At 49.1% G+C, this 71,853-nt stretch overlaps 2 protein-coding genes across 3 annotated transcripts; one reads left to right on the top strand and one right to left on the bottom strand.

Annotated features, from left to right (window-relative positions):
- Positions 1-21,801: 21,801 nt before the first annotated feature.
- On the top strand, positions 21,802-28,211 carry LOC123127862 (aldehyde dehydrogenase family 3 member F1). The gene is made up of 9 exons (XM_044547716.1): positions 21,802-22,115; positions 22,182-22,250; positions 22,326-22,422; positions 26,394-26,600; positions 26,695-26,819; positions 26,903-27,007; positions 27,101-27,261; positions 27,404-27,494; positions 27,581-28,211. Exons 1-9 carry the CDS (start codon positions 21,912-21,914, stop codon positions 27,968-27,970), a joined length of 1,449 nt encoding a protein of 482 aa, XP_044403651.1. The 5' UTR covers positions 21,802-21,911; the 3' UTR covers positions 27,971-28,211.
- Positions 28,212-51,370: 23,159 nt separating this feature from the next.
- LOC123130726 (UPF0481 protein At3g47200) lies at positions 51,371-53,383 on the bottom strand. Of its 2 annotated transcripts, none has more exons than XM_044550544.1 (2): positions 52,658-53,383; positions 51,371-52,314 (listed from the first exon to the last, which is right to left on the bottom strand). In XM_044550544.1, exons 1-2 carry the CDS (start codon positions 53,264-53,266, stop codon positions 51,583-51,585), a joined length of 1,341 nt encoding a protein of 446 aa, XP_044406479.1. In that variant the 5' UTR covers positions 53,267-53,383; the 3' UTR covers positions 51,371-51,582. The 2 variants fall into 2 exon arrangements, with proteins under 2 accessions (XP_044406479.1, XP_044406480.1); XM_044550545.1 differs by having other exon boundaries at positions 51,371-52,311.
- Between the last annotated feature and the right edge of the window lie 18,470 nt (positions 53,384-71,853).

Here is a 71,853-nt window from a genome sequence, read left to right as displayed (position 1 = left end):
ATAAGACTCACATGATCTCTTTGTTTCTTTTTCTTTCTTTCTCTTTTCTTTTATTCACTTAGGATCATGGCAAAATAATCAAGCCCTTGACTCAACACTAATCTTTATTATATAGCTCACGGACTCGAATACATAGAAGGATAATAAAGCAAAACTCACGACTAGATCATACTAAGAACTTTTATTCTACTAGATCAAGATATTACCAAAAGGATCGAACTAAGAAAAACGGTAAAGATAAAGTGATGGTGATACGATACCGGGCCACTCCCCCAAGCTTGGAAGTTGCCAAGTGGAGTGCCCATGCCCAGGTGATTATGTCTCCTTTGTTGGTGACGAAGGTGGAGTTGTTGATGATGGATAGTCGCACATCGAGCGTAGGAGGTCTTCTAACTTGCGGATAATGCCCTTGAGTGCGATGATATGCTCCTTCAACAAAATATTTTCACGTGTGAGATACTTATTTTGTATACGAGCCAACTCAATCATCTTGAAAGCTTCGATTTCTGTTGGGGTAAGAAGATTGTGATCCAGTTGAAGGGTGTCTTCTGTTGCTGGAACTTGGTCCTCCATGGACTTCTTGATCCCTTCACCCTTTTTGATCTCCATAGGTTCTTCTCTCTTCAGCTCTATCTTCATTAGCCAAGCATTGTTGCCCTCATGGTTGGAGGAGGAGGGAGACGACATAGTGCCTGGCCTTGACAACCCTGACAGAAAACAGCTCGAAACAAAGACATGAGATTTTTGCGCGATACGGGAGTCAAAACCCCAAGGAGGTTATATAATAAATTTTTACCGACCAAAATACGTGTCGTGTACGAAAACGGAGTCCGAAGAGCACAAGAGGTGCCCACGAGGTAGGGGGGCGCGCCCTCCACCCTCGTGGATCTCTCGTGTCCTTCCCGGACTGCTTCTTATTTCTCTATTTTTCTAAATATTCCAAAACGGAGAATATTGCCTTAAAAACTGTTTTGGAGTCGGTTTACTTACCGTACCACATACCTATTCCTTTTCGGAGTCTGAAACGTTCCGGAAAGTGTCCCTTATGTATTCCTCCGGGGTTACGGTTTCAATAACATTGGTTTCAACATTTATGGGATTACCTGAGATATAGTGTTTGATTCTTTGGCCGTTCACCACCTTCGGATTTGTGCCTTCGAAGTTGTTGATTTTTATGGCACCGGAACGGTAGACCTCCTCGATAACGTAAGGACCTTCCCATTTAGAGAGAAGTTTTCCTGCAAAAAATCTTAAACGAGAGTTGTATAGCAATACATAATCACCTACATTAAACTCATGCTTTTGTATCCTTTTGTCATGCCATCTTTTAACTTTTTCTTTAAACAACTTCGCATTTTCGTAGGCTTGGGTTCTCCATTCATCAAGTGAGCTAATATCAAATAACCTCTTCTCACCGGCAAGTTTAAAATCATAATTAAGTTCTTTAATAGCCCAATAAGCCTTGTGTTCTAGTTCGAGGTAAGTGACATGCTTTTCCATATACCATTTTATACGGAGACATACCCATAGGATTTTTATGTGCATTTCTATAGGCCCATAATGCATCATCAAGTTTCTTGGACCAATTCTTTCTAGACCTATTAACAGTCTTTTGCAAAATTAATTTGAGTTCTCTATTACTCAATTCTACTTGACCACTAGACTGAGGGTGATAAGGAGATGCAATTCTATGATTAACATCATATTTAGCAAGCATTTTACGGAAAGCGCCATGAATAAAATGTGAACCACCATCAGTCATTAAATATCTAGGGACTCCAAATCTTGGAAAAATAACTTCTTTAAGCATTTTAAGAGAAGTGTTATGATCAGCACTACTAGTTGGAATAACTTCTACCCACTTAGTAACGTAATCAACAGCAACTAAAATGTGTGTATAACCATTAGAAGAAGGAAAGGGTCCCATATAGTCAAAGCCCCAAACATCAAATGTCTCAATAACAAGTGAATAATTCATAGGCATTTCTTGATGTCTACTAATATTACCAATTCTTTGACATTCATCACAAGATAAGACAAACTTACGAGCATCCTTGAAGAGAGTAGGCCAATAAAAACCAGATTGCAGTACCTTATGTGCAGTTCTATCTCCAGCATGGTGTCCTCCATAAGCTTCGGAGTGACACTTGCGTAGGATTTGTTCCTGTTCATGCTCAGGTACACAATGTATAATAACACCATCTATTCCATCTTTATAAAGATGTGGGTCATCCCAAAAGTAATGCCTCAAATCATAGAAGAACTTTTTCTTTTGCTGGTATGTGAAACTAGGTGGTATAAACTTAGCAACAATGTAATTAGCATAATCAACATACCATGGAGTAGTATGAGAAGCTTTTATGACATTTAATTGCTCATCGGGAAAGCTATCATCAATAGGTAGTGGGTCATCAAGCACATTTTCTAACCTAGACAAGTTGTCTGCAACGGGGTTCTCAGCTCCTTTTCTATCAACAATATGCAAATCAAATTCTTGTAGCAAGAGAACCCATCTAATAAGTCTAGGTTTAGCATCTTTCTTTTCCATAAGATATTTAATAGCAGCATGATTAGTGTGAATAGTTACTTTAGAATCAACAATATAAGGTCTAAACTTATCACAAGCAAATACAACTGCTAAGAATTCTTTTTCAGTAGTAGCATAATTTCTTTGAGCATTGTCTAGAGTTTTACTAGCATATTGAATAACATTTAGTTTCTTATCAACTCTTTGTCCTAGAACAGCACCTACAACATAATCACTAGCATCACACATAATTTCAAAGGGTAAATTCCAATCAGGTGGCTGAACAATAGGTGCAGAGATCAATGCTTTCTTAAGTATTTCAAATGCTTCTACACAATCATCATCAAAGACAAATGGTATATCTTTTTGTAATAAATTAGTCAGAGGCCGAGAGATTTTCGAGAAGTCCTTAATGAACCTCCTATAAAAACCGGCATGACCAAGGAAACTTCTTATACCTTTGATGTCCTTGGGACATGGCATCTTTTCAATAGCATCAACCTTGGCTTTATCAACTTCAATACCTCTTTCAGAAACTTTATGCCCCAAGACAATACCTTCATTAACCATAAAGTGGCACTTTTCCCAATTCAAGACAAGATTAGTTTCTTCACATCTCTGCAAAACTCAATCAAGGTTGCTCAAGCAAACATCAAAAGAAGATCCATAGACGGAAAAGTCGTCCATGAAAACCTCACAAATCTTTTCACAAAAGTCAGAGAATATAGCCATCATGCATCTTTGAAAGGTAGCAGGTGCATTAAATAAACCAAAAGGCATACGTCTATAAGCAAAAATACCAAAAAGGCATGTAAAAGTAGTCTTTGATTGATCTTTGGCTGACATAGGTATTTGAGAGAAAGCAGAATAACCATCTAGAAAGCAAAAATGTGTATGTTTGGACAATCTTTCTAGCATTTGATCAATAAAAGGTAAGGGGTAATGATCCTTTTAGTAGCCTTATTTAATTTGCAGAAATCAATTACCATCCTATAACCCGTAATAATTCTTTGGGGGATCAATTCATCTTTATCATTAGGAACAACAGTAATACCTCCCTTTTTAGGGACACAATGGACATGGCTTACCCATTGACTGCCAGCAACAGGATAAATTATACCTGCCTCAAGGAGCTTTAGTATCTCCTTTCTTACCACTTCTTTCATTTTGGGATTCAGCCAGCGTTGATGATCACGAACTGGTTTAGCATCTTCTTCCAAATTAATTTTATGTTGACATAGAGTGGGACTAATGCCCTTAAGATCATCAAGAGTATACTCAATAGCAGCGCGGTGCTTCTTCAGAGTTTTCAATAATCTCTCTTCATCATGCTCTGAAAGGTTAGCACTAATAATAACAAGATATATCTTTTTCTCATCAAGATAAGCATAGTTAAGAGTATCTGGTAACGGTTTAAGCTCAAACACGGGATCACCCTTGGGTGGAGGAGGATCCCCTAGGATTTCAACAGGTAAATTGTTTTTATGAATAGGCTGCTGTTTAAAGAATACTTCATGTAATTCCCTTCTTTCATTCATAAACATATCATTTTCATGGTCTAGCAAGTATTGTTCTAAAGGATCACTAGGAGGTACGACAATAGAAGCAAGACCAATAATTTCATCCTTACTAAGTAATTCTTCTTCACGGTGTTGTCTACTAAATTTAGAAAAATTAAATTCATGAGTCATATCATCTAAACCGGTAGTAACTACATCTCTTTTGCAATCTATGGTAGCATTAACAGTATTTAAGAAGGGTCTACCAAATATAATGGGACAAAAGTTATCTTGTGGGGAACCAAGAACAAGAAAATCAGCAGGATATTTAGTTTTCCCACACAAGACTTCAACATCTCTAACAATTCCCATTGGTGAAATAGTATCTCTATTGGCAAGTTCAATTGTGACATCAATATCTTCCATCTCAGCAGGTGCAATATCATGCATAACTTCTTTGTATAAGGAATAAGGTATTTCACTGGCACTAGCACCCATATCACATAAGCCATGATAACAATGATCTCCTATTTTACCAGAAATAACAGGCATGCCTACCACAGGTCTAGGTTTATGTTTATCACGGGGTTTAGCAATTCTAGAAGTTTCATCACAAAAATAAATAACATGCCCATCTATATTATCAGACAAGAGATCTTTAACAATAGCAATATTAGGTTCAACTTTAACTTGCTCAGTAGGTGTATATGTTTTAATATTGCTTTTACAAACTACAGTTGAAGCTTTAGCATGATCCTTTATCCTAACAGGGAAGGTGGTTTCTCAACATAAGAAGTAGGAAAAATATGATCATTATAAGTGATAGTCTTTTCTTCAACTTTAATAGGTGCAGCTACTTTTACTTCTATGGGAGGAAGATATTTAAACCACTTCTCCTTGGGGAGATCAACATAGGCAGCAAAAGATTCACAGAAAGAAGCTACTATCTCAGAGTCAAGTCCATATTTAGTGCTAAATTTATGAAAAATATCGGTATCCATAAAAGATTTAACACAATCAAAACTAGGTGTCATACCTGACTCCTTACCATTGTCGAGGTCCCAATCTTCAGAGTTGCGTTTAATTCTTTCCAATAAATCCGATTTGAATTCAATAGTCTTCATCATAAAAGAGCCAGCACAAGAAGTATCAAGCATGGTGCGATTGTTACTAGAAAGCCGAGCATAAATTTTTTGAATAATCATTTCTCTTGAGAGCTCATGATTGGGGCATGAATATAACATTTATTTAAGCCTCCCCCCAAGCTTGAGAGATGCTTTCTCCTTCACGAGGCCAAAAATTATATATATAATTGTGATCACGATGAACAAGATGCATAGGATAAAACTTCTGATGAAATTCCAATTTCAATCGTTTGTAATTCATAGACCTCATATCATCACATAGCCTATACCATGTCGATGCATCTCCCCTCAAAGATAAAGGGAAGACCTTCTTCTTAACAACATCTCCGGGTACACCTACAAGCTTAAATAATCCACAAACTTCATCCACATATATCAGATGTTCATGAGGATGTTTTGTTCCATCTCCTAAAAAAGGATTAGCTAGCAGTTTTTCTATCATACCCGAAGGAACTTCAAAGCAAGCATTTTCATTTTAATTTTCATTTTAAGTAGGTTCAGTAGGTTGAGGAGCAACTCTTTGCTCTACTGGTCGGGGTGAAGATACCCCGAACAAGCCCCTCAGAGGATTACTTTCCATGGTAACAAGTGACAGTAAATTTCAGCACACTATATAAATTTTTCCTTACCAAATTCCACCTACCAAAGGCGCTTCACTCCCCGGCAATGGCGCCAGAAAAGAATCTTGATGACCCACAAGTATAGGGGGTCTATCGTAGTCCTTTCGATAAGTAAGAGTGTCAAACCCAACGAGGAGCAGAAGGAAATGATAAGCGGTGTCGAGCAAGGTATTCTCTGCAAGTACTGAAATCAGTGGTAACACATAGTTTTATGATAAGATAATTTGTAACGAGCAACAAGTAACAAAAGTATAAGGTGCAGAAAGGTGGTCCAATCCTTTTTGTAGAAAAGGACAAGCCTGGACAAACACTTATATGATGTAAAGCGCTCCCGAGGACACATGGGAATATCATCAAGCTAGTTTTCATCACGTTCATATGATTCGCGTTCGGTACTTTGATAATTTGGTATGTGGGTGGACCGGTGCTTGGGTATTGTCCTTACTTGGACAAGCATCCCACTTATGATTAACCTCTATTGCAAGCATCCGCAACTACAACAAAAGTATTAAGGTGAACCTAACTATAGCATGAAACATATGGATCCAAATCAGCCCCTTACGAAGCAACGCATAAACTATGGTTTAAGCTTCTGTCACTCTAGCAACCCATCATCTACTTATTACTTCCCAATGTCTTCCTCTAGGCCCAAATAATGGTGAAGTGACATGTAGTCGACGTTCACATAACACCACTAGAGGAGAGACAACATACATCTCATCAAAATATTGAACAAATACAAAATTCACATGACTACTAATAGCAAGACTTCTCCCATGTCCTCGGGAACAAAAGTAACTACTCACAAAGCATAAACATGTTCAAAAATCAGAGGGGTATTAATATGCATATAGGATCTGAACATATGATCTTCCACCAATTGAACCAACTAGCATCAACTACAAGGAGTAATTAACACTACTAGCAACCTACTAGCACCAATCCCAGACTTGGAGACAAGAATTGGATACAAGAGATGAACTAGGGTTTTGAGATGAGATGGTGCTGATGAAAATGTTGATGGAGATTGCCCTCTCCCGATGAGAGGAGCGTTGGTGATGACGATGGCGATGATTTCCCCCTCCGGGAGGGAAGTTTCCTCGGCAGAACAGCTCTGCCAGAGCCCTAGATTGGTTCCGCCAAGGTTCCGCCTCGTGGCAGCGGAGTTTCGTCCGAGAAGATGGCTTATGATTTTTTTCCATCGAAAGACTCCATACAGCAGAAGATGGCCATCGGAGGACTACCAGGGGGCCCACGAGGTAGGGGGCGCGCCCAGGGGGGTAGGGCGCGCCCCTCACCCTCGTGGGCAGGGTGTGGCCCCCCTGGTGAAGTTCTTGCTCTCAGTATTTTTTATATATTTGGAAAACATCTTCCGTGAAGTTTGTGGACTTCTGGAGCTGTGCAGAATAGGTCTCTAATATTTGCTTCTTTTCCAGCCCAGAATCCCAGCTGCCGGCATTCTCCCTCTTTATGTAAACCTTGTAAAATAAGAGAGAATAGGCATAAGTATTGTGACATAATGTGTAATAACAGCCCATAATGCAATAAATATTGATATAAAAGCATGATGCAAAATGGACGTATCACCTAGTACCTGCACAAACAATCAAGAACCTTGCAACCAACGCAATAAAGGGGTTGGCAATCCCTTCACGGCCACTTGCAAACGTGATATTTGATAAAGATAATAAGATAAATATTTTTGGTATTTTTGTTATATAGATTGGAAAATAAAAATTGCAAAATAAATAGTAAACTAGATTTATAGATCGAAAACTTATATGATGTAAAGTAGACCCGAGGGCCATAGGTTTCACTAGTGGCTTCTCTCATGATAGCAAGTATTACGGTGGGTGAACAAATTACTGTCGGGCAATTGATAGAAAAGAGCATAGTTATGAGAATATCTTGGCATGATCATGAATATAGGCATCACATCTGTGTCAAGTAGACCGAAACGATTCTGCATCTACTACTATTACTCCACACATTGATCGCTATCCAGCATGCATCTAGAGTATTAAGTTCATAAGAACAGAGTAACGCATTAGGCAAGACGACATGATGTAGAGGGATAAACTCAAGCAATATGATATAAACCCCATCTTTTTATCCTTGATAACAACTATACAATACATGCCTTGCTACCCCTGCTGTCACTGGGAAAGGACACCGCAAGATTGAACCCAAAGATAAGCACTTCTCCCATTGCAAGGAAGATCACTCTAGTAGGCCAAACTAAACCGATAGTTCGAAGAGACTTGCAAAGATATCAAATCATGCATATAAGAATTCAGAGAAGAATCAAATATTGTTCATAGATAATCTTGATCATAAACCCACAATTCGTCGGATCTCGGCAAACACACCGCAAAAAGTATTACATCGAATAGATCTCCAAGAACATCGAGGAGAACTTTGTATTGAAGATCAAAGAGAGAGAAGAAGCCATCTAGCTAATAACTATGGACCTGAAGGTCTATGGTAAACTACTCACACATCATCGGAGAGGCTATGGTGGTGATGTAGAAGCCCTCCATGATCGAATCTCCCTCCGACAGGTCGCCGGAAAAGGTCCCCAGATGGGATCTCATGGGTACAGAAGGTTGCGGCGGTGGAAAAGTGGTTTCGTGGCTCCACCTGATGTTTTCAGGGTATGAAGTATATATAGGCGAAAGAAGTAGGTCGGTGGAGCTCCGTGGGGCCCACGAGGGTGGGGGTGCTCCTACCCCTGGGTGCGCCCCTGCCTCGTGGAAGCTTCGCGGACTTTCAGACTTGTACTCCAAGTCTCCAGGGTTGCGTTTGTTCCAAGAAAGATCCTCGTGAAGGTTTCGTTCTGTTTGATATTACTTTTCTGCGAAACACTGAAATAGGCAAAAAACAACAATTTGCACTGGGCCTTCGGTTAATAGGTTAGTCCCAAAAATAATGTAAAAGTGCATATTAAAGCCCATTAAACATCCAAAATAGATTATATAATAGCATAGAACAATCAAAAATTATAGATACGTTGGAGACGTATCAGCCCCGGCCTTTCCTTCTCTCCCTCTTCCCTTCCTTCCCCCTCCTAGTTGGACTAGGAAAGGGGGGAAACCTACTCCTAGTAGGAGTAGGAATCCCCCCTTGGGGCGCGCCCTAGGAGGCTGGCCCTCCCCCTCCTCCACTCCTTTATATACGGGGGAGGGGGCACCCCATAGACACACAAGTTGATCTTAGCCGTGTGCGGTGCCCCCCTCCACAGATTTCCACCACGATCATATTGTTGTAGTGCTTAGGCGAAGCCCTACATCGGAAACTTCATCATCACCGTCAACACGCCGTCGTGATGACGAAACTCTCCCTCGGCCTCAGCTAGATCTAGAGTTCAAGGGACGTCATCAAGCTGAACGTGTGCAGATCACGGAGGTGTCGTGCGTTTGGTACTTGATCGGTTGGATCGTGAAGACGTTCGACTACATCAACCGCGTTACTTAACGCTTCCGCTTTCGGTCGACGAGGGTACGTGGACACACTCTCCCCTCTCGTTGCTATGCATCTCCTAGATAGATCTTGCGTGATCGTAGGAATTTTTTTGAAATACTGCGTTCCCCAACAAAAACCTTTGTCAACTGTCTATTTCAACTTTGAAATGATTTTGTTGGCTTTGTTCTCAAGTGTCCGTTAGCCAACACTCCGCAAAGAGAGCCCTGCAGTCATAGAGCAGTCAGCCGTGGGGGTGAGGGACACATGCCAACGTCTTTGCTGAGTTCCTTTAGGACATCTTCAACGCTGACCCTCAAATTGCTCACATATGTCCTGACGTGTTGTGTCATCCAACACGGGCCTGTATCGGTCCGTCGAGCGGTCCAGACGCACTTTTTGTCGCAAACCGGAAGCAAAGTGGAGGGGGGAGGGGTTGCGAGAGTCCTGACAGTAGCCACGTAGGACTCCAACACCACTGGCTCACTAAATCCCCCTCCAGATCCCATTTTCTTCCATTCTGCCCCTACCCCCTTGCTTTGCATACGCACCCTCCCCCTTCAACGCCGCCACTGTACCTCTTCGGCCGGCACACTGGCATTGTCAGACCTCCGCAACCAGCACCGACGCGCCTGCTCTCCTTTCACGACGACGTCGTCCACCCAGGACCCGTCCGTAGTTAGGTACACCACGCCCATAGGTGTTCACTCAAATGCCATTGAGCTAGTTTTCGTATGCCATGTCGTCCTTTTAGAGTACAAAGGACGGTGGGGTACTCGACCATGGGGGATGAGTTGTTGTGCGATGTGTGGTTGGCCATATCTATGGATGTCGTAGGCAGGAGCAAAGAGGGACCTTCTAGTAGTGTGTGTGAGGGAGTCCTGGATTAGGGGGTGTTCGGATAGCCGGGCTATACCTTCAGCCGGACTCCTGGACTATGAAGATACAAGATTGAAGACTTCGTCCCGTGTCCGGATGGGACTTTCCTTGGCGTGGAAGGCAAGCTTGGCGATGCGGATATTCAAGATCTCCTACCATTGTAACCGACTCTATGTAACCCTAACCCTATCCGGTGTCTATATAAACCGGAGGGTTGTAGTCCGTAGGCAATCAACTCCATATACAACAATCATACCATAGGCTAGCTTCTAGGGTTTAGCCTCCTTGATCTCGTGGTAGATCTACTCTTGTACTACCCATATCATCAATATTAATCAAGCAGGACGTAGGGTTTTACCTCCATCAAGAGGGCCCGAACCTGGGTAAAACATCGTGTTCCCTGCCTCCTGTTACCATCCGGCCTAGACGCACAGTTCGGGACCCACTACCCGAGATCCGCCGGTTTTGACACCGACATTGGTGCTTTCATTGAGAGTTCCTCTGTGTCGTCGCCTTTAGGCCCGATGGCTCCTTTGATCATCAACAACGATACGGTCCAGGGTGAGACTTTTCTCCCCGGACAGATCTTCGTCTTCGGCGGCTTCTCTCTGCGGGCCAATTCGCTCGGCCACCTGGAGCAGATCGAAAGCTACGCCCCTGGCCATCAAGTCAGGTTTGGAAGCTTAAACTACACGGCTGACATCCGCGGAGACTTGATCTTCGACGGGTTCGAGCCACGGCCAAGCGCGCCGCACTATCTCGAGGGGCATGATCTAGCTCTGCCTCCGGACAGTGTCCTGGAGGCCGCACACGCATCGGTTCCGACCCCTAACTCGGAGCCTATTGCGCCAATCAAGGATGAGCGGTTGGACGTCACCTCGGGGGCTTCGATCTCAAAGGCGATCGAGCTGAACGCTAGCCCCGCACTCTGCATGATCCGTGACTCCGAGGATCCGGACTCCTTTCCGAACTCCGAACCCCCCGCGCCCCTGCCGATCGAATCCGATTGGGCGCCGATAATGGAGTTCACCGCCGCAGACATCTTTCAGCACTCGCCTTTTGGCGATATCCTGAACTCTCTCAAGTCTCTCTCCTTATCAGGAGAGCCCTGGCCGAACTACGGTCAGCGAGGATGGGATACGGACGATGAAGAAATTCAAAGCCCACCCACCACCCACTTGGTAGCCACTGTCGACAATTTAAACGACGTGCTCAACTTCGACTCCGGAGACATCGACAGCATGGATGACGATGCAGGAGATACCGATGAACCAACGCCCATAGGGCATTGGACAGCCACCTCATCTCACGATGTGTACATGGTGGATACCCCTAAAGGAAGCGACAACGAGGAAAAAGGGGATGGGACGGGAGATCGACCCCCCGAAAAGCAATCAAAGCGTCGGCGTAAACGCCGACCCAAGCCCCGCCTCGACAAAAACCCAGCCATAGAGCAGGACGAGCCGGTAGACGACGAGCAGGCCTTAGAGCAACCGTCCGAACAGGGCAACACGGATAGAGAAACCGAACATCCCTCCTCCGGCGAAAACGGCATTCCGGACGACCTCACGCCGAATAAACCTATGGAGCAGAAGAATCTCCACGAGAGGCTCGTTGCAACTGCACACAGCCTAAAAAAGCAGAAGCGAAAGCTAAAAACAGCGGAAGATGCACTCTGGATTAGATGGAGCAAAGTAATCAATACCGCAGATAAATACGGCGACAGTCGCCGCACTAAAAGCTATCCGAAAAGAAAGCTACTGCCTGAATTCGACGAAGAGGCCCTAGAGCCCTCGCATTCAAAAAATGAGAAAGCCACACGGTCGGATAGACGACCCCATAAAGCGGCAAGCGGCGCCGCACCTAAATCGGCATGCGACCCACTTAAGGATTCGCATCATGGCCCAGTCAGGTCCATTTATGGGCCAAGAAAGCAAGCTCTCGTAAGCAACGCTATGAAGCCATCATCAGAATCCGGCACACCCAAATACAGGGGCGCCGCACACCCCCTATGTTTCACCGATGAGGTCCTGGACTATGAATTTCCCAGAGGGATTCAAACCCGTAAACATAGAGGCATATGATGGAACAACAGACCCTGGAGTTTGGATCGAGGATTATATCCTCCACATACACATGGCTAGAGGAGATGATCTCCACGCCATAAAATATTTACCCCTTAAGCTTAAAGGGCCAGCCCGGCATTGGCTTAAAAGCCTTCCCGAAAACACAATTGGAAGCTGGGAAGAGCTCGAGGATGCTTTCCGAGCAAACTTTCAAGGGACCTATGTCCGCCCTCCGGATGCAGACGATCTTAGTCACATAACTCAACAACCCGGAGAATCAGCTCGGCAGTTCTGGAATAGATTCCTCACTAAAAAGAATCAGATAGTCGACTGTCCGGACGCCGAAGCCTTACCAGCTTTCAGGCATAACGTCCGAGACGAATGGCTCGCCAGACACCTCGGCCAAGAAAAGCCAAGAACAATGGCCGCACTAACAAGCCTCATGACCCGCTTTTGTGCAGGGGAGGACAGCTGGTTGGCAAGGTGCAGCCCCAGCGACCCAAGTACATCCGAAACTAGGGATGGAAACGGAAAACCGCGACGCAACAAGGACCGTCGCTGGACTAAGGACAAAAGTCCGAAGAGCACGGCAGTCAATGCCGGATTCAAAGGCTCATGAAAAAATAAGGAAAATCGCCCCCCCCCCCAGGATAACAGGGACGATCCATCCAACCTAAATAAAATCCTGGACAGGATATGTCAGATACACAGTACTCCCGGGAAGCCTGCTAACCATACCCACAGAGACTGTTGGGTTTTCAAACAATCCGGCAGACTCAATGCCGAACACAAGGGGCTCGACACACCAAGCGAAGACGAGGACGAACCCCAAAAGCAGAGCACCAGGAAACAAAAGAACTTCCCACAAGAAGTAAAAACAGCGAACTCACTTCACATAACAAAACGTGCGGCGCCCGTAAAGGTACGCACCACACGGCCCATCCCCAAAGGGTCCTGCCACTGGTTGTCAAAACCGATCATCTTCGATCAGCTAGATTATTCTAGAAATATCAAGAATGTAGGCTGGACTGCCTTGATACTCGATCCAATAATTGGCGGACTCCAGTTTTCAAATGTCCTTATGGACGGCGGCAGTGGACTAAACCTGATATATCAGGATACAATCCAGCACATGGGGATAAACCCAGCAAGAATCCGCCGCAGCAAAACCTCCTTTCAAGGGGTAATACCTGGTCCGGACACCCATTGTATGGGTTTTCTCCGGCTCGAAGTCATATTCGGCTCTGCCGATAACCTCCGCCGCGAAAAGCTGACCTTCCATATCGTCCCGTTCTCAAGTCGCTATCAAGCACTACTGGGACGCGAAGCTTTCGCTCGCTTTAACGCAATACCGCATTATGCATCTCTTACGCTTAAGATGCCGGGTCCACGAGGCATCATCTCTTTGAAGGGGAAGCACTAAAGTGCGCCTCCCCAAGCGGAGGACTGTGCGGCCGCTTTGACAGCCCCACAGCAAAATGGCCTCACCGGCCAAAAAACTTCGAAATAGGTCATTCAAGACCACGAACGCGGATAGACGAGTTCGGTGCAAAATCATCATTGATGCAGGCCTAGAAGCCATATACCCCCGCACTAGGGGCTCCACGCATATACAATAAGAGACAATAAAGCTCAGTCTTATATATTTTACTTTATACTTTGCTTATTTTAAACTTTTTCGGCACGGCCCGTTTTCAACTCAGTTCCTCTCTTTTACAGATGAACGTCGTGCGACGCCCGTCCAGGATACGACACAACGGAGACACAGGCGCAGACGTGCAGTAGGGACCCGTCCTAAAGGATTCTTTTTAGATTAAGACCCTGCGTAAACCTTTTTTACTGTCTCTTGTTGCTACACATCCCCTGGTTTTTCTTTCTGATATAACCAAGGAGGAGGCTGGCGTCTTGGCATGTGGCCACGTCAGAATTTTTGCACGTACCTGGACACTAGGGGCTTTTTTAATAAAGAGTGTTGTTTCGCCCGCACTCATAAAGACCGAACACCTTAGGGAGTGTTCGGCGTCGCGAGTTTTGGCATTATATGCATCAGCTCCGAATCATGTCTTTGGTCAAATGTTGGGTTGCCCGGCTCCTGAGTTCGGCTACCTTACGTTCCGCTCTATCGGCTAAGGTAGCACCAGGAGAACTACTGCGATTGTGCCCCGGTTCGGCCGGGCGAGCACCTCAGTAGAGAAAGCCGAAAACTGACTGTCATGATGTAGCGTGAGACTGGTCAGCCACTCGATGACCTATCGGAATCTATCGGATTCCTTCGCTTTAACGAAGGGCCGCTTCCCGGTCAGGCACATACGCGCCCCGAACTCGGACGAGCGCAGTTGCCACCAAGGGGCTACCTAAATAGTCTCACTGTCAAACTCCTATGGCTAAGTGAAAGTGTTAAAGCATTATAGTCCGGTTGCCTGGCCCGCTGCGCTATCACCTCCTTTGTAGGACCAAGACGTTGGGTTAAGTGTGAAAATGCGTCTTCTGCGAGCACCCCCGCACTATGTGCGTGGGGGCTGAAGCCAACAACTGCCATCTTTCAGATTTTGTATATATATATATATATATCTTAAAACGGCCGCACAGGAGGTGTTCCCAATACTTGGAGGCACAAGTATAAAAAAGGCCACTACAGTTTATCAAAATATTACTTTATAATTACATATGCTATCATAACATAGCATCTTTCGGGCACTGCGTCTCTATTACACGAGCGCCTTCAAGAACTTCCTGAAAATAGTGCTCGGAGGGTACTCGGCTTTTGTCCGAATCTCGGGACGCAACAACGGTGGTCTCCATCTCTGCCCAGTATGTCTTAACATGGGCAAGAGCCATCCTAGCGTCCTCTATGCATGCTGACCTCTTCATTGCATCTATACGCGGCACCGCGTCAAGGAATTGCTGCACCAAGCTGAAATAACTCTTCGGCTCCGATCTCCCCGGCCACAGGTGACCCATGACGTACTTCATGGCGAGTCCAGACAACCTATTCAGTTCGGCCCATTGAGCCAAACGATCATCCACTGCCAGTGGACGCTCTGGATTGTGAAACTGCGACCAGAAAAGCTTTTCCACTTCGCGATCTTTCTGATCTCGAAAGTGTTCGGTCGCATCAGCAGCACTCGCTGCCAAGTCCAGATAGGTATCCTCCACACTCCACATCCGGTCCAACGGAGCAAACTTCGGATCACAAAATTTCCTTCGCAGCATAAAGGGCTTTCCAGCCGCAATCTTTTCGGCCTGACGCAGCTCCTCCTTCGCAGCTCTCATCGCAGAGCGCGCGTCCTTGGCATTGGCAACGGCCTTCTCTAAGTCCGTCTGTTTCGCCTGGTCTTCTTTTTCAAGAAGTCTGCAACGGTCTGTAGCGCTTTTTAACTTTTCGGCCATCTCGGCCATCTCTTCCTTGCTTCGGCAATGAGCAGCCTGTTCGGCTCTCAGCTCTTCAAGGGCTTTCCTGGTGGCCGCATCACTTTCGCTGGCTTGTTCTTTAGCTCGGGCAAGTTCTGCCCTAAGACTCTCCACGGCGGCCGCACCATCTGCGTCAAGCACACACATCGTAAGACACAGGCATAAAACTGTTCTTACCTGATGCCGCCCGAGGAATTACATACCTTGAGCCTCATCAAGCCGCTTATTGACAAGCGTGATGTCGGCATCTGCCACGTCCAGTTGCCGCTTTAGTTCGGCAAAATCGTCAGTTCGGCTCGATTCCGGACACCCTGCCGCCTACATTCAAAGGCGACATCTTAGACCTGGGATTATGATCCTCCGCGTGCCGTCATTTCTTGACGACGCGCAGAGTCTCAGGGGCTACTATCTACACAGGGCGCATCTTATTCATGCGCAACTGACAAAAGTATACATTATCTAATGTACCTCGAAACCCGTCAGTAAACTTTTGACGGCCTCATACAATCCGCTCTCTACGGATGAAATCCTTTCAATCACCGTGCCCATCAATGCGCGGTGCTCCTCTGAGATAGAAGCTCGCCCCAGCAGAATCTTTAGCTCCTCCGGCCGAGCACCAGACGGTGTCGGGCTCGTCCCATGACCTCTTTCGAAGGCCGGACGCGGAGAACCTCGGGGGCCGCATAGCCACCTTCCGCCCCTGCCGGATTTGGAGAAACCCTCCGCGACGACACCTCAGGGTCGCCCGCCTCGCTAGGCGGCACGGCAGGGGGAGGCGTCCCGCTCTCCATCATCTCCGGAAGGAGATCCCCCGAAGACGAGCTCTGCTGAGAAGGGCTGAGGTCCGAGCTACAAGATAAAGGTTTGGTTAATCTTCTCAGATACAAATCAAGGATTTCCCTCATCCCTCAAAAGGAAAATCTTTTCTCCACTTACGGCTCGCTGGAGGGCTGATCCCCTTGAGGGCGCAGTCCAGCCGAGGAACTCCCCGGCATCGGACCCTCTGACAAGGATTTTCTCCCCCGCTTCGAGACCATGGTTTCCGGGTCGTCAGAGGCGGCTCTCTTCTTCCCCTTAGGAGAGGAATTGTCGGTTCCTCCCTTCGGAGCAGCCTCCTTCGAGGAGGCCATAGCTTCCTTGTCCTCCCCCTCCAAAGGCATTATCTCCAGCATCCTGACCAGCACGGGATCCGGCCTGGTTTCAGGAAGGGGAGCCGGACACCTGATCAGCTTTGCCTTCGCTATCCACTCCTGTTTAAAAGGACGGCTCTTTTAAGGGTAAGTTTATGACAATTATACGGATAGAAGGTCCGGGCACAAGGTTGCTTACTTGAGTATCCGGGCGATTGCAGCTTAGGCCTGCGTCCTCGGTTAAATCCGGACACATCTCTTGTGATCCGAAGAACAGTCTATACATCTCCGCGGGCGTTGCGCCCATAAAGTTCTGGAGAGCTCGCGGTCCCTCTGGATTAAACTCCCACAGGCGAAGGGGGCGACGTTTGCCGGGCAATATTCGGCGAATCAGCATGACCTGCGTCACCTTGACCAAGCTGAGGTCTCCTTCCAAGAGATCCTTAATTCGGCCCTGTAACAAGGGCACGTCTTTGGGCAAACCCCAATCTAACCCTCTGTTAACCCATGACGCTAGCCGTGGTGGGGGACCCGAGCGAAAGGCAGGAAGCGCCACCCACTTGGTGCTCCGGGGAGCGGTGATATAAAACCACTCTCGTTGCCACAAGCCTAGCTCCTCTTGAAAAGAGCCCTCGGGCCATGGAGCATCAGCATTTTTGCTTATAACAGCGCCTCCGCACTCTGCGTGCCGTCCCTTGATCATCTTCGGCTCCACTTTGAAAGTCTTGAGCCATAATCCGAAGTGAGGGGTAACACGGAGGAACGCTTCGCATACAACGATAAACGAGGAGATATGGAGGATGGACTCCGGAGCTAAGTCGTGGAATTCCAGCCCGTAATAAAACAGCAGTCCCCTCACAAAGGGATCCATCGGGAAGCCTAACCCCCGAAGGAAGTGAGACACGAACACTACGCTCTCACCGGGCTGGGGACTGGGGATAGCCTGCCTTTGAGCAGGCAACCTGTGCGAAATTTCGGCGGTCAAGAACTTAGCCTCTCTCAACTTTAGCACGTCCTCCTCCGTGACGGAGGAGGGCATCCATCGGCCTTGAAGGTCGGAACCGGACATTGTCGAAGGTCTGAGGCGCCCGGAATCTGGAGCCTAGGGTGTTGGAACTCGAGGCGACGGGCGAACTTGTTTTGGGATTGGAGAAAAGGAGTAAGGCCCTGGTCTCTTTATAAGAGGTTGAATACCAGGAGCCCTCCCCGTAACCGTTTGGGACTCGCCTTTAATCGAGAAAACATGCTAACGGGCACGATTGGGTTACCCACGTCCGTATTGATGAGAATCCCGTAAAAGGGGGGCACACGATCTCTGCTTTGACAAGACGTGCCAAGGAAACCGCCTCGCAAAACACGCTGAGGTGGAAAAGTGAAACGATTCGAGTAAAGGACTTGGCTGTAGTGTGATGACGCACTGCGGAATACGTCAGCAGATTTGATTTGTGTTAATATTATTCTCTCTATGGCAATATGTGGAAGCTTATTTTGCAGAGCCGGACACTACTCTTGGTGTTTACAATCTTCTATGAAGGACTTGGAGGAGGAACCCGCCTTGCAATGCCGAAGACAATTTGCGCGCCGGACTCGTCGTCATTGAAGCCTGGTTCAGGGGCTACTGAGGGAGTCCTGGATTAGGGGGTGTTCGGGTAGCCGGACTATACCTTCAGCCGGACTCCTGGACTATGAAGATACAAGATTGAAGACTTCGTCCCGTGTCCGGATGGGACTTTCCTTGGCGTGGAAGGCAAGCTTGGCGATGCGGATATTCAAGATCTCCTACCATTGTAACCGACTCTATGTAACCCTAACCCTATCCGGTGTCTATATAAACCGGAGGGTTGTAGTCCGTAGGCAATCAACTCCATATACAACAATCATACCATAGGCTAGCTTCTAGGGTTTAGCCTCCTTGATCTCGTGGTAGATCTACTCTTGTACTACCCATATCATCAATATTAATCAAGCATGACGTAGGGTTTTACCTCCATCAAGAGGGCCCGAACCTGGGTAAAACATCGTGTTCCCTGCCTCCTGTTACCATCCGGCCTAGACGCACAGTTCGGGACCCACTACGCGAGATCCGCCGGTTTTGACACCGACATCGTGCATGATTCGTTTCACGTGCGACAGCACATTGCGCCCTATGACATGCACATCATCCAACAACGCAACATGGGATTGTTATCGTATCGATGGTACGCCATCTAGACCTCCATCACCAAGTTTTGTGACGCGGATGGTCTGCTGGAGACAAGGTGGTCACTCCAAGCGGCAAAGGTGATCGTAAGTTTTGCTTCTTCTTGCTCAACTTGTTGATTGAATCATTCACTCAATGTTGATCTACACATTATGTGGCCCGCATTCCTGCGGTGATATACCACAAGACAGAGGGACGTCCATTTACACACACGCGCACACACACACACATTGTTGGATGAAACTGGAGAGGCAGTATGTATGAGACGACATGATCCATTTGTGGAAAACTTGTGAACATCCACTAATCTTGTTGAATTTGAACTATTGTTGTGCTAGACTTATTTCTGTGCTATGTATGGATAATTTGAGCTATTTTCTATCCAAACTTCGATGAAAATCGTCATGTTTGCATGAATTCTGTCCGGTTAATTGACACGTTGTTTGAAATGTAAGCGGACATATGCGGCTAGCGTTGTATGGCCGTCTCTAGAATCAGTGTCCATAGACGGATGCTAAAGCAAATTTGCGGGTCAACGTTGGAAATGCCTTTAGTGACAAAAGCAGTAGGCCCAGTTTTTTAGCGTGCTCTCAGCAAAATCCATTCATTGCTGAGTTTTGAGTTTCCCGAGGGTTATACTCGGCACATATATTCTTTACCGAATGCCCACCGAAAAGGAAACAAGAAAGGTGTCAACACTCGGCATAGACGGATTTTCGAGTGGTGGAATGAATAGTTTTTTATTCATAAGCAAATTTGTGGAGATAAGAGGTGATTTGGTCACCTTTCAACAACCATCATTCAGAGCATCTTCAGCCGTTCGGCCCCCAAAGTGCCGAAAAAGAGCCGCCTGGGAACGAATTGGTGCTAGCTTGGCGCGTGGGGGCGACTCCGTTCTCAGTTGTCGCCCCCAGGTCGCCGCCAATATCGCGCGAGCTCGGCGATACTTCATACAAATTTGTGCAAACTCGGAGATCTAGCACGAACTTGGCAAAATTTCATTGAAATTTGTAAAAAAATGATAAAATATGCAAACTACGCCTACTACTATGCCAAACTAGGCCTAGCCACTGCGCCGCGTCCATCGCCCGCCATCTACATGCCGAGAAGCCTGTAGAAACGGATGTAGTCGCCGCCGCCATCGTCGTCATTGCGCGCGCCCCGCCGGAGCCGCCGCCGTCCCTGCTGCACCCCTGGCCAGGGTTGCCAACGCGAGGTGGGGCGCTGGACGGCCCGGCCTCATCCTCGTCGTCGCTGTCGAGGACGATGACGCCTCCCTCCTCGCGCCCGCGGCGCTGAGCCTGGAGCTTCGCGTATGCCCGACGCTGACGGTGCACCTGCTCGCGGACGTAGTCCTTCGCCCATTTTAGGGCGGCCTCGTTGTCGGGGGACACCATGTCGACGTGCTCCGGCTTGACGGGAAGCAGTCCCGGCTCGGGCTTGGGCCGGACCAAGCGAAGGGAGCGCGGGGAGGGGCGGGCACCCTCGTTGATGACGAGGGCGCCGCTGCGGGTGCGGCGTCGTAGCGGCGTCTCCTCCGCCTTCGGCTTGATGGGGCGGAGCGCTGGCGAGCCGAAGGACAGTGAGCCGGAGCCCGACGACGAGGACGTCCCTGGCTCCATTCGATGTGGCATCTAGGAGCTGCCACGGCGGCGAGAGAACGACGGCCGCGGCGGGTACTCGAGGCGCGGCGTGTTGCCGGTCTCGATGTGGTTGAGGACGACCTCGAGGGTGCGGCTGGGCACGCCCCACCACTTGCGCCGCCCGTCGGCGTTGAGGCGCCCGCGAGGGATGACGCCGTTGGTGGAGGCCATATGGTCTTTGCGGCGACGCTCGAAGAACATCGTCCACAGCGTGCGACTGTCGGCGGCGTACCTCGGCTCGTTTCGCTCCTCCTCCGGCATCGACGAGCGGATGCGGGCGATCTCGGCCCGCCTTGCCGCCCCTTCGGGCACCGGTGGCACCGGGATGCCGCCGGCGCTCAACTTCCAGCTCCCCGGCACACGCATGCCCGGGGCGCTGGGTATTCGGCCTCGTAGAGGAGGCGCGCCTCCGGCTCTTGGAGATGGCGGCAGCCGAAGCCGTTCGCCGCCGCGCCTTCGCCTGGAAACCTCTCAGTCATTTTGCTCGTCAGCGGGAAGGAGGGAGAGTGCTGCTTTGTGTGGCGGACGCGAGGGGGGATATGAGCTGTGGCGTTCACCGGCGGGGAGGTCGTCTTTTATAGCGGCAGCGGGGGCGGGGAGAGGCTGCATGTCAGGCGACGTGTGGCGGGAGCGGGCGGGACTCACGTCGGTGGCGCCTTCACTGCGCCGCCTGTGGGGCATCAATGGAGGCCGACCGGCGCGGCAGCCTTGGCCAGCCTTTGCATTGATTCCTGCGAGAATTGAGGCGATGAGGACGACAAAGCAGCGTCTTGCTGACTCGACGGACCCATCGATGTTCGCGTCAAATCGCTTTCCAAGCGCCCCCGGCGCCTCCAGCGCGTCCGGTTCGGCCTCAGTCCGCCGGCGCCAGTTTCGGCCCAAACCGGCCAAAAACGGGCTCCTGGGATGCGACTGGACCGGTTTTTAAATGTCGGCGTAAAAAAATCGCTTGATGAAGGCATGTTGGGAACGCGGGTGGAGATGCTCACATAGATTGCTGAACCAAATAATCTCCTGATGAATCAAAATATTATTAAGAGCGACTACGATTTCAGTCCGTGTACTGTACAACTCAGTATATTTAAAAGGCCCCAACTCCTCAAGTTAATGCGGATTTGGGTTCCCGCAAAAGAAATTGTGGATTTGGGTAATCACGGTCCATAAACTGCCCTGTTCGCTCCGCATGAACCACGACACACTACCAGTCTGTCTGCCTCGCTCCGGCTGGTTGCCTATTTAACACACGTTGGGTCGCTCGCATATGCTCAGCTCAAGCCAAGCTACGCTGGTGCACGCCCCTTGCATCCATCCATCCATCCATCCACGGGAACCATGGAGGAGAAGCCGGCCATTGGCTTGGGGAGCCTGGTGAGCAGCCTGCGAGTGGTGTACAAGAGCGGCAGGACCAAGGACCTCTCATGGAGGCGGTCGCAGCTCAAGGGGCTCATCAGGCTCCTGACGGAGAAGGAGGAGGAGATCTTCGACGCGCTCCACGACGACCTCGGCAAGCACCGGACTGAATCGTTCAGGGACGAGGTAGTAACAGACGGTTCGTGCTTCGTTTAGCCAAGCTCTTCCCTGATCTGTGCTGCTGGTCTCTAGGTCGGGGTTCTCGTCAAGTCCATCAAGCACACGCTGCAAAACCTCGAGAAATGGGCGGCCCCTGAGAAGGCAAGCCCTTGCCAATCTTCATGGCTTACAAACGTCATTGGGCTGCTGCATGACTTCTTGTTTTTGTCAGTGTAGGCTCCTACGCCGCTGGTTTCCTTTCCGGCGACGGCGCTGGTGCTGCCGGAGCCGCTCGGGGTCGTGCTCATTTTCTCCTGCTGGAATCTTCCAATAGGTGCCCTCTTTGCTCCACAATCCCTTCAGTTTCATGATACCTGTTCTCTCAGTTCTTCATTATCTTTGCAATGAGATGAATAGACGATGAAGTCGGTAAAAATCAATCTTGACAGACCAATGCTCACCGCTAGCATCTAAAAAACGAATCTCGCCACTAGTACCAGCGTAGCATCGAAAGAGGAAAGAAGTTTTTTTTTTCGAAACGGGAAAGAGGAAAGAAGTTCAAGAAGACGATTACGAGGTGTTGTTGGCTCGCTGTACGCTCACATGGTTTACTGCCAAAGTACCTCACATGCTCGTACGACCAAAGAACAGCGGTGCTGTACGAAGTCTGAGTTCAAACAACCTTTCTGATGGCAACAAGCTGGGTGCAGTCTTGCGATTGTGACAAGTGCCTTCCATTTTCACTATACATGTTGGTTGGCTGGTCACTTTTATGACAGGTTGATAATTTGATATGCGTAAGGCTGTTCCCTTTTTTCCTTCTTCTAACTGCATTTTTTTAATATGAATAAAACACTAACAATAATAAAAGTTAACACATTAATATCAAGATCATACCCGGTCTCTAGAACGATACAATATCAAGATATTGAGATGCACACAGCCAAAAACATAAAAGAAGAATAAATAAATAACGGAAATGTTAATCTAAAAATCAACACGTGTGGGCGTTGACCATCTCGACCACACGCATTCATCACCGTCCAGTACTATATGCACGAATTTTGACACAATCTGACTGATTTTCTGTGCCACGTAGGACAAGGCGTGTGTGTGATGTGTGACATAGTTTACCCACACATCCGTTTTACCACACGAAGGGGCCGGTGTGTGGGCGTTGAGCAGTTCACGCACACACCAGTTTTCAGTCATGCACAAGGGCTGGTGTGTGGGCATTTGCCATCTCGCCCACACGCACGTCTTCTCTCCCACACGTAAGCTGCTAGTTGGCATGTATTTTTGCAGCGCACATGACAACTGCCTCTAGTGTGCTTTATAAGCAGGTGGCAACTCTCTTTTTTTACCCGAGTTGCCATGTGTTTTTGCAGGGTACACGGCAACTGCCTAGTGTGCACGTAAGCAGATGACAACTGTCTTTTACCGAGTTGCCATGTGTTTTTGCATGGTACATGGCAACTGCCCCAACGTGCACGTACATGGCAACTGTCCTAACGTGCACGTAAGCAGATGGCAACTCTTCTTTTTTTACATGGCAACTGCCCTAGCATGCTTGTGAGCACATGGCAACTCTCTCAACTGCCTAGTGTTAGTATGTGGCAACTTCTAAAGTTATAAAATCATGGCAACTACATTAGATCAGACCATACATGGCAACTGCAGTTGAGCAACCATGGCAACTGCAGTTGTCCGACATGGCAACCGTAATTCAGCGACATGGCAACTGCATATAAACGAACATGGACGAGGGTCTGGACCATGACAACTGCAGGCGCGCGGTGGGCGTCACGCGTCGCGTGCGGGACCAGAAGGGTACGAGGCCTGACATACGAACGTGTGGGCATTATCAACTTCGCCCACACGCACGCGTGTGAGAGGGTTCGGGAGGAAAAAAATATATGTGGGCATTAGTTGTTTTGCCCACACGTAGGTGTGTGGGCTGGTTGCTGTTCATGCCACACGAGACGTGTGGCACAACTACCCGATACACCACACGTGTGACAGTTATCGGGACCCATAAATAAATAAAAAGAGCCGACACGCCCAACCAAACACAACAATCAAACAAAAAGAAACATCATTCACCGACCTCGACAACACACAAAAACAAGAAAAATTCACCGAAAGCAATGCTTTCAATAAGGAACGACATGCACTCGTTCCCGTCGCCCAAAAGTAGTTAAGTTGTTCAAAATATGAACAAAACACTGCTCCAAATCCACCAAATGGAATTCGCCAGTTGGTAGTCTATGTGCACTGAATCAATCAAGAGACAGTGGTCCATGAACTCCAAGAGCTGAGTTGGGTTTGAGTGAAAATGAACAAAACTGACCCTTTTCCGGAACTTCAACACGAAATGGCCCCGGTTTGAAAATATTTCATAAAATGGCCCTTTTGCATAACGCCCAGGGCTAGGGCGCCATGCTAGATACCATGACGCATCGGGCTAGGGCGTCAATGCTATTTGGCATGGCGCCCTAGCTCGGGGTGCCATGCTACATGTCGCAACCATGGTGTCCTAGGCCGGGGCGTCATGCTCTCTAGCATGGTGCCCCAGCTCCGGGCGTCATGCAAAAAAAGGCCATTTTGTGAAATATTTTTTAGATTGGGGCATTTCATGTTAAAGTTTCGGAAAAGGGTCGGTTTTATCCATTTTTCACTGGGTTTGACATCCTTGCGACTGGCCTAATTCAGTCCTCACTCAACCTGGCAGTCGGGTCGGGTTTCACCGGGTCAACCCCAACCAGACCCATGCCCGAGTCAACTATCGGGCAGAGAGCCCACCCGCAACCCTACCCATGGGTCTAAACTCAGACCCATGCCCGACCCATCGGGTCACCCGACCCATTCGGACACCCATTGGGTAATAGATATATACATTAAATATTGGGGAAAAAATTATTCTGTGGCCCACGCACACAGGTGTCAGCTTCATGAAGCGACATGCAAAGAAGCAGCCAACAGCTTGTTTTATAGACTCATCGATGGCTTCTTTCCCGTGGCCAGCCGAGGTGGGACTAAAGGTTTGGTAGGGGCAATGAACCAGTGGTGCTAATGCGTGTGTTGCATGGGCCGCTAGCTAAATATTTTGGGCCTTCATTTTGAGGAACGAGAGGGTTTGCATGAGTCGACTCTTTGTGCGTGGGCTTGAGGCTCTGTAACTACTACATGATGTATGTGTATCTTATGGCACACATGTACATGATATAAAACATTTATATAACTATTAATATTAATCGGGTAACCCATCGAGCGGCCCATGGGTAGGACCTTATGCCCATACCCTACCCACGACTAATCGGGTTACCCATCGGGCTTACCCGCGGGTGAAGATGACGACCCATACCCTACCCATTCGGGTCGGGTGCCCATGGGCGCGGCCGCCCATGGGTCGGATTGCCGGGTTGAGTCCTCACCATGTGCGACTGGCCTAATTTCAGTCCTCACCATGTGTTTCGGAATAGATATAGAGCTCGTAGACATACAGGTCATGTACCCAATCAGTTGTCATATGCCAAAAGAGAGAAATCTTTGCATCACCAATAGTGATATCGGTGGAGGCGTGATATGGTTTTATGTATTTTCCGACAAAGGGCAAATTAGAATGCCATGTGTCGTAGGGTTTATTAGAAGTCGGCCAATCAGGATCCATCCATTAAAACCATACCAAAATTCTTGATATTAAGACCAAGATCCGCGATGAGATTTTTTTTTAAAAGAGCTCTAGGCTCTTCTAACGATAATGGTCTTGTAGTTGACCATAGAGTGCCCACCACATGCCGTTTCACCATAGTCATGAAACCACAAGAAATGAGGTCAAGCTTGGCGTCACTGCTAATTCTACTAGGGGTGTTTTAACAGGCTTAAGCCTGCCCTCTAAAAATATTGGTACCACTTAGTCAACTAAACCTATCTTTTGACAATTATACTAAGGTGATTTTTTTTGTGAAAAATACTAAGCAAGGTGATTTACATGCAACAATTGCGATGCACTTTGTTTCTCAGCTTAGCTCTTTGATGTTTTGCTTGTAGAAATTATAGGCTGGCTAAATATTTCTGTTGTTGTGTTGTATTTGTCATAAATATGTTTACCGAGTTTTAAGTTATGGCAAGCCACAAAAATGTGGTAACTAGTAGTGAAAACTATATGTGACAGTAAAATAAACAGCGACAAAATTTGGCAATATGTGACTCTACACGCCGAACATGCTTTTAACCTTGCCTGTTCAACCTGTTGTAGTTTGCGTACTCAAAACGTACACAATATCCCATTTATGCTGCATGCAGGCTTAGCTCTGGAGCCACTCTCCGGTGCCTTAGCGGCTGGCAACGCCGTGGTTTTGAAACCGTCCGAGCTCGCGCCGTCCACCGCAGCACTTCTCGCTGCCAACATACCGAGATACCTTGACGCCGAGGCTGTAAAGGTCGTCTTGGGTGCAGCGGAAGTTGGACAAGAGCTAATGGAGCACCGATGGGACAAAGTCCTCTTCACCGGTAGGTACTCCAAGCCTGCAAGTTCATCTGGATCCTGATTTCTTAAGAAAAGTAGCTGTTGGCAATGCCTGACGGTTCTATTATTGGCGTTTAGGGGGCGCCCGTGTAGGTCGCATTATCATGACAAAAGCTGCAAAGCACCTGACCCCAGTGGCACTTGAGCTTGGCTCGAAATGCCCGTGCATTGTCGATTGGCTGGACAGCAAAAGAGACAGTCAGGTAAACCCCCTGGCCTTCGCTTGTTTTCAGTTTTGCCAAGGTCGGATAAGATAACCTTACCACAGGCATCTCAACATGTGCAGGTTGCTGTAAATCGCATAATAGGCGCGAAATGGTCTACTTGCGCCGGTCAAGCTTGCATAGCCATCGATTACATACTTGTGGAGGAACAGTTTGCGCCGATTCTGGTCTGGTTCCTGCTGAACTGTTCTTGTGTCACGAGACCAAATTACCTGCTGTTTTACGTTCTGACAATTAATATAGTTATTCTCTGAATTAAGATTGAGCTGCTGAAATCAACACTCGAGAGACTCATCACGAAACCAGAGGACATGGCGCGCATTCTGAACGAGAGACAGTTCAATAGGTTGAGTGGCCTCCTGGAGGATCACAAGGTGAGCCGTTCCATTGTGCATGGTGGAGACGTGGACCCAAAGATCTTGTAAGTTCCTCAGCAGCACCTCGCCTCAGTGCTTCTTATCATTGGCCCTCCCTGTACACTTCTGCAGTACTGGGTGTCTCTTTTCTTTCTGTGTGTCTCTGTCTGTCTGTCTCTGTCTCAAGCCATGATTCCAATGGCGCAGGAGCATCGAGCCCACCATCCTGCTGAATCCACCGCTCGACTCCGACGTCATGACAAAGGAGATTTTCGGCCCGCTCCTCCCGATCATCACTGTACGTCAATCAACGACCACAGCGGCAGCCTTCCACTGAAACCGACAGTCGAGCCAACATGTGATGATGCCTCTGCTTGCATGCAGGTGAAGAAGATCGAGGAGAGCATCGAGTTCGTGAGCTCCAGGCCCAAGCCGCTCGCGATCTACGCCTTCACCACGAGCGAGGCGCTGAAGCAGCGGATCGTCAGGGAGACATCGTCCGGGAGCGTCACCTTCAACGACGCGATCGTGCAGTACGGGCTGGAGAGCATCCCGTTCGGCGGCGTCGGGCAGAGCGGGTTCGGGCAGTACCACGGCAAGTACTCCTTCGAGATGTTCAGCCACAAGAAGGCAGTGTTCAGGCGGAGCTTCCTGGTGGAGTTCATGTTCAGGTACCCGCCGTGGAGCGACGACAGCAAGCTCGGGATGCTGCGGCACGTCTTCCGCTATGACTACGTGTCGCTGTTCCTCGCGCTGCTCGGCCTGAGGAGGTGAACGGGGCGGAAGGAGGAAGACAATGCCGGCGAAGCTGGAGAATCTGCACTCGCCGTTGCGTGTAGTCAATCATGCTCGATGGCTATCCCGTGGTTTACACGGGTTGATGAATGTGTGTTGTACTTAAGCATCTGAACTACCGCCACCGCGTCCCCTTGTGAAAAATGCCTGAACCATCATGCAACCCTATCAGGATATTGCACCAACAGTTTCATGGTCTAATATATTTCAGTTGAGTCAATTACACCGATGGTGGCTTGAACTACGATCACTTTGTTGCTAGAACTTATGGTATACATTGAACTGGTGTAATAACTTGACTCGGGTGTGCAAATAGAATGCTAACCAACGCTTGGATACGAAACCAATGCTGCCAACATGGCGTGGGGCCATCTGTCAGTGACTAGAAGTGTGTGGCCTGCTTTTTTTTGCAAAAAAACCTCGACATTGTTTATTTCTCACAAAAGAAGACCCTGCCCACGCGGTAGATGGTATTTTGTTTTATTTGATGTATGACATGTGAGCCCCGACCTAAAAGTTAAAAGAGAAAATGTTAGACCCCTACATTCCAACACGCGACATGGTTTTTTTTTAGAATCCAGCACGCGACCTACTGTTAGGGTGCACGCGCTCATAGCCACTGCACCAATCACATTTGAATGTCTAATAAGGATAACAGTCGTTAATGTAGTATAAGGACGATACATGTGGAGCTTAGATCAGATAGTGCAGCCCATTTTGCACGCGCTAGTTCTTTTTGAAATATTTGTGAAACGTAAGTAATTAAAATAATGTCCAAATATTTTTTTATAAATATTATACATACAAACGATAAAAACATTTAAACATACACACATGTATTATATAAAATTGATTATTAGATACGGACATTTAAATGCTTAATTAATAGAAAAATGTACATGCGCTGCTTATTATATATTCAAATTGATGAATACAAAATTTATTTGAAGTTGTGAAGACTGAATGGTGTAGCAGCCCGGATCGACTCTGACATGGGCAAGGGTCGCACGTTCTAGACCTGGAGGCCTCCATTTTTTCTCATTATTAATTTTCAGTATGTACACACGGGGCCCACTGGCCATAGAGTCGGAAAAAATGAAACGCCATCTTCCAACGTCGACATAGCTTTTGTCGCGCGGGGGGGGGGGGGGGGGGGGGATAGTTCAAGGGAGTTTTCGCAACAAAACTGGCCACACACCCTCCTGTCTACCTTCAAGTCACTGACGGCGGGACCCATACCATGTTGGCACGTCTAATCAGCGGCTCGGGTGTATACAGCCGAGATTTGAATCATATTTGTATGTTCGAGCCAAGTTGTTACACCAGTTCGATATATGCTGCAAGTTCTAGCACCAAAATGATCGTTTGTGTCAAGTTCAAGCACCACCGCTGTAATTGACATTTCAGTTCTTGTACTTTACTTTTTTAATTAAAATCTGTAGCTGGACATGAGATCCCTGGATTTTATTGTTCAAAGTTAGGACATGACTAATAAGCTTAGATGGTTATGTTTTTTTGTGGTGGAACCAGCCCGTCCGGGTTCAAGTCCTAGATTGGTATGGGTGTTTGCATATTTCTGATTCTCCAACGCTATTCTTTCAGCGATATGATGTGTCTAACTACAAGGCGTTTATGGCCATTTCGTCAATCTCAAGATCTGTCGAATTAGTTTCCCAAAGGTGCTCACATAGGTATAAACTGTGTGGGTGCAGTGATAGGGATGAGTGTGCGTGCGTGTAATGAGCGTCTACGTTTGTACTATGTTCCTAAAAAACTATCTATTGTATACATTAGTTGTAACAAATCATGGACCAACATTAAGTAACAAATCACAACCGCTAGATCGACATAATTGTACCTATGCAAATTATAACTGTTGCAATTACACAAATCACAAGTGTTTGACCTAAGGATATTACAACACCTAGATCTACATAAATATATCTAAATATATAATAACCCTTAGGTTCATGCATTTAAAAAAATGAAAGTGACATTTTAGAAAACATTTGTACAATGTACAAAAATGCTTAGTTTAAGAAAAAGATTCATATCATTCAAAAAAATGTGTCCACGTGTATTTGAAAAATGTTTAACACATAGGATTATAAAAAATGTTCAAAACATGTAGTATTAGAGAAAATGGTTAACCATGTATCATAAAAATGTTAAACATGTATAAAAATAATGTTTCGTATGTATATGAAAATTATACATTGTGTATGAAAAAAATGTAGTCATCTATATTTGAAAAAATGTTCTCATGTATTTGAAAAATGCTATATATAAAAAATGTTTTAGATGTATACGAAAAATGCACAATATGTATGAAAGAAGATAGACATCAAAGTAGACATTTGAATAAATGTTAGTCATGTTTTTTAAAAATATTTAACATCTATAATTTTTTTCCAGAAGTATATCAAAAATATACAATATATATAAAAAATTAGACATAGGTTGAAGAACAATAATAAAATAAAAAACTAAACGAGAAAAATAAAAGACTAAGAAATCCAAAGAAAGAAGAAATAAAATCAAAAGATACCTGAAGAGAAAAAAATCCAAAGAAAACGGATGCAAACAGTCAAAATCGAGAAAGAAAAACATAGAGAGAAAAACCCACGCAGAGGCAGCTACAGTATCCAGCTAGCCCATTAGCCTCGTGCCCAAGGTGAGCCGGAACTATGTCCCGCAGCAAGCAAGACATAGTTCTCGCGCATACGGTGGCGTTTTAGCTGGGTCAAAATCATTGTCTTGACTTTGTCAGGAACTTTAGCACAAAATGAACTCATTCGAATTTTATTTCGCGATCTGATCCTTTTCAAAAACGCCACGAACCGTGTCGTTTTTGCCCTAAATAGAAACACCAAACCCTCGCGTGCTACTGAGCTGCAGACGTGGCAGTCCGAAATGCCAAACTCCGCTGCGTTTCCACAAAGGGTTTGTCACATCTAAGATAATGTCACCCTATTTGTGGCTTTCCTGATCTATCCGTTTGTTCTCTCCTCGATGGTCTGTCACCCGCGCTTCCTCCCTTCGTGCCTCGTCACTCCAAAGGTTGGGCCTTGCTTGTTTGTTTGATTTCTTTTTTGTTTGTTTATTTTGTGAGGTGCCCCGCGCTGCGGGCCGTGTTCCGCGCAAGGAACCTCCGGCTGAGCCGGCCATACGAATTCCACACGATGGTCGACAGTGCAACGTTGGAAAAGTCAAAAAAACAAGAGCAGCCGCACGGATTCAACACAAAAACCTCTTACTGTCACACACACACTGTTAGGCGCTCATGTATCTAATCACCGTGAATATCTGAATACCTATCTCAAGCGGCCGATCGAAACAGTTTCGGAACTTCCCCAACATTTCTTCAAAATTTTCATTTGTAATCGAGAAAAATAGTTGTTGAGAACATTTTTTGCTATTGAGAATAATGTTTTGGAATATAAGAACATTATTTTCAAACTTCCGAACATTTTATGAAAACGTGAACATTTTTTGAAAATGCACACTCTTTTCTTAAAAAGTTAAACTTTTTTAGAAAAGTACACACACTCCTAGTTACGAGTCGATGGTCGGCTTGCAACTAGGGACCCTTGAGAAACACAAAAACCCCTAGTTGTGAGTCGATGGTCGGCTTGCAGCTGGGCGCCAGGCACACACCCTTAGTTGCGAGTCGATGGTCGACATGCAATTGGGGACCCTCGACAAACACACACACACACACACACTCCTAGCTGTGATTCAGTGGTGGACATGAAATTAAGGACACTTGCAAACACATACACCCCTAGTTGCGAGTCGATGGTCGGCTTGCAGCTAGGGGCCAAGGACACACCCTTAGTTGCGAGTCGATGGTCGACATACAACTGGGGACCCTTGATAAACACACACACACACACTCCTAGCTATGATTCAATGGCGGACATGCAATTGCGGACATTTGACAAACACATACACCCCTAGTTGCGAGTCGATGGTCGGCTTGCAACAGGGGGCCAGGCACACACCCTTAGTTGCGAGTCAATGATCGACATGCAACTAGGGACCCTCAACACACACACACACACACACACACACACACACTCCTAGCTGTGATTCAACGGTGGACATGGAATTGGGGACACTTGACAAACACATACACCCCTAGTTGCGAGTCGATGGTCAGCTTGCAGCTTGGGACTCTCAACACACACACACACATACACCCTTAGTTGTGAGTCGATGGTCAGCTTGCAACTGAGGCCACGGCAAAACACTCACACCCTTAGTTGTTGAGTCAATGATCGGCTTGCAAATGAGGGCCCCTCGACAAACACAAGCACCCTTAGTGCCAAGTCAATGGTTGACATGCAATTAGGGACCCTAGACAAACACACACACACACACACACTCCTAGTTGCGAGTCGATGATGGACATGCAGTTGTGGACCCTCGACAAACACATACACCTCTAGTTGCGAGTCGATGGTCGGCTTGCAACTAGGGACCCTCAACAAACACACACCCCCTAGTCGCGAGTTGATAATCAACATGCAACTAGGGACTCTAGACAAACACACAAAAGCACCCTTAGTTGCGAGTCGATGCTCGATCTGCAACTGGGGGCACCGATAAACACACACACCCCTAGTTACAAGTCGATGGTTGACATGCAACTAGGGACTCTCGACAAACACACACACATCCCTAGTTGCGAGTCGATGGTCGGCTTGCAACTAGGGGGCCCCAACACACACACACACACACACACTTGCGAGTCGATGGTTGACATGCAACTGCGGGCCCAAACACACACACACACACACCCTTAGTTGCGAGTCGATGGTCAGCCTGCAACTGGTGGGCCAATCAAACGCACACCCCACTTAGTTGCAAGTCGATGGTTGACATGCAACTGGGGGACCCAACAAACACACACACCCTTAGTTGCGAGTCGATGGTTGACTTGTAACTGGACCCATAGAAAGACACTCCTCTCCCCTCCCCCAATTGCGAGTCAATGGTTGGCTTGCAATTGGGAGCCCTCGACAAACACACACATCCTTAGTTGCAGGCGATGGTTGACATGCAACTAGGGACCTCGGTAAACACACAAATACATCTAGTTGCGAGTCAATGGTCGGCTTGCAACTGTGGCCGTGACAAACATACACACCCCCTAGTTACGAGTCAATTGTCAGCTTGCAACTGGGGGCCTAAACAAACACACCCCCCCCCCCCATAGTTGCGAGTTGATGGTCGACTTGCAACTGGGAACCCTCGACAAACACAAACAGCCCCTAGTTGTGAGTCGACTGTTGGCTTGCAACGGAGGACCCTTGACAAACACACACACACACACACACACACACACACACACACACTAGTTGCGAGTCGATGGTCAACATGCAACTGCGGACCCTCGACAAACACACACTTCCCTAGTTTTGAGTCGATTGTCAATATGCAACTGGGGATCCTCGACAAACACAAATACCCCTAGTTGCGAGTCGGTGATTGACTTGCATCTGGACCAAAAAATCAGCCCCTAGTTGCTAGTCGATGTTGGACTTGCATTTGAGGCGAAAAAAATCTAACTGAGTTGCAAGTTGAGGTTGGACTTGCAACTGACACCAAATTTTTTTGAGCTCAGTTCCGATACGAAGGAAACATCAAGCCCGGTTGCGAGTCGAAGGTGAACTTGCAACTGAAGAAAAAAAGGTTGGGTACAGTTGTGAATTAATACTGGACTTGCAACTAAGGCGAAAAAATAATTGGTCCAGTTGCAAATTGAGGGTGGACCTGTAACCAAGGCAAAAACAACAAAAAAACGGCCGCACATAAAAGGTGTTGAACTAATGAAAAACAAAGAGAAAAATACAAGGAGGCAAAGCAGCCGCAGAATGAAAATGATAAAAGAGGCAGCAAGCAAAGCACCATGTCTATTTCGCTCTACAAAGCAGGCAAACAACAAACGAGAAAAAAATACCATCAAAACTGACCGGGAAAAAACTAAAAATGGACCTAACAAAAATGGTCGACAATGGAACATCGCAATGACTCGGGGCACGCGCAACAAAACAAAGTGGGATCAAATTTGGACCCAAAAAATACAACAAATAGATCAGACATAACACAACTTAGATGAGACATTGTTAAAGTGTTCAAATATTTTTAAAATGTTGATGAATTTACAAAATTAAAAAAATTATTCACAAATATTGCATGTACTTTAATAAGTGTCCGCACACTTCAAAAAGTGTTCACGTACTGAAAATATCACAAATTGGGAAATGGAAAAAATAAAAATTAAAAGGAGAAGAAATTGAATTACAAAAAATATCATAAATTTCAAATTAAAAAAAAACAAAAACAAAAAAGCAAAAAAGAATAAACACAATGAGAAACTAGAGAAGAAGGCTCAAGGAGAATATGTATGAAAGCTTAACTCTTTGGGTTTTTTTTTTGAGAATCAACTCTTTGAATTCTACATCCATATCGTACACATGCTTGAAAGAAAAAAAATACTTGGAGCCCATATGAAATAACCTCCCCATTCCACACCAGCAGGCACGTACAACAGGAAAACTGCCACCGGCCTGACACAAAGAAAGCGACTCGTTTCCAGCGCGAGGGACACTGCGACACGGACAAGAAAAAACAGTTTGCACGAATCCTACAGCCTTGATCATACGGTAGGCAAGTTAGATGTGACATAAGTAAAAATCATCTAGATGTAAATTAGCCAAACTGTTCCACAAACGCCATAGCTCATGGCGTTGCTGGAGCAAACTGCTACTGTGTTTTTGACTACTCTGGAGCTGTAGACGTACTGGTGAGCCATAGGAGATGTAGCAGATTGATATATGGAGTCACCACAACTGAAAGGCCTGCTGCTCCGCTGTTGTCGATTGAAACCTGTAAGACGGAGGAACATTTTTTTTCCTGCTACAGAGGTCTTTTTACAGTCTTTTTTTTTAGCCACGGAGGTCTCGTTGTATTTTTTTACAATAAAGGTCTTGTTACAGTTTTTTTTCCAACAGATGCTTGTTGCAATTTAATTATTTTTATAACAGAGATCTTGTTATAGTTTTTTTTTTGCCACAAAAGCCTTGTTGTAGAAAGTAGAGATCATGGGGAGCCAGGTCCACCATCACACGTGGGAGTGCAACCAATGCGGAAGATGCCAGTGTGATAATCCGCCGGCTGAACCATATCATTTCCCATTTTATTTCTTTTCTTTTTCATAAACGCTAATGCTCTGCCGGCTGATCGTGCGAAGAGTTCTGCCGCATGTGTAGATGTTGGATCACCCTTTATTCATGTGTCCACACGCACGTTCGTTATTTCCCTTGCCTACCACGTGCCCCTTTACCTTATTTTGCAACAACAGTGGTGTTGCAAACCATAGCGGCGAACAGCGACTACAACTTAGACAAGATTTTGCAACATCAGCTCTGTTGCAAAAAACTCTGCAACAAAACCTCAGTTGAAATAATATGTACGACAAGAACTCTATTGCAAAAAAAATCCTGCAACACAACCTATGTTACAAAAAATATATTATGTAACATAACCTTTGTTGCAAATGTCACTGCAACAAGATATGTGTTGCGAAGTAGAGTTGGACGTTGAGCCGCTGGAGTGTGCCACATCCAACGACTCGCGAGGCGGCGGATCTTTTAAAAGATCCCCGGCTGACGCATAGCAGCCCCTTTACTTTACTTGTTTCTCTGCCAGTTTTTCTATATTTCTTTTCGTATTTTTCATTTTCTCTTCAATTTTTTGTTTCCAGTCTTCCATTTTATTTTTTAATATCTTCATTTCCCAAATTTATAAATTGTTTTAATCCATGGATTTTGTGTATGAACATCTTTTTACATGTCATGAACATATTTTAAGTATTGCACGAAAAAAATTATATATTTGCATGAACATTTTTGAGTGTTATTTAAAAAAATGGTGCAACATTTGTAGAAGTTGTGCAAATTATTGTTTTTATTACCATGAACATTTTTAAAAAGTGAAAACTTATTTTAAGTGTTGTGAAGTTTTTTTTAAATGGCACCAATACTTTCATATATGTTATGAACATTTTCTTTAGGCTGCACAAACAAAAATTTCACTTTCATGAACATTGTTAAAAAAATCAAGAAGTAAATGTTTGATTTTTCTTTTGAAATGGGATGAACATTTTTGTTAGATGTTACTGACATTTTCTGAATGTACGAACATTATATTAAAACTTCATGAACATTTTTTCTCGGATGTGTGAACATTGTGAAAAATTTCAAGAACAATCTTTTTTATGAACTACATGAACACTTGTGTATGATACATGAACTTTTTTAAATTACATAACAATAGCCTAAATATATTGAATTTTAATAGAGAACAAATAAACAGAAACTAAAGGTGGGAAAGGGGAAGAAAAAATGTGCTTACGTTGTGCTATATTTTGGGTTAGGCAAGAGCTAGGGGATTAGAAACTTGGCCCGACCCATTTAATTGTGTTGTAGGCGAGCGTCCCATACACCTCCCTACAAGCGATATATAGACAACCTCGAACCTGAGCAGGGTTGTTGGTTACACTATAACTAGTCAGTTAAGAGCATAGTTACTAGGAAGTGAAAAAGCAGTCGAGTTGAAAAGATGTCACAAGCAAACAACACATGATTTCCTGCAAGCACAATTAGGGAATTCTCCAACCCAAATTTGCCGATCGATTCCAGAGGGGAGAGACATTCTCGCTCAAGGGCTCATTTGAAGGATCGGGGACGGGAAAACTACTGACAAGTGGCAACACAACTGGTTACCCATAGACTATAACATGTGCCAGATCTGAGAACCCTCCACGACTGGTTAGTGAGCTCATCTTACAAAACTCTGCAGCCCGGGACCTGGAAAAGATCCAAGTGACCTTCATCGTAACAGATGTCGAGGTGATCCTATCAACCCTTGCGCACTAGCCAGGTGGTTCATTTTGGTCTTGGAATTTTGGAAGGAAGGTTGTGTTCTCCATTTGGTAAGCCTATTGAATGCTCGTGGCCACAAAGTTCCGACGGGAGGCGTGGCTAGAGGAACATGGAGACACATCGAACTTGGAGGTAGAGTAGCGAACGTGGACCAAGATGTGGAAAGTACAGGTACCATCGAAGCTAGAAATGCTCTTGTGGCAACTGTCGTGGTTCTAAGTCTGACAGTAGAGTGGGGGGTAGGTATGGAGAGGCAAGGTCCTAGCTATGGAGAGGTTGTAAACACAAGAGATGTACGAGTTCAGGCCCTTCTCGGAGGAAGTAAAAGCCCTACGTCTCGGAGCCCGGAGGCGGTCGAGTGGATTATGTGTATATCAATTACAGGATGCCGAACCCTTCTGCCTGTGGAGGGGGGTGGCTTATATAGAGTGCGCCAGGACCCCAGCCAGCCCACGTAATGAAGGGTTTAAGGTGTATTTAGTCCGGGGCGTTACTGGTAACGTCCCACATAAAGTGTCTTAACTATCATAAAGTCTACTTAACTACAGGCCGTTGCAGTGCAGAGTGCCTTTTGACCTCCTGGTAGTCGAGTGAGTCTTCGTGGTCGAGTCCTTCAAGTCAGTCGAGTGAGTCCCTCGTTGGCCGACTGGAAGGTGACCTCTTCTAAGGGTGTCCTTGGGCAGGGTAGTTAGATCAGGTCTGTGACCCTACCCTAGGTACATGACCCCATCATTAGCCCCCGGATGGATTGAGGCTTTGAGTGACGGAGGAGTTGATGTTGTTTTCGATTAACCTTTGCACACTGGTCGTGCGTTGTTCTGAACCAGAGAATCTCTTCGTTGATAGTGAGCAACTTGTCTTCAGTCGACTCGATCCATTCTTTTCTTTCGTCGAGTGATCTTTCGGGCTTTGTCGATTTCCGAGCGACGGATCGCAGGAAATCCCGCGCCTGACAGACCGATCTGCCGTTCGCGGATTCCGCGGGATGCGAAATTTGGGGAAACGCGCGAAGCGGAGCGGACCGCGGCGTTCAGATGGGACGAGACATAGACGCCTCGATCCCCGCGCCGCTTTCTTCGCCACGTATCCCGCCCGCGTAACAGTTCCAGGATATGATTAGATCTGCCGGGCCCACCTGTCATCCACTCGGAAGGGATCTTATAAATGCGCCCGGCGAGGGTTTTTTGAACAGTGCCTCAGCATTCTCTCTCTGCCTCCTTCGTCTCCGCCCAACGCGCTCGCTCTCGCCTCCGCACCACTTCTCCTCACGCGCCCCGCCGGAAGCCATGGTCAAGGAGAAGACGGCGGCGCTGGAGCGCGCGAAGAAAGCGTCGGCGACGGAGAAGGGGAAGGGGAGATCCACCAGCCGCGGTGGGTCTTCGTCCAGATCCCGCCTGCCAAAAGGCTGGGTCCAGGGAGATTGGATCCAGTCGACCATCACGGAGAAGGATCTCCTCGACATGGCCAACGAGGGCCTGATCCCCCATGGAGCTGCGAGGCTTCCAGGGAAAGAGTGGCGGCCCCAGCCGGAAGAGGGTGAGTGCGTGCTTCTGGCTACCCATGTCGACCGCGGATTCTCTTTGCCGCCGAGCATTTTCTTCCGTGGTTTCTTGAACTTTTTTGGAGCGCAACTCCACCACTTCACCCCGAATTCTATCGCCTATCTTGCCGCGTTTGTGTCCATGTGCGAGAGTTTTTTGGGCTGTCGACCGCACTGGGGCTTGTTCAAGCACATATTCACATGTCGCTCTCAAACTGTGAAGAAGGCGAGTCCAGGCGACGAAAGAACCCGAGTGGTCCAAATGTGTGGAGGTCTGGGGATCCAGGTGAGAAACAAGAGCACCTTCCCAGCCATGACATTTCCCGAGTCAGTCAGAGGCTGGCAGTCGACCTGGTTCTACTGCCAGGATGAGTCGACACCGGGGCAGTCGAGTGGACTCCCTCCATTTACCATGGACCGAGTGAACAAGCCCTCCTCTCTGAAGCTGATTCCGGAGGAGAAAGCTGACGTGAAGATGCTGATGGAGCGCGTAGTTCAGTTGGTTCGGGAGGGAGTGACGGGCATGGATCTCCTGGAAGTTTTCCTTAGGCGCCGAATCCAGGCTCTTCAGTTCCGGAGCCATTGCATGTGGTTGTACTGTGGGACTGAGGATGTGACTCGGGTCAATCCAGAAGCAGTCGACGATGCCACTCTGGAAAGGTGGATGGCCGCTGTTACTGGGAACAAGGACAACCCTCACGGGGCCAGAAGGATTCCTCCACTCGACTGCCACAGTGACCCAAACAAGGCATTTCTGCCCCACTTCCCGTTGTATTCTCGTCATATTTATTTCTGCTTTCTCTGCCGATCGGTCGACTGATCTTTGTCTTGTTGTCTCTCAGACCCTCACTGAACTGTACTCGATGCCCAACGGAGCGCAGGCTCCGACTGAGGAGGGAGAAGCGAGCGGGGGCGAGAGCCAGGAGGAGGAGTGGGACTCAGACGCCGCCGAGGCCGATGATGATGACGATGACGATGATGATGATGACGATGAGGACGGGGAAGAGGAGGAGGAGGAGGAGGTCGCACCACCGCGCTCGGAAAGGCGGTCGAAACTTGTCCATGACCCTGCGACTGAACGCGGCGAGGGGGTCGCGACTGTTACACAGTCGACCAAGCGCCCTCGGACCACCTCTCCGGCGCCGACTGAAAAGGCGCCGAAGCAGCCCAGGGCGGCCCCGTCGAAGCCGACCAAGCACCTGCCGAAGATGAAGGTGTCCATCCCCACCATATCAGGGTAATCATGTTGCTTAAGCCTTCTTGTTTTGTGTGAACTTTATCTCTGGTTGGCGCTGGAGTTAGTCGACTGACTCTTTGGAGTTGCAGTGCTGCTACTTCTGAGACCTCGGCCCGGGCTGACGACCATGAGATGGAGGGCGCAGCAACCTCAAAACCTGGTACTATATTCTTAACACTGTCTTTAGTCGACTGACTCATGATCTAATCCTGATTCTTTTCTGTAGCTCCATCCAATGTTGTAATCACTCTCCCTGATGATGATGAAGATGAGGAACCGCTGAAGTACAGAAGGAGTAGGAAAGCGTCTGCCAGCAAGGTGACCCAGGATGTGACGGTGCCTGAGGCTCTGGTCGCGGAGGAGGGGAACACCACTCGACACACCGTGTCCTTCGCAGATCCACTGACGAGTGCTCCGCAGCCCTCCCTCTTCACGACGCACCACGTCCCAGAGGACCAAGCTGGCGCAGCGAAGGAGGCAATACGCCAGGCAGGGATCATGATGGAGCAGTTGAAGACCATCCGGGATGCGAGCCAGGCAGCTTACGACGCCAGTTCCGCCCTCCAACGCAATGTTCAGGTCAGTCGACCACCATTTGTTCTGTTAGGATATGCTATCAGAAACTTTTCTTTCCAGAATTTATAGTAGTCACCCACTGGGTGTGTCGAGTTAAACTCCGTGTTAGCGGGGGCACGCTGAGTGCACCCGCTGGGTGTAGTCCCCAAGGCTAAGGTCGACTGCGGGCAGTCGGCCTTAGGCTTTATAATTTCAGTCTTTCCGTCATTCGACTATGTCGAATGGATTTTGCAAACCGGTCGACTGGTCGACTCTGTCTTCGACTGGTCGATTAGTGGGGGCACGCTGAGTGCACCCACTGGGTGTAGTCCCCAAGGCTAAGGTCGACTGCGGGCAGTCGGCCTTAGGCTTTATAATTTCAGTCTTTTCGTCATTCGACTAAGGCGACTGGATTTCGCAAACGGTCGACTGGTCGACTCTGTCTTCGACTGGTCGATTAGTGGGGGCACGCTGAGTGCACCCACTGGGTGTAGTCCCCGAGACTACGGTCGAATGCTCGTATTCGGCTGTAGTCTTAGAAACGCGTGATTTTTCCTTTTTCACTCGGAAGTGAATTATATTTGACATTTTAGTCGATTGGTTCTTCGCAGAACTCCTGTGATCTTGTGGCTCGCTACTCTGAGCTGGAAAACAAGCACATTCAGCTCGAGCTGAATTTGTAGCTGGTTCAGGAGAATCTGACGAAGGCAAAGGAGGAGACCGAAGGTATGTTTGGTGAGACCTTGACGACTGCTTTTTCCCTTTATTTGTTTCAAAATCTGATCTTGCTGTAACTTGCAGGTAAGGTGAGGGAGGCCCAACGGAAGAAGGACCTTGAACTAGCTGAGAAGATCAAGCTTGTTGACGAGAAGTTAGCTTCAGTCGCCAAGCTTGAGCAAGAAAATGCCAATCTGAAAGCTGCTCTTGGGAAGAAAAAAGATCTGGAGGCCTTCCTGAATGGTCTTGCCAAGAAGCTGTTTCTTATGCTTGAAGGTAAATCTCTATGCTCGGCGATCATTTCCAACCGTGGTTTTTCCATTCGACCATCGCCTTGACTCGGTGATCGTCCTTGCAGAATTTTGTCAAAACTTTGAAGAAGAAACTAGCCGGCTGGAACCAAACCTTGACCCCGTCAATTCTCCGATGGATGACGAAGTTGCCATGAATGTTTTCCGACTGGAGTCCCATGTTGCAGTTGTCGTGGACTATCTTGCAAGGCTGAAGGTCGCCACATCTCGCATCGACTCGACGCTCTGGCCCGGGGAGACACTTCAGAACGACCTCGAGTCGCTGATGGCTCGCTTGAACACGATCCCTGGTCGAGTGCAGGAGTGGAAAAAGTCCTTGGCTCGGTGCGGTGCAGATGTTGCTCTGTGTCTGGCCCGAGTCCACTGCAAAGATGCGCGAGAAGACAAGCTGGCGGCCCTCCAGGTGGCCAACACCAAGAAACACGACTTCAGGTCCTTTATGGAAACTTTCCTTGCGGCTGCCACTCGGATCGCAGATGGAATTGATCTTGATGAGTTTGTTGCACCTTCCAGCCCTCCACAGGAGGGGTAAAAAACTTCTTCTAAACTCGACGCTTTAAATTTGCCTCGGTATGCCGAGTGGAGTTGTAACCGATAAACCTTAACGGGCTTAGCGCCTGAGCACTTTCGGTTCCTTTAGGTATCGATCCGAACTTGAATTTGGTGTTTGAATATGATTGCTTTTGGCTCGAAATGCCTTTTGCAGGTCCAAAGCGGGGTGCTTACTGCAATCGACTTATTCCTTAGTCCACTTAGGTGAGCGCTGGGCTGTAGCTAAGCCTCCCGAGTGAGAGGTTTGCTTTTCACTCGGTAGGATTTCTATATCTTAGGCAAGCACTGGGCTGCAGCTAAGCCTCCGAGTGAAAGGTTTGCTCTTCACTCGGTAGGATTTCTGATAACTTAGGCGAGCGCTGGGCTGCAGCTAAGCCCCCGAGTGAGAGGTTTGCTCTTCACTCGGTAGGAATTTTGATAACTTAGGCGAGTACTTGGACTGCAGCTAAGCCTCCGAGTGAGAGGTTTGCTCTTCACTCGGTAGGATTTCTGATAACTTAGGCGAGCGCTAGGCTGCAGCTAAGCCCCCGAGTGAGAGGTTTGCTCTTCACTCGGTAGGATTTCTGATAACTTAGGCGAGCGCTGGGCTGCAGCTAAGTCCCCGAGTGAGAGGTTTGCTCTTCACTCGGTAGGATTTTTGACAACTTAGGCGAGCACTGGGCTGCAGCTAAGCCCCTGAGTGAGAGGTTTTCTCTTCACTCGGTAGGATTTCTGATAACTTAGGCGAGCACTTGGACTGCAGCTAAGCCTCCGAGTGAGAGGTTCGCTCTTCACTCGGTAGGATTTCTGATAACTTAGGCGAGCGCTGGGCTGCAGCTAAGCCCCCGAGTGAGAGGTTTGCTCTTCACTCGGTAGGATTTTTGACAACTTAGGCGAGTACTTGGACTGCAGCTAAGCCTCCGAGTGGAAGTCTGGCTTACCACTCGGTAGGATTTTTCATAACTTAGGCGAGTACTTGGACTGCAGCTAAGCCTCCGAGTGGAAGTCTGGCTTACCACTCGGTAGGATTTTATTTGATCTTAGGCGAGCACTGGGCTGCGGCTAAGCCCCCGAGTGAGAGGTTTGCTCTTCACTCGGTAGGATTTTCATAACTTAGGCGAGTACTTGGACTGCAGCTAAGCCTCCGAGTGGAAGTCTGGCTTACCACTCGGTAGGATTTTATTTAATCTTAGGCGAAACGGATTCGCAGCTAAGCCTCCGAGTGGGAGTCTGACTCACCGCTCGGAGGATTTTTACAAACTTAGGCGAAACGGATTCGCGGCTAAGTCACCCACTGAGGGGAAATTTTATTGGACAAAATAAAAAGTGACAAAAATTATGGAGGAACTATGACACTATTATCTTGAGGTCCATGGACTACAGAAGTACTTTATTGCAACTCATCCGAGTGATTAAACTTAAGTGAAAAATGGGCGGAGTAGTTCCGCGTTCCAAGCTCGGGGCTCGTCGATATTATGCTCGACGTTGTAAAGACGGTACGCCCCGTTGTGGAGAACTTTGGTGACGATGAAGGGTCCTTCCCAAGAAGGAGCAAGCTTGTGTTGTTTCTTCTGATCCACTCGGAGAACTAAATCTCCTTCCTGGAAGGCTCGACCCCTCACATTTCTGGCGTGGAAACGACGCAAATCTTGTTGGTAGATGGTCGACCGGATCAGAGCCATCTCCCTTTCTTCCTCTAAAAGGTCGACTGCGTCCTGCCGCGCTTGTTCAGCTTCTGCTTCGTTGTAAATTTCGACTCGAGGAGCATTGTGGAGAAGATCACTCGGTAAGACTGCTTCAGCTCCGTAGACCAAGAAGAATGGAGTTCTTCCGGTCGACCGATTAGGTGTGGTACGCAGTCCCCAAAGCACCGAGGGAAGTTCGTCGACCCAAGCTCCAGCTGCATGCTTGAGATCACGCATCAGTCGGGGTTTCAATCCCTTGAGAATCAGGCCATTGGCTCGCTCTGCTTGTCCATTCGACTGCGGATGAGCGACTGAAGCGTAGTCGACTCGTGTGCCTTGAGAGTTACAGAAATCTCTGAATTCCTCCGAGTCAAAGTTCGACCCATTATCCGTAATGATGCTGTGCGGGATTCCATATCTGAATATTAGTTCCCTGATGAAGCTAACAGCAGCACCGGCGTCAAGGTTCTTGATTGGTTTAGCCTCAATCCACTTGGTGAATTTGTCGACTGCCACCAGTACATGCGTGAAGCCACTTCGCCCTGTTCTCAAAGGACCGACCATGTCCAACCCCCATACTGCAAAAGGCCAGACGAGTGGGATGGTCTTCAGAGCCGATGCAGGCTTGTGCGACATATTCGAGTAGAACTGACATCCCTCGCACTTATCCACTATTTCCTTTATCATCTCATTCGCCTTTGGCCAGTAAAATCCGGCTCGGTAGGCTTTGGCCACGATGGTCCGAGAGGACGCATGATGACCACAGGTTCCTGAGTGGATATCATTGAGGATGATTCGACCTTCTTCTGGTGTTATGCACTTCTGACCAACTCCAGTCGCGCTTTCTTTGTATAATTGTCCTTTGATTACGGTAAAGGCCTTAGATCGACGGACGATCTGTCGAGCCTCTTCCTCATCCTCCGGGAGCTCTTTTCTCAGGATATACGCGATATATGGAACTGTCCAGTCGGGAATGACCACCAAGACCTCCATGACCAAGTCAACCACTGCTGGGACTTCAACCTCAGTCGGATCTGTGGCACTCTTGGGCTGTGGAGCTTCTTCGGTGAAAGGATCTTCTTTGACTGACGGAGTGTGTATATGCTCCAAGAACACACCACTCGGAATGGCTTCTCTCTTGGAACCTATCTTTGCTAGATCATCAGCTGCTTGATTTTTCAGTCGGGGTATATGATGGAGCTCCAACCCCTCGAACTTCTTTTCCAGCTTCCTCACTGCACTGCAGTATCCAGTCATGGCTAGGGCTTCTCACGTCCCACTCCTTCATCACTTGGTTGACCACTAAATCCGAGTCGCCATAGACCATCAGGCGACGGACGCCGAGTGAAATGGCCATGCGCAATCCGTATAAGAGGGCCTCATATTCTGCCTCATTGTTGGAGGAGTCAAAGTGAATCTGGAGCACATATCTGAGCTTATCTCCTCTGGGGGAAACCAGGACAACCCCAGCACCGGAACCATTCAACATCTTAGAGCCATCAAAGAACATGGTCCAATGCTTCGAGTGAACTTCAGTCGGCTGCTGCTGTTCAATCCACTCGGCAAGGAAATCTGCTATTGCCTGGGACTTATTGGTTGTCTTTGCCTCAAACTTGATATCAAGGGGAAGAAGTTCAATCGCCCATTTAGCCACTCGACCAGTTGCATCTCTGTTGTGCAAAATCTCTGATAGTGGAGCGTCGCTGACGACTGTGATGGAATGATCAGAGAAATAATGAGCAACCTTCTTTGTGGTCATGTATATTCCATACACAAGCTTCTGATAATGAGGATATCTCTGCTTGGATGGAGTCAAGACTTCAGACAAATAATACACTGGGCGCTGAACTTTGAGAGTTTTTCCTTCTTCTTCCCGCTCGACCGTAAGCACAGTACTGACGACTTGTCCTGTGGCTGCGATATAGAGCAGCAGAGGCTCTTTGCTGATTGGAGCAGCAAGCACCGGCTGGGTGGAGAGCAGAGCTTTTAGCTCGGCAAACGCTGCATCAGCTTCTGGAGTCCACTCGAACTTGTCTGCCTTCTTCATCAGTCGGTAAAGAGGCAATGCCTTTTCACCGAGTCGTGAGATGAATCGACTTAATGCGGCCAAGCATCCAGTAAGCTTCTGGACATCGTGCACTCGCACAGGGCGTTTCATTCGGAGAATAGTGCCGATCTTCTCTGGATTAGCGTCGATTCCTCGCTCGAAAACGAGAAAACCGAGTAACTTGCCACCAGGAACTCCAAATGTGCACTTTGATGGATTGAGCTTGATATCATACCTTCTGAGGTTGGCAAATGTTTCGGCGAGGTCAGCGAGTAGGTCGGAACCTTTTCGTGACTTGACGACGATATCATCCATATACGCTTCCACATTCCGACTGATTTGAGTGAGAAGACACTTCTGAATCATTCGCATAAATGTGGCTCCGGCATTCTTGAGGCCGAATGGCATGGTGATATAGCAGAAGCACCCGAATGGAGTGATGAAAGCTGTTTTTACCTCGTCGGGTCCGTACAGACGGATCTGGTGGTACCCGGAGTAGGCGTCTAGAAAAGACAGTCTCTCGCATCCCGCGGTCGAGTCAACAATTTGATCTATGCGAGGGAGAGGAAAATGATCTTTCGGGCAGGCCCGGTTGATGTGCTTGAAATCAATGCACATTCGGAGCGATTTGTCCTTCTTAGGAACCATGACAACATTAGCGAGCCACTCGGAGTGGTATATCTCTCGGATAAACCCTGCGGCCAACAGTCGAGCCACTTCCTCACCAATGGCTTTTCTCTTCTGGACGGCGTACCGCCGAAGATGCTCTTTGACTAGTTTTGCAGATGAGTCGACTCTTAGGCGATGCTCAGCCAGTCCCCTGGGAACACCTGGCATGTCAGCGGGCTTCCATGCAAAAATGTCCCAGTTCTCACGGAGGAACTGGATGAGCGTTTCTTCCTATTTCGGGTCGAGTGTTGTGGAGATGTGGGTCGGAGCTGCATCGGGGTCGGTCGGGTGAATGTGAACAGGCTTTGTCTCACCGGACGACTAAAATGCAGATTCTGTGGCGGGTTTCTTGGATCGCAGCAAATCACTCGGATCTGCCTTTTGCTTGTATTCTTCGAACTCGATCGCTGTCACCTGGGAATCGGCAATCTTTGAGCCCTTCTGAAAGCACTCTTCTGCCTTTTTCCGATCACCGGTGACAGTGATCACTCCTTTGGGGCCGGGCATCTTCAATTTGAGGTACACGTAACATGGTCGAGCCATGAACCGTGCATAAGCTAGGTCTCCCCAAAATGGCATGATATGCACTCTGAAAATCCACGACCTCAAACGTCAACTTCTCTTTGCGAAAATGTTTCGAATCACCAAACACCACGTCTAGAGCTATTTGTCTGAGTGACTCGGCTTTCTTCCCTGGTATAACTCCATGAAAGCTCATGTTACTGGTGCTCAGTCGGGACATCGGAATGCCCATTCCTTTCAGCGTGTCTGCATACAACAAATTCAGCCCACTACCACCGTCCATCAGCACTTTTGTCAGTCGAGTGCCTTCGACAACTGGATCGACCACCAAAGCTTGCCTCCCAGGGGTGGCAATATGAGTTGGGTGATCAGATTGGTCGAATGTGATGGGTGTTTGGGACCATCTCAGATAATTTGCTTTTGCTGGGGCGACCATGTTCACCTCTCGGTTAATGACTTTCAATCGACTCTTGCTTTCCACATCTGCAAAGATCGTCAGAGTGGAGTTGATATGTGGATATCCTTCCTCACTGTCCTCCTTGTCTGCGGGCTTGTCCGACTCCTTCTCCTTGTCCTTAGACTGTTTTCCCTGAAACTGCTGGATCAGGAGTCGACATTGGCGAGTGGTATGCTTCGGGTAAATGATATTCCCCTCTTCGTCTTTCTTCGTGTGGATGTGACACGGCATATCCATCACGTCGTTCCCTTCCTTATCCTTTACCTTCTTAGGGTTCCAGGATCCTTTTGGTTTCCCTTTAAACTTTCCCTGAGTCACGGCCAGAGCCTCTCCAGGAGCTGCCGGTTCAGCCTTCCGCTTCTGTTTCCGACTGGTGTTTCCCTTTTCCAACTGACTCTGCTTGTGCTTGCCGCTTCGGAGTCGGTCTTCTTCTTTGCCGTTGGCGTACTTGGTAGCAATCTCCATCATCCGACTCAAGGTCATGTCACCGGTTCGACCAAATTTCAAACTCAATTCTCTATTCTTGACACCATCCTTAAAGGCGCAGACTGCCTGATGATCAGACACATTCTCCACAGTATGGTGCAAAGTGATCCATCTCTGAATATACTCCCTGAGAGTCTCATTGTTCTTCTGCACGCAGACTTGCAGCTCCGTCAATCCAGCCGGTCGCTTGCAAGTTCCTTCAAACGTTCTGATGAACACTCGGGACAGATCTTCCCAAGTGTAAATGCTGCTAGGAGGTAATTGAGTCAACCATGCCCTGGCAGAACCTTCCAGCATGAGGGGCAAATGCTTCATGGCCACCTCGTCGTTCCCACCACCAATCTGAACCGCCACTCGGTAGTCCTCAAGCCAAGTTTCAGGCTTAGACTCACCAGTGAACTTGCTGACTCCTGTTGCCAACCTGAAATTGGGAGGGATAACTGCGGCTCTGATAGCTCTGCTGAAACATTCAGGACCAGAAACATGCACTCGATTGCTTGTGGGCGCATCTCTGTCGAGTCCACCTCGATAGGCTCTGTTCCGGTCGACTAAGCCTTGCACGATAATGGATCGCGCGTCAAAGCCTGGTTCTCTGGGGTCGACTGGAACTCTTCGCCCCGCACTGAGCTGGCGTCTGTCATCTTGCTGCCGAGGAGCGTAAGACCCACCCCTCGGAGGGGAATTGGGCACTCGACGCCTATCATCTCGGTCGAGTCGGTCACCATATTGGTCTCATCGATTCTCGCGCCCTTCACGCCGCGGAGGCGATCTGGGGCTGTGAGCCGACTGAACCGTATTCGCAGCGACGGATCGACTGTGAATTCTGTTGCGCGACTGCGACACGGCCGAATTCTAATCTCCTGCTGCCCGGAGCAGATCCCTGATCTGCATCAAGCCTCTGCCAGCTTCCGACTGAGAGGGCTGGATTGACTCTGCTATACGGGTCGCAGCTGCTAAATTCTGGATTGGGGTTCGATATACCTGAGTCGGCGGGAAGAGTTGACGTCGACTGGTGTCGGGAACTCGTTGCCGCGCGCGCTCGTCGAGTGCTCGCTGGAGATTCTCCAGTCGAGTGCGTTCGGCCAAATTGGCTAACGAGCCTCCTCCAAGGCGCGAGCCTCGGGGGTTTCTCCTGCGATGGGAGTACGCAGGACATCCACGTTCCTGCGGCGAAGTTCCTCTCTTTGCAGAGAGTCGAGTGGCTCGGGCTGGTACTCTTCGTGGTCTCGTGCGGGGTCGCCTCCGTCGCCTGCCCCACCATCACGGGCGAAGCCAGGGGGACTGCGGGGCCCGTCGACCATCAGGATTTCCGCCGCTGGATCACTGCTATCGCACTCGGATGCAGTCTCTACGGAGCCAGTCGACAGATCGAACAGGCCGTAGAGAGATTCGTCGGACTCGATTGCCGCAACTTGGGTGGTGGCCGTCTGGCGAGCCACCGCGTGCCTCACCCACCGCTGAAGCCTCGACCGACCCGAGCGCTTGCGCTGGCGGGAGACCGGGAGGGTGGTCGATGGGGGAGTCGACCGATACGGGGTCGACGATTGCCGCAGCAGAACGCCGCGGACACATGCGCGAAAATGCGTCGCACCACGGACGGGGAGCGCATCGACGTCGAGTGGAGCCTCCTGGAGCCAGGCGGAGTCGTCGGCGACGAAGGTGAGAGCACCGAGACGGATCTCTCGACCCTCAACCAAAACTCCAGCAGTCATCATGATGAAAGTACTCGGAAGAACCGCAACTTCTCCACAAAATCGCTAAAACACCGGCCACAAGGTGGGCGCCAACTGTCGTGGTTCTAAGTCTGACAGTAGAGTGGGGGGTAGGTATGGAGAGGCAAGGTCCTAGCTATGGAGAGGTTGTAAACACAAGAGATGTACGAGTTCAGGCCCTTCTCGGAGGAAGTAAAAGCCCTACGTCTCGGAGCCCGGAGGCGGTCGAGTGGATTATGTGTATATCAATTACAGGATGCCGAACCCTTCTGCCTGTGGAGGGGGGTGGCTTATATAGAGTGCGCCAGGACCCCAGCCAGCCCACGTAATGAAGGGTTTAAGGTGTATTTAGTCCGGGGCGTTACTGGTAACGTCCCACATAAAGTGTCTTAACTATCATAAAGTCTACTTAACTACAGGCCGTTGCAGTGCAGAGTGCCTTTTGACCTCCTGGTAGTCGAGTGAGTCTTCGTGGTCGAGTCTTCAAGTCAGTCGAGTGAGTCCCTCGTTGGTCGACTGGAAGGTGACCTCTTCTAAGGGTGTCCTTGGGCAGGGTACTTAGATCAGGTCTGTGACCCTACCCTATGTACATGACCCCATCAGCAACTTGCCCAATACTCCATGCCTATGACCAATCTCGTTCATCATAGGCACATGTTTCCGGCCAGTAATTGTGGCATTCGCGGTTCGAAGGATTCATGGAGTTATTCTTTACCTGAGTGTAACATGTCACGTTGTGTTTGAGCACTTGATGATTCAGATTTGGTTGAACTGATGCACCAAACCAATGAGCCAGATGCTAAAAGGTGGATGCTGTCTTTGAAGGATTATATACTGCATATAGATTTTGTGACTATCTTAGTTACTCTATGGGCCATCTAGCACGTGAGAAGGAAGCCACTCCGTGATTTTTTTTTGAAGTCTCACACATCATTTTATCGAAGGCTACATGGCCAACCTTGTTGGTTCCAAGCACCATCCAGCACCTTGACTGCAAGTCTACTGAAACATTGTTGGCTCGGCACATTGGATCCCCCTCCCGGTGTTGCAAAGATCATACTTGATGGGATCGTTTCGTGAGCATCTAGTGCATCATCTTTAAATGATCCATGAGTGGGGTCCATGACCCTTCGCTCACGACGCTTTAACTGACAGTCTGCATGACTAAGATGGTTTGACTCGATTGGTTGTGTTAGAGCCTGGTCTTGTCGCCTCATGACCAAAGCTCTGTATTTGAGAATTTTCACAAGTGTTGTGCAGGAATCAACTTGCACTAGCAGGCTTCCTGGGATGACTTGTCGTAAAGATTGGCTATCTACATCTACAATTCAAGAACATGGGAGCTTCATAAACTGGCTTCGGCTTCGACAAGCTTGCACAGGCTAGCGCCAGCAGATCAACATCGACCAGGAAGCAGCCGGATCCAAAGACCAGTTCAGGGGCTATTGAAGGTGTTACGCTTCATAGGTGCCCACCTTACCAGGAGCTAACCTGGGCCCCCTAGGTCGGCTATGTCATGGGCCAATCAACTCGGCCCATGGCCTCACAATGTGGTGGGCTGGAAGACCTGGAGTACAAGACACGACAACTCGCGTCCGAAGGACGGCTCTGACCGAAGTAGAACCTGTAACCCCAGACTCCAATTCCTACATAAACCTTCCGGCCCACAAACCTTCGTCGGTGACAAGACTAGTAAAGAAAAGAACAACAAGCGCAACCTTTGCGATGGAAAAATCAAACCGGCCTGGTTCAGTAGTGTTGATGGACTGTTATTTTTGTTAAATATGAGTCGACTGAGCGAGTGAGCGCTAGCCACATCCTAGAATAGAAATTTATATATGGTTGGTTGCCTTGTTCATGTTATGAGGTCGTCCTATTTTTTGTACTCCACAAAGTTGTAGTAAATCAGCGATAATTAATATGAATAAGAGGGAGTAGTATTTTATAATGCCCCAGGGATGAGGATAAGAGCTACCCGGTAAGTTGAACACGGATCAAAATATTATTCTCATTTTTCTACGACAACATCATATGAGTAATGTCATCACAGTCATGAACTGATGCAACTAAAACATTATCGATAAAAGCCACACCGTGATCAAACACGCTTCACTCAAATATCAGGAGTAAATCGAACAAGGTAGAAGTGGAACTTATAGCTTAGATATAAGCTAGCTGGTGGTGGCATCCTGGTAGAACTGTAGCACGGTGTAGACGGTCTGCATGATGGTCATGCCGAGGAGGAAGACAGCGGCGGCGAGGGAGAGGAACGACCAGGGGCTCTTGAAGTAGGTGTGCACCAGGTTGGCGCGCCAGCGGTTCCACCTCTTCCGGCAGTAGGCGTTCACCTGGCGGTGCACGTCGTCCAGCGCGCTCTGCGGCTCCAGCACCACGTCCCTCGACATCCCGCTGAAGAGCTTCGCCACCGCCTTGTCGCTGCCCACCGTGTTGTGGACGATCCTCCTGCAGGTCAGCAGCGCCACGTCCGCCGCCGTGTCGATCATGTTGTCCATGAAGAAGACGTAGGCGGTCACCTCGTTACCGGCGCCGGCGTGCAGCCGCTCGAACGCCATCAGGTTCAGGAGCATGTACTCCGTGGTGTCGTCCACCACGATGGCCGGCAGGCGGAGCACGCCGCGGTGGAAGCTGATGTCCAGGAGGCTGCTCGTCCGGCTCCGCTTGAACCGAACGCCCGCCTCGTAGAGCTCCTCGGCGGACCGGATGATGTCGTCCGGGACCGCGTAATCCGGAGGCGCGGGGGGAGCCGTCTGCGTGGGGCCGTAGAGCAGGCTCCGGCGGAGGATGTCCAGCGGGTGGAGCGCCAGTCCGACGCCGGTCGCCGGAGGCCAAGCAGCCGGGGTTAGAAACCTCTGCACCATCCGGTTGATCAACTCCTCGTTCTGCTGCCAACAACGTCCGTCCGTACCATTAGTAGGTACAATCATGGCAAAGGCCGACTTCAGTGTGAGATCTATCAGCACATACCACTAGCAAAAATGCTTTTTCTTTACTTTTTTTGTACTACATGCATGGTAAGAAGCTAAAAGGTAGCATCAACTACATTGCTTGCAATGGAGCAATGGAATAAAGAACCATTCGGCTACACTTTGCTGTTTTGGATCTTCTGTTCAGCTATAGTCTTTTCTACTGCATAATAATTTTGTTAATTCGCTGGCGAAATTTATGTTAAGTTTCATGATACTATAAAGAATGCATGCGTTGTCTCATGGCTTAATTAGTTACTACCTCATCTTTGCCGGTCTCGACGGCGAGGAGCTTGTGGAGGACGAGGAGCGGCAGCTGGTTCTCGATCATGATCATGTCGCGGCGGATGTAGGGCACGGTGTAGAGCAGGCCGTGGTTGCTGAAGACGGGGTCGTTGGGCGCGTAGTCGTTCACCTCGAAACCGGACGCCGTCCTCATCACCTCCAGCAGGAAGCACCCGTCGGTGACCATCATCTCGAGGAACCTCTCCCTCCTCTCCTCCTCGCAGCCGAGGGCGCCGCGCCAGTCGTCGGCGAGGCCCTGGTACGCGCCCTCCAGCTGCTCCGCCACGCCGGCCACGGCCACCACGAACTCCGACAGTGGCTTGCGCGCGCGCCGGAGCAAGTGGAGGAGCGACCGGCGCTTGTGCACGTCCATGGGCAGCAGGTGCGGCTCGCCGTGGTGGAAAGGGCCCAGGGACACCACCTGCGGCTGGTAGGCCTTGAGATTCAGGTGCTTGATGCACGCTGGCACGCGGTAGATGCAGTGCCACTGCCACTGAGACGACTCCGTCGACGGGTCATGGCCGCTCAGCGCCGCGTCCACGTCCGCCACCCACACGCTCTCCTCAACCCTCCGGCGAGAGGCCATCTGAGTCACTTGCGAACTTAAGCACCTAGTGTCATGAATTGCAGCGCCATGCAACAGGAGCGAGCCTAGATATGCTTACCACTGTGTGCTGCACACTGGCACTGCAGGTGGTGGAATGTATAGATCCAGACCGGCCGTCGAATCGAAGCGAATAAAGAAGTAGCGTGGTCTCAAGGGGAGTCTTTACAGCAAAAACGAACCAGCACTCTGACAGAGACTAGGTGGGATGAGTGATGCCTGCAGATTGTGTAGGCTTTCGGAAAAGAAAGATGATCGTGAGATGGTGAGCAGGCCGGTGAAAGAGACACACGGATCTGAGTAAAAGAAGCAGAATAAACTAAAGACGCGGGCAACTGTTTTTTAGGCAACAATGCTATGTTTACGGATTAATAGGGGGTTTTGCAGAGCGTTTGTGACTTGTCAGGTGCTGATTGGATTATTGAAACACTAACGCCCACAGGTGTGGGCGTTTGCATCTCGCCCACACGCGTGAATCCACATCCATTTGTGGTTGCACAAATGTTGGCATATTTATGGTGCCATGTAGGACTGGGCTGCTGTGTGGGCATTTATTCGGTCGTTCACACGTCCGTTTTCACACACGGAGGGACCGATGTGTGAGCGTTTAACAGTTCGCCCACACAGGGGCTGGTGTGTGGGCATTTATCAGTTCGCCTACACGCCCGTCTCCTCTCCCACACTCAAAACTGTCAGTTGCCATGTGTTTTGCAGGGTACATGACAACTGCCCTACTGTGCTTGTAAGCAAATGGCAACTCTCTCTTTTATCCGAATATGTCAGTTGCCATGTGTTTTGTAGGATACATGTGTGACGCCCCAAGACCGGAGCTTCAGTTGCCTTCCATGGTTTTCGGGTTTCGTCATGTGATCTGTTTGGTTCGTTGCATTTGTCATTGCATCATGTCATTTCTTTTTTTTAACTCAACTAAATAAATGGCATGGATCTTAGATCCATTTAAACCAAGGAAATTCACATAGTGGTTCTCTTTATAACATATCCTCCCGATATTAGGGAGCTATATTAAATATTTCATTTGTTGGAATTAACCGGAACACACTTGCAAAATAATTCTCAATGCCTTTGTTATCACAACTCTTGGCCTCTAACTTTGCTATTTATTCTTTCATCATATTCCGAGGTTCCTCCAAAAACCCATTTTTGGATACTCCTAAAACCCCGCCCTAGTTCAAACCTATTTGAATTAAATTCAAATGAGTTTGAATTCTTTTCGTTCGATCTTGGCCATTTCTATTTTCTTGGAACCAACGCATTTTTGTGAGTCCGGGGAAATTACCCCCATGCCCAAATTCCATCCCTAACCCTCTCTTTATATTTTTCTTCTTCTATCTATTTTTTTCTCTTAATGGTTAAGAGAAGAGAGTGTGAGAGAGAAGAGAGCCTGCAGCCCAGCCGACCAGGCCTATGGCCTTTTCCATCTCCACCAAAAGGCCCAGGCCCAGCCGGCGCCCTGCTTAACCTAGCCCGACCGATTCCCCTGCTCGATCCCTTTCTCTCCCTCGTTTCCTCCTCCAGCTGCCTCACGCATCGCACCAGGCACCAGGGAGAGAGCAGCGCTGCTCCTCATCCCCGACCCCCTCTGCCTCCTTCCTCCTCCGCCGCGCCAAGTCCCTCCTTCTCCTTCCCGAGGCCGCCCCTGCCGGCGACCAGCGCCCCTACCGTCCCCGCGCCTCCTCCTTCCTCCGGCGCCTCAAGCTCCCATGGCCGACAGCCCCGCAGCACCAGGACGGCCTGCCCCCGCCATCGCGACCCCACGTCCACGCCGGCCGCCCCAAGCTCGCTCTCCTCCGGCCTCGTGCCGCCCCGCGGCCCCTGCGTTCCTCGCGACTCCGCTCCGCGGTCCTTCCTCCTTGCCAGCGTCCAGCCCGAGGAGCTCCGCCCAAGCCTCTGCTCGGCGCCGCCAGTTTTCCTCCATCGGGCGCCTTGCTCCGTCCCTTGCACATCCGCTGCCGTCGGCAGCGTCTGCACTTCCACCTCCCTGCCTAAGCTGCAAGTTCCATCCATGGTGCATGCGCTCCGTTCTCTGTTGCCGTTGCTCCACTGGGTTTCCGGCGACCCCCGCGTCCCGCTGGACCAGTGCTTGCCCCGCTGCTGCTTTGACCTCCCCTGGTTCATCTCGTTTCCCAACGGACAGCAGCCTGATGGCTTCTATGTTCCAAGTGTCTTCTGCACGCCAAGCCCGGTGCACATGTCGGTGTCAAAACCGGAGGATCTCGAGTAGGGGGTCCCGAACTGTGTGTTTAGGTCGGATGGTAACAGGAGGCAGGGGACACGAAGTTTTACCCAGGTTCGGGCCCTCTTTATGGAGGTAAAACCCTACGTCCTGCTTAATTAATATTGATGATATGGGTAGTACAAGAGTAGATCTACCACGAGATCAGAGAGGCTGAACCCTAGAAGCTAGCCTATGGTATGATTGTTGTTCGTCCTACGAACTAAAACTCTCTGGTTTATATAGACACCGGAGAGGGCTAGGGTTACACAGAGTCGGTTACAATGGTAGGAGATCTACATATCCGTATCGCCAAGTTTGCCTTCCACGCCAAGGAAAGTCCCTTTCGGACACGGGACGAAGTCTTCAATCTTGTATCTTCATAGTCCAGGAGTCCGGCCGAATGTATAGTCTGGCCATCCGGACACTCCTAATCCAGGACTCCCTCAGTAGCCCCTGAACCAGGCTTCAATGACGATGAGTCCAGTGCACAGATTGTCTTCGTCATTGCAAGGCGGGTTCCTCCTCCAAGTACTTTATAGAAGATTTTGAACACAAAGGTAGTGTCCGGCTATGCAAAATAAGTTTTCACATATTGCCATAGAGAGAATAATACTTACACAAATCTAATCTACTCACATATTCCATAGCGTGACATCACACCACGGCCAAGTCTTTATTTGAATCGTTTTACTGTCCCACCTCAGCGCGTTTAGCGAGGCGGTTTCCTTGGCACGTCTTGTTAAATCAGAGATCGTGTCCCCTTATTCCGGGATTCTCATCAATACGGGTGTGGATAACCCAACCGCGCCATTGACTGCGGCGCTTGGGAGATAAGCGAGTTTTACCAGGCTGGTGGGGGCGCATAGTCGCGTCCGCCCATATAAGGGGATAAGGATCCACCTTTTCATCCACGCCTTCTTCCTCCTTCGCCTATCCATTTCCTCGCACTCGAGCTCCAGCGCCCAAGTCCGCACACCCAATCTCAACCTTCTCCAGCCATGTCCGGAGCGGGAGGCAAGTGGATGGTCTCCTCCATCACGGAGGGACACATCAAAAAACTGAGGAAGGCCGGATACTTGTCTAACGACATTGCGCACCGGCTTCCCGAAGAGGGGCAGCTCATCCCCACCCCTAGGCCCCATGAGAGGGTGGTGTTCCTCCCCCATTTCCTCCGCGGACTGGGCTTCCCTCTCCACCCATTTGTCCGGGGGCTCATGTTCTACTATGGCCTGGATTTCCACGATCTGGCCCCGAACTTTGTCCTCAATATCTCGGCGTTTATCGTCGTGTGCAAGGCTTTCTTCTGCATTCGCCCCCATTTCGGCCTATGGCTCAAGACTTTCAATGTCAAGCCGAAGGTGGTGCGCGACACTCAGGCGGAGTGCGGAGGCGCCATGGTGGGCAAGATGCCCAACGTCCTATGGCCCGAGGGCTCCTTCGTGGAGTCCCTAAAGGGGTGGCAATCGGGGTGGTTTTACATCACCGAGCCGCGCGACCCTGAATGGGTCGCAGCCCCCGAGTTCCGATCCGGACCCCCTACGCGGCTCACCTCCTGGAAAGAGACGGGCCTGTCGTGGGGTAAAGAAGGAGAGCTGACCGGACTCCAAACATGCGTCCAAACCCTGGTGGACAAGAAGCTCAAACTTGTCAACGTAGTCCAGGTTATGCTCATCCGCCGGATCCTCCCGTGTCAACAACGGGCTTTCAACCTATGGGAGTTCGACCCGGCGCAGCACCGAACTCTAAGCAGGCTCTTCGACACAACGTACGAAGATGCCTGGAAGGTGCTTTTCAAGGGCGCCGAGGCCCCCGCATCCGCTACCGAGGATCGGGGATTCAGCATGCAGCGTCGCGCTCGTGCGGTAAGCTGTTTTCACCTTTTACAGGGTATTAGTTTTTCATAGTTTGACTCCATGCGGGATCTTAAGCTCCCTTACCTTTGACATGATTGGCAGGAGACGTCCGGACAGATCAACTATCCAGCTCCTTTGCCCGAAGGCCCAGCGGACGCTCGCTTGGCGAAGCTGCTAGTTCCGGCACCCTATGTGGTGCCGGAGAAGAAGGCCAAGAAGAAGGCCACGGGGACTCGGAAGAGTGCCCGGCGCCTGGGGGTGTCGGATTCATCATCCGACGACTCCAAGACGCACTCCTCCCGTGAAGACGAGGAGAAGGAAGAAGAGACCTCTCCCCCTCCAGTGGGAGGAGAGAAGAAAAGGAAGGCCGCCCCAACTGGGGAGGCCAAAGGTTCCAAGAAGGGGAAAACCCTTCCTCCGGACGGCTCCACCAACGCTGACGACGGCGAAGAGGAGTGGCCGCACAAGGCCAAGCCCCTGGCGAGATCGTAAGTGTCCGGATACCAGAGTGATTCATAGTATTCTTCCATTGCACAACTTTTCCTTATGTCGAACATGTTTATGCAGTCCACCCAAAGATCGGCTCGACGTGTCATCGAGCGGTTCCCTGGATTCATCGGATGTGAATTCGCTTCCGACGGCTACCTCCCCCCACCCTACGGACGGCGCCGAGGTGCTGTCCCAACAGGTTCCAAGCCAGGAGGAGGTGGTCCTGGAGGCGCCACAAGGCGACCTCCCGGACTCCAGGCGCGAAGGGGATAAAACCCCCAAGGGCTCCGAGTCCGGCCTTGAGCCGGACACCGCGCCGGAACCTTCAATGGTTCCGGACTCCAGTAGGCGGCCTCCTTTCAAGAGGGGCGAGCCTACCGAGCCGGTGACCTCCGTCCAACCGGAGGCACCGGACAATTTGCTGGAGACACTTAACGGCGCCTCCATCGACGAGGAGCACCGCACTATTATGAGTGCGGTGATCCAGAAGGTTCAGTCCGCCAAGAGCGGACTGACTGAAGCCTGTGCCAGCCTTCTAACAGGCTTTGAGGTAGGTAAAGAATATGTAAAAATATTACCGCATAGACAGTAGCCCCTGATGCTCTGTTCGGCGTTCGGAAAGAAAAGCCGAATAGAGGATCTAATAACATCGCAGGAGTCTAACATAATCAAGTCAATATGCGTATGCAGGCTTCGCTGCTGGCCTCCGCCGCACTGACTGCGGAGGTGGATACGCTGAAGCAAAACCTCGCGCGGTCCGAGAACGAGCTCGGCCATGCCAAGAGGCAACTCGAGGAGAAGGAAGGTAAGTAATACCTTGCGCAATTATATAGAGAAGATGTGGTTGCAAAAAATGACAGGATCAACGTGCTATTATAGGGGCCACGACCGAGGTGGCAACCCTTAAGCAAGCGCTGTCCGAGGCCGAAAACAGAGCGGCCGCGGAGCGCACGGAGAGAGAGAAGCAGGAGGCGCGGGTGGAGGAGGTGCAGAAAGAGCTCCAGGCTCTCGTGAAAAAACACGAGAGTTTGGAGCTTGACTCAAAGACGCAAGCGTCCGAGCTTGCGGCAGCCCTCAAAAGCGCGAAGTCTGCCAAGGCCGAAGCCCAGAAAGCCCTCAAAGAAATTGACGCGATGAAGAAGATAGCGGCGGGTAAGGCATTCATTATGCAAAGAAAGCACGTGAAAGTGAATTACTTGTTACTTACCCGAGTCCGGAGCTCTCCAGGAGCATTCGCAGATTTGCCCCGCAGTGCGTCTGATGCCGCCGCCTACTACCGAGCCGAGGAGGGGAGCTCGACGGAGAAGGTGTTCTGGTCTCAGTATGCTGAGGCCGGACACCTGGTGCCTTTGAGCGACCAGCTGAAGCAAATGGTCGAGCTCCACAAGGTTGCCGAACAGGCCATAAAGGGCCTCATAGTTCGGCTGTGGCCTGGAGAGGCTCTGCCTGGGAGCTACTTCGGGCTGGTGAGGCGGCTGGTGGATGCCTGTCCACGGCTTGAAGTAATCAAGCGCTCCGTCTGCATCGAAGGTGCCCGTAGGGCGCTTGCCCGTGCTAAAGTGCACTGGGGCAAGATGGATGCGGAGAAGCTGGTGAAGGACGGGCCGCCGCCGGGCAAGGAGCATCGCGTCCCGGAAGCGTATTATGAGGGCGTCCTGAAGGGTGCCCGCCTTATAGCGGATGAATGCTCCAAAGATGTAATTTTTGAGTAAACTCGCATTTGTGATCCTGTACGCTGAAAACTTGTTCATATGCGCTAAGCAACGCTTTTGAATTTAAAATATTACCTTCTGTGCGGCCGTTTATCAAATTTGAGAGATGGCGAGTCGTCGGCTTCTGCCCCCATGCCACGAGTGCTGGGGTGTTCGGGATAAACATGAGCGCTCTTTTTCCCATTCTTGGGTCCTTCGAGGGAGGCGCTCAACACAACGAACAAGGCAATCGGACTATAATGCTTGAACACTCTCACTTAGCCATAGAATTCTATAATTTTAAATTTCGGCGAAGCCCCTAGTGTTCGGAAGACCGAGTTCGGGGCGCTATCCACGCCTAGGCCGGACAAAGCCGACTCCTCGCTCTAAGCGGCATAAGTCTTTAGGGACTCGAAAACCTCTCGAACAGCGACCAGCTCTCGCCTCATCATGACGGTCAGTTTTAGCTTTCTCTACTGAGGTGCTTAGCCCAGCTCAACTGGGGCACAATCGCAGTAGTTCTCCTAGTGCTACCTTAGCCGATATAACGGAACGTAAGGTACCAAAACATAGGAGCCGGGCAAACCCAACTATTGACCCAAGACATGATTCGGAGCCGATGCATATAATGCTATAAGTTCGGGGTGCCGCACTTGTGAAAGTGTTCGGACTTCTCACACCGTATTGTGGGGTACTTAAGCCCCTGGCGTATTGGCCGTACCAAAGTGTACGGGTGCAACATGTCATTAATGAACATATATTCGTAAAAAAGGTAATGCAATAATAGACGGAAGCTATGCATTGTTTATTTAAAAAAAGCTGCGATCAAAGCAGAACGATACAAATAGTGCGATAAGCAAAAGATGGGACTATCAAATATGTCCTTTCCAGGGGCGAGCTATGGAATGTTTTGCGAAACAGGTATACTGCTCGTTATAGAGACCACCTTAGAGTTCCGTAGTGCGGCGTAGCTTTCTGCTTCCCTGGTTGTATCGTTTGTGCGGCAATTGTACTGCCGGACAAGCCTTCCGAAGAATGGAGTCCTGAAAATAAGAGAAAATTTAAGAAATCGGCAGCCCCTAGTACGGTTTAAGCCGCGTTTTGGGCTTGCCGTGATGGTGCCCCTCCCCCTGTGCTCATGGTATTTCCAGAGCGTAGTTATGTACGCGCAACACTGGTTTCGCAAGTTCGCGAGGGCTGGGGTTGGGGCCGCATTGCTACGCTTGCTCGGAACGTGCCAGGCGGTCTTGTTGTAGGTTACTCCGGGCGCGCTTGACGGTGTCCGGACGTTTAATGGCCGGACTGGAGAATTGCCTTGAGAGGCTGCTTTGTACTTCCGCTGCGATAGCCGCCGTATGCTCCTCCGTTCGGAGAGAGCGTTCGGTGTTTCCATTGACCGTGATGACGCCTCGAGGGCCTGGCATCTTGAGCTTGAGGTATGCGTAGTGCGGCACCGCATTGAACTTGGCAAATGCGGTTCGCCCGAGCAGTGCGTGATAGCCACTGCGGAACGGGACTATGTCGAAGATTAACTCCTCGCTTCGGAAATTATCCGGAGATCCGAAGACCACTTCAAGTGTAACTGAGCCTGTACAGTTGGCTTCTACACCTGGTATGACGCCTTTAAAGGTCGTTCTGGTGGGTTTAATCCTCGAGGGATCGATGCCCATTTTCCGCACTGTATCCTGATAAAGCAGGTTCAGGCTGCTGCCGCCGTCCATAAGGACTCTAGTGAGGTGAAATCCGTCAATAATTGGGTCTAGAACCAATGCGGCGAATCCGCCATGACGGATGCTAGTGGGGTGGTCCCTTCGATCAAAAGTGATCGGGCAGGAAGACCATGGGTTGAACTTTGGGGCGACTGGCTCCATCGCGTATACGTCCCTTAGCACACGCTTCCGCTCCCTCTTGGGGACGTGGGTTGCGTATATCATGTTCACCGTCCGCACTTGTGGGGGAAAACCTTTCTGTCCACTGTTGTTCGGCGGCCGGGGCTCCTCCTCGTCATCGCTATGCAGCCCCTTGTCTCTGCTTTCGGCATTTAACTTGCCTGCCTGCTTGAACACCCAACAATCCCTGTTGGTGTGATTGGCTGGTTTTTCGGGGGTGCCATGTATCTGGCATGAGCGGTCGAGTATTCGGTCCAAACTGGACGGGCCCGGAGTATTTCTTTTGAATGGCTTTTTCCGCTGACCGGGTTTAGAGCCTCTGAATCCGGCATTAACTGTCGTATCCTCAGCATTGTCGCCGTTAATGCGGCGCTTTTGCTTGTTGCGACGCGACCTGCCACTGCTGTCCTTGGTATCCGAATTACCAGGGCTCTTGGTCATGTTATTGCTGCGAGCTAGCCAGCTGTCTTCTCCCGCGCAAAAGCGGGTCATAAGTGTCGTGAGGGCTGCCATAGATTTCGGCTTTTCCTGTCCTAGGTGCCGTGCAAGCCACTCGTCGCGGATGTTATGCTTGAAGGCTGCTAGGGCCTCTGCGTCCGGACAGTCGACGATTTGATTTTTCTTGGTTAGGAACCGTGTCCAGAATTGTCTGGCCGATTCCTCTGGCTGCTGAATTATGTGGCTTAGGTCATCGGCGTCTGGTGGTCGCACATAAGTGCCCTGGAAATTGTCGAGGAATGCGGCTTCCAGGTCCTCCCAACAACCAATTGATTCTGCTGGCAAGCTGTTAAGCCAATGCCGAGCTGGTCCTTTAAGCTTGAGTGGGAGGTATTTGATGGCGTGTAGGTCATCACCGCGGGCCATGTGGATATGAAGGAGATAGTCCTCGATCCATACCGCAGGATCTGTTGTGCCATCGTATGATTCGATGTTCACGGGTTTGAAACCCTCGGGGATTTGATGATCCATTACTTCATCTGTGAAGCATAGTGGGTGTGCGGCGCCTCTGTATTGGGCTATATCACGACGCAGCTCAAACGAGCTTTGTCTACTGTGTTCGGCCCGGCCGGATTTACTGTATCCGGCGTGACGAGTACCGTCTCGTGCCGTGGGGCGCCCACGTGATCCGTAGATCGATCTTGTTTGCCTTGCCTTGTCCTCCAATATATCTCGCAGGTCTGGCGCATTTTCCCATGCCTTGGTAGTTTTTGAGCGGCGCCGGGGTGCGGCTTGAGTGGAGGGCCGAGAGGCCTCTCTGTCGCGGCCACGGGGTGGCCGGTCGGCCGCATCATGCGCTGGTGATGTAGGTTTAGGTGCTTCCTCCTCTAATTGGGGTAGCAACCTGCGCTTTGGGTAGCTCTTGGAGGGGCGTTCGAGTTCATACTCTTCGGCCGCAAGGACTTCAGTCCATCTGTCGGCTAGCAAATCTTGATCAGCTCTAAGCTGTTGCTGTTTTTTCTTGAGGCTGCTCGCCGTGGCCATAAGCCTGCGTTTGAAACGCTCTTGTTCGACGGGATCCTCCGGCACGACAAATTCGTCGTCGTCGAGGCTTGCCTCGTCTTCGGAGGGAGGCATATAATTATCGTCCTCGACCTCTCTGTCTGCCGCTCTCTCATGAGGGCTGGCTTCTCTATCCTCCTGTGCTGAATCTTGCTGGAGGTGGTTGTCTTCGGCACTGTCCGGGGTGTTATTATCCCCCGTGCCGGAATCACCGTTTTTGTTTTGGCGGGATTTAGAGCGGCGCCGCTGACGCCGGCGCTTAGGCTGCTTCTTGGAGGGGTCATCCTCCGCTGTTCCATCGCCATTGCCTTCTTTTGGGGTGTCCACCATGTATATATCATACGACGAGGTGGCTTTCCAGTGCCCTATAGGCGCTGGTTCTTGATCGTCTCCTGCATCGGCGTCCATACCGTCGATGTCTTCGGAGTCGAAGTCGAGCATGTCGGTTAAATCATCGACAGTGGCTACGAAGTGGGTGGTGGGTGGGCTTTGAATTTCTTCATCATCCGCATCCCAACCTTGCCGACCATAGTCCGGCCAGGGCTCTCCTGACAAAGAGAGAGACTTTAGTGAATTCAGAATATCGCCGAAGGGCGAGTGCTGAAAGATGTCCGCGGCGGTGAACTCCATGATCGGCGCCCAATCGGGTTCGATCGGTCGGGGCGCGGAGGGCTCGGAGTCTGGAGAGGAGTCCGGCTCCTTGGAGTCACGGGCTTCGCAGAGAATAGGGCTGGTGTTCGGCTCGATCGCCGTAGAGATTGCAGCCCCCGAGGCGGTGTCTAACCACCCATCCTCGGTTGGTGTGATCGGCTCCGAGCTAGGGGTCGGAGCGGACACAGGTGCGGCCTCCAGGGCACTGTTCGGCGGCAGAGCTAAATCATGCCCATCGTGACAGTGCGGCGCGCTCGGCTGTGGCTCGAATCCGTCGAAGATCAAGTCTCCGCGGATGTCGGCCGTGTAGTTCAAACTTCCAAATCTGACCTGATGGCCAGGGGCGTAGCTTTCGATCTGCTCCAGATGACCAAGCGAATTGGCCCGCAGTGCAAAGCCGCCGAATACGAAGATCTGTCCGGGGAGAAAAGTCTCACCCTGGATCGCATCGCTGTTGATGATCGGAGAAGCCATCGGGCCTAAAAGTGACGACACAGAGGAACTCTCAATGAAAGCACCAATGTCGGTGTCAAAACCGGCGGATCTCGGGTAGGGGGTCCCGAACTGTGCGTCTAGGTCGGATGGTAACAGGAGGCAGGGGACACGATGTTTTACCCAGGTTCGGGCCCTCTTGATGGAGGTAAAACCCTACGTACTGCTTGATTAATATTGATGATATGGGTAGTACAAGAGTAGATCTACCACGAGATCAGAGAGGCTAAACCCTAGAAGCTAGCCTATGGTATAATTGTTGTTCGTCCTACGGACTAAAACTCTCCGGTTTATATAGACACCGGAGAGGGCTAGGGTTACACAGAGTCGGTTACAATGGTAGGAGATCTACATATCCGTATCGCCAAGCTTGCCTTCCACGCCAAGGAAAGTCCCTTCCGGACACGGGACGAAGTCTTCAATCTTGTATCTTCATAGTCCAGGAGTCTGGCCGAAGGTATAGTATGGCCATCCGGACACCCCCTAATCCAGGACTTCCTCAGCACCCCTCATTTCGCCAAGTACCACGACACCCATGTTCGCCTATAGAATGTGTACCACTGCGCCGAAGACCTTGGATGCACCAAGTTCCACTACAAGATGTACTACTACCATTGCACGAACCGAGACCGGCAAGTCCGAAGACCCCAAGTACCACGACAACTCCGAAGGGATCCAAATTCCGTCAAGTCCCTCTACCGATGACTCGAACGGCTACGAAACGTGTACCACTACCGTCGAATCGTGAAGACTCCATGGACGTCAAGTTCCATGTCGTGACCCCGAACATCTACGAAAACGTTGTATGACTACTTCTGTGGCTGAAGACCCATGTACAACTACTGTCACCGTGTACGACTACTTCTGCTACGAACATCCCGAGAACGCCTACTTCCTCTACTTTGCACCGAACGAGATCCGTCCTGTTTGCACGCTTCGAAGGTATAATCCCGAGACGACCGTCCGAGAACGATTGCTTGTGGTGTATGAGATGAACCCCGCGTTTGCACCGTGTCTAAAATTGTCGCTTGCATGGTCCTCCTCGTTGCCATGCCGTCCACCCGTGGGAACCCGGCAACTGGGACCACCCCACCATCTTGCATGTCACGCTCCTGTCACACTTCCTTTTGCACCGGCATCTCAATCGAGTTACCGGAACCGGAATGTTAACGTGGCACCATTTCCGTTGTCGTTACCGTGGCACCCCTTTCGTTTTCCGCCACGATGACAAATGCTTTATATGCTCATGTCAACTTTTAATAAAAATTGCATAAAACTTGCAAATGTCATCCGCGTGATGATAACAACATCAAGAGTGTTTAAATTTTTGTTTGCATTAATTTGCTAAATGCATATGAGGATTTTTCGGACTTGTTGCTTGTTGTTCCGGCCTCATTTAAACTTGCCTAGATAGGTAGTTTTACTTTGCTTCACCCCTTGCCATGCTAAACAACATTTAATATTGTTGAGTACATAAATGAGATCGAACTAAATAAGTCATGTGGTGTTTCGTCAATATGCAACTCGTTGCATATTGAGCTCCACTTAATTTGTAGGATTGTTTTTGCATTTTTCCATGCCATGCCTAATTAAACCGGACATGCATCATACTTGGTTGTGCATCATGCCATGTTTATGTGGTGGTTGTTTACTATGTTGCGTGTTTCTTTCCGGGTTGCTTCTCTCGTTAGCTTCGGTTTCGTTCCGGAGTTGTGAGGATTGGTTCGACTTCGTCCGTTTGTCTCCTTCATGGGCTCGTTCTTCTTCCTTGTGGGATTTCAGGCAAGATGACCATACCCTCGAAATCACTTCTATCTTTGCTTGCTAGTTGCTCGCTCTATTGCTATGCCGCGATACCTACCACTTGCTATATCATGCCTCCCATATTGCCATGTCAAACCTCTAACCACCTTTCCTAGCAAACTGTTGTTTGGCTATGTTACCGCTTTGCTCAGCCCCTCTTATAGCGTTGCTAGTTGCAGGTGAAGATGGAGTTTGTTCCTTATTGGAACATGATTATTGTTGGGATATCATTATTATATTTTGTTTACTTTAATGCATCTATATACTTGGTAAAGGGTGGAAGGCTCTGCCTTATGCCTGATGTTTTGTTCCACTCTTGCCGCCCTAGTTTCCGTCATACTAGTGTTATGTTCCTTGATTTTGTGTTCCTTACGCGGTTGGGTTATAATGGGAACCCCTTGACAGTTTGCCTTGAATAAAACTCCTCCAGCAAGGCCCAACCTTGGTTTTACCATTTGCCACCTAAGCCTTTTTCCCTTGGGTTCTGCAGACTCAAAGGGTCATCTTTATCTTAAACCCCCGGTCCAGTGCTCCTCTGAGTGTTGGTCCAAAATAGAGCCACTTGCAGCGCCACCTCGGGGAAACTTTAGGGTTGGTTTTAGTTGTACGTAGTGTTCATCCGATGTGCCCTGAGAACGAGATATGTGCAGCTCCTTTCGGGATTTGTCGGCACATCGGGCGGCTTTGCTGGTCTTGTTTTACCATTGTCGAAATGTCTTGTAATCGGGATTCCGAGTCTGGTCGGGTCTTCCTGGGAGAAGGAATATCCTTCGTTGACCGTGAGAGCTTATGATGGGCTAAGTTGGGACACCCCTGCAGGGTTTTGAACTTTCGAAAGCCGTGCCCGCGGTTATGGGCAGATGGGAATTTGTTAATATCCGGTTGTAGAAACTTAACAGTTAACTTAATTAAAATGCATCAACCGCGTGTGTAGCCGTGATGGTCTCTTTCCGGCAGAGTCCGGGAAGTGAACACAGTTCTTGAGTTATGCTTGAACGTAAGTAGTTTCAGGATCACTTCTTGATCACTTCTAGTTCACGACCGTTGCATTGCTTAGCTTCTCACTCTTATTTGCGTAAGTTAGCCACCATATATGCTAGTGCCTGCTGCAGCTCCACCTCACTACCCTTTCCTACCCATAAGCTTAAATAGTCTTGATCTCGCGGGTGTGAGATTGTTGAGTCCCCGTGACTCACAGATTACTTCCAAAACCAGTTGCAGGTGCCGATGATATTGTGCAGGTGACGCAATCGAGCTCAAGGAGGAGCTCGATGAAGATCGTGTTTGTTGTGTTGTTTCGTTTTCCAGTTGATCAGTAGTGGAGCCCAGTCGGGGCGATCGGGGATCTATGCATTTGGGGTTGTCTTTATTTTGGTTCCGTAGTCGGACCTTGATTGTATCTAGATGATGTAATGCTATATTTATGTATTGTGTGAAGTGGCGATTGTAAGCCATCTCTTTATCCCTTTCTTATTCAGTACATGGGATGTGTAAAGATTACCCCTCTTGCGACATGCCTACTATGCGGTTATGCCTCTAAGTCGTACTCCGACACGTGGGAGATATAGCCGCATCGTGGGTGTTACAACATGACAACTGTCCTAGTGTGCTTGTAAGTAGATGGCAACTCTCTCTTTTTACCCGAACATGTTATTTTGCCATGTCTCTTTGTAGCACTACACGGTAACTGCCTAGTGTTAGTAGGTGGCAACTCCTAAAATTTTCAAATCATGACAATTGTAGTAAACCAGACCATACATGGCAACTTCCTAGTGTTAGTAGGTGGCAACCCCTAAAGTTTTCAAATCATGGCAACTATAGTAAACAAGACCATACATGGCAACAGCTGCAGTTGTCCAAAAATGGCATCTGGCACTTGACCTGAGATGGCAACTGCAGTTGAGCAACCATGGCAACTGTAGTTGTCTGACATGGCAACTGCAGTTAAACAAACATGGAAGAGGATCCGGACCATGGCAACTGCGGGCGCGTGGTGACTGTCACGCGGGGCGTGCGGTGAGATAGGAGGCCTGATGTACGGGCATGTGGGCGTTATCTATTTTACCCACACATAGGCGTGTGAGAGGGACCGCGAGGAAAAAAAGAGATGTGTGGGCATTACTTGTTTTGCCCACACGTAGACGTGTGAGCTTATCCTCTTAGACACCACACAAAACATATGGACAGACCCCTTAACACCCACACGTGTGGGCGTTATCGGAGTCCTTGGATTAAGGGTGAGGGAGGGGCCCCACCCACCTGATAATCAAGGAGGGTTGAAGAGAATCAGAAGGAAGGGTCTGTACCCCCCTAACAAGCCCTTATGCTTAACATATTTGGTTTTTTAGGGGTCCATTACCACCGAGTTAGGGCATCTCTGACCCTGGACACCGCATTCGTCCGTGGACACACATGAGGAAGGCGGTCATCCAATACTATTTGCATACATTTCAAGCCAAGTTTCAACTAATCGAATGAATTACATGCAAACCGGATGATTTTCATACAAACCGGACAAAATTCATTATATTTCGGACAGTTTCATTAAAAAAAGGGGACCATGCCTAAATCTAGCCTACGGTGGTGCCCTCGTCCAAGTCCTTCTTATTCCCTTCTAGTGAGCACCTCCTCCATTTGCCGTCTCCATGAGCGGTGGGGATAAAACCCGTGAAGTGAAGATGCAGCCACCGGCGAGAAAGAGCAGAACATGGGAGACAGGTCGTCCCATTTGGGACTCGAGCTCCCACCACCTTCGATGCCCTATTCATCCTAGTCGGAGTTCGCGATCTGTCTGTCGCCAATGGACGTGAGGTCCACGGTGGAAGTGAAGGGGCTGGCACGCTTGTCATCCCAACGACGCAGTCAACCTGTGTTTGGCGGTGCATAGGACGGGCAACTGGTGGCGTTCTTGTCCACGATCACCTGCGCAGCCAGCGTCACCTGCGCATTCCGAGCGGCTTGAGCGCGGGTGGCCTCATAGAGCGCCTACTGATAAGCGTTGAAGTTGGGGTTCAATGCGATCATGGGCACCACGACCTCCTCGCTCGTTCCCTTGCTGTAGATCTGACCCTTCGTCAACCAGCGCTGCTCGAGGAGGAACAGGTTGTTGCGTCGTTCCTCCTGCGCCTGCTGCAACACTGACATAGGTGTGGGTGCCAACAACTCCTCAGCATGGCGGCGTTGAAGTGTGCATGTGCCTACTCCATCGTCAAGCCAACATGCACCGAGGCAGGCTCTAGCAGATAGTCGTCGTCTGAGCCAATCTCTATCATGGGGTCGTCGGAGACCTCTAGAGAGCTCGCTGCCATGATGTTGGAAATATGCCCTAGAGGCAATAATAAATTTATTATTATTATATTTCTTGTTCATGATAATCGTTTATTATCCATGCTAGAATTGTATTGATAGGAAACTCAGATACATGTGTGGATACATAGACAACACCATGTCCCTAGTAAGCCTCTAGTTGACTAGCTCGTTGATCAATAGATGGTTACGGTTTCCTGACCATGGACATTGGATGTCGTTGATAACGGGATCACATCATTAGGAGAATGATGTGATGGACAAGACCCAATCCTAAGCCTAGCACAAAGATCGTGTAGTTCGTATGCTAAAGCTTTTCTAATGTCAAGTATCATTTCCTTAGACCATGAGATTGTGCAACTCCCGGATACCGTAGGAATACTTTGGGTGTGCCAAATGTCACAACGTAACTGGGTGGCTATAAAGGTACACTACAGGTATCTTCGAAAGTGTCTGTTGGGTTGGCACGAATCGAGACTGGGATTTGTCACTCCGTGTGACGGAGAGGTATCTCTGGGCCCACTCGGTAGGACATCATCATAATGTGCACAATGTGATCAAGGAGTTGATCACGGGATGATGTGTTACGGAACGAGTAAAGAGACTTGCCGGTAACGACATTGAACAAGGTATCGGGATACCAATGATCGAATCTCGGGCAAGTACAATATCGCTAGACAAAGGGAATTGTATACGAGATTGATCGAATCCTCGACATCGTGGTTCATCCGATGAGATCATCGTGGAACATGTGGGAACCAACATGGGTATCTAGATCCCGCTGTTGGTTATTGACCGGAGAACGTCTCGGTCATGTCTGCATGGTTCCCGAACCCGTAGGGTCTACACACTTAAGGTTCAATGACGCTAGGGTTATAAATGAAGTTTGTATGTGGTTACCGGATGTTGTTCAAAGTGGATGAGATCCCGGACGTCACGAGGAGTTCCGGAATGGTCCGGAGGTAAAGATTTATATATGGGAAGTCCTGTTTTGGTCACCGAAAAAGTTTCGGGTTTATCGGTAACATACCGGGACCACCGGGAGGGTCCCGGGGGTCCACCAAGTGGGGCTATAAGCCCCGGAGGGCTGCATGGGCCAAGTGCGGGAGGGGACCAGCCCCAGGTGGGCTGGTGCGCCCCCCCCCCCACCAAGGCCCAAGGCGCAAGGGAGAGTGGAAGGGGGCAAAGTCTAGGCTCAGATGGGCCTAAGGCCCACCTAGTGGTGCGCCCCCCTCTCTCCCCCCCTTGGCCGCCCCCTAGATGGGATCTAGGCTGGCCGCCACCCCTAGGGGTGGAAACCTAGTTGGGGGCGCAGCCCCTCCCCTCCCCCTATATATACTTGAGGTTTGGGCTGCCCAACACACACGAGTTCCTCTCCTTCTTGGCGCAGCCCTACCCCTCTCCCTCCTCGTCTCTTGCGGTGCTTGGCGAAGCCCTGCTGGAGTACCACGCTCCTCCACCACCACCACGCCCTTGTGCTGCTGCTGGATGGAGTCTTCCTCAACCTCTCCCTCTCTCCTTGCTGGATCAAGGCATGGGAGACTTCACCGGGCTGTACGTGTGTTGAACGCGGAGGTGCCGTCCGTTCGGCACTAGGATCTCCGGTGATTTGGATCACGACGAGTACGACTCCTTCAACCCCGTTCTCTTGAACGCTTCCGCATAGCGATCTACAAGGGTATGTAGATGCACTCTCCTTCCCTCGTTGCTGGTTTCTCCATAGATAGATCTTGGTGACACGTAGGAAAATTTTGAATTTCTGCTACGTTCCCCAACAGTGGTATCAGAGCTAGGTCTATTGCGTAGATTCTATGCACGAGTTAAACACAAAGTAGTTGTGGGCGTTGACTTTGTTCAATATGCTTACCGTTACTAGTCCAATCTTGATTCGGCGGCATTGTGGGATGAAGCGGCCTGGACCGACCTTACACGTACTCTTACGTGAGACTGGTTCCACTGACTGACATGGACTAGTTGCATAAGGTGGCTAGCGGGTGTCTGTCTCTCCCACTTTAGTCGGATCGGATTCGATGAAAAGGGTCCTTATGAAGGGTAAATAGCAATTGGCATATCACATTGTGGTTTTTGCGTAGGTAAGAAACGTTCTTGCTAGAAACCCATAGCAGCCACGTAAAACATGCAAACAACAATTAGAGGATGTCTAACTTGTTTTTGCAGGGTATGCTATGTGATGTGATATGGCCAAGAAGAATGTGATGAATGATATGTGATGTATGAGATTGATCATGTTCTTGTAATAGGAATCACGACTTGCATGTCGATGAGTATGACAACCGGCAGGAGCCATAGGAGTTGTCTTTATTTATTGTATGACCTGCGTGTCATTGAACAACGCCATGTAATTACTTTACTTTATTGCTAACCGGTAGCCATAGTAGTAGAAGTAATAAGTTGGCGAGACAACTTCATGGAGACACAGTGATGGACATCATGATGATGGAGATCATGGTGTCATGCCGGTGACAAGATGATCATGGAGCCCCAAGATGGAGATCAAAGGAGCTATATGATATTGGCCATATCATGTCACTATTATTTGATTGCATGTGATGTTTATCATGTTTATGCATCTTATTTGCTTATAACAACGGTAGTAAATAAGATGATCCCTCATTAAAATTTCAAGAAAGTGTTCCCC

The sequence above is a fragment of the Triticum aestivum genome, chromosome 6A (genome assembly GCF_018294505.1).
Source record: "Triticum aestivum cultivar Chinese Spring chromosome 6A, IWGSC CS RefSeq v2.1, whole genome shotgun sequence".
NCBI classification, from domain to species: Eukaryota; Viridiplantae; Streptophyta; class Magnoliopsida; order Poales; family Poaceae; genus Triticum; species Triticum aestivum.
This window is presented reverse-complemented; position numbering and strand designations above follow the sequence as displayed.

Bases quoted from the DNA above. Each gene is read 5' to 3' on its own strand.
- LOC123127862 (XM_044547716.1), top strand. From the start codon at position 21,912: ATGGAGGAGAAGCCGGCCATTGGCTTGGGGAGCCTGGTGAGCAGCCTG. The intron at 26,820-26,902 runs GTAAACCCCCTG...CAACATGTGCAG, and splicing joins ACAGCAAAAGAGACAGTCAG to GTTGCTGTAAATCGCATAAT. The intron at 27,495-27,580 runs GTACGTCAATCA...GCTTGCATGCAG, and splicing joins CGCTCCTCCCGATCATCACT to GTGAAGAAGATCGAGGAGAG.
- LOC123130726 (XM_044550544.1), bottom strand. From the start codon at position 53,266: ATGGCCTCTCGCCGGAGGGTTGAGGAGAGCGTGTGGGTGGCGGACGTG. The intron at 52,315-52,657 runs GTAGTAACTAAT...CGTTGTTGGCAG, and splicing joins TCGAGACCGGCAAAGATGAG to CAGAACGAGGAGTTGATCAA.